Source organism: Microtus ochrogaster, unplaced genomic scaffold (genome assembly GCF_000317375.1).
Source record: "Microtus ochrogaster isolate Prairie Vole_2 unplaced genomic scaffold, MicOch1.0 UNK48, whole genome shotgun sequence".
In the NCBI taxonomy this organism is placed as follows: Eukaryota; Metazoa; Chordata; class Mammalia; order Rodentia; family Cricetidae; genus Microtus; species Microtus ochrogaster.
The window spans coordinates 703,724-774,190 of NW_004949146.1; the positions used below are offsets into that span (position 1 = coordinate 703,724).

The 70,467-nt window shown below is 51.7% G+C and overlaps 2 protein-coding genes across 3 annotated transcripts; both read left to right on the forward strand.

Moving 5' to 3' along the window:
* The first annotated feature begins 7,464 nt into the window (after positions 1 to 7,464).
* Crhr1 (corticotropin releasing hormone receptor 1) lies at positions 7,465 to 50,269 on the forward strand. Of its 2 annotated transcripts, none has more exons than XM_005369392.3 (13): positions 7,465 to 7,626; positions 27,376 to 27,463; positions 32,488 to 32,607; positions 36,896 to 36,981; positions 43,388 to 43,494; positions 44,191 to 44,311; positions 44,652 to 44,805; positions 45,017 to 45,077; positions 47,660 to 47,732; positions 48,071 to 48,156; positions 48,361 to 48,496; positions 48,668 to 48,709; positions 49,165 to 50,269. In XM_005369392.3, exons 1-13 carry the CDS (start codon positions 7,594 to 7,596, stop codon positions 49,303 to 49,305), a joined length of 1,248 nt encoding a protein of 415 aa, XP_005369449.1. In that variant the 5' UTR covers positions 7,465 to 7,593; the 3' UTR covers positions 49,306 to 50,269. The 2 variants fall into 2 exon arrangements, with proteins under 2 accessions (XP_005369449.1, XP_026632969.1); XM_026777168.1 differs by lacking the exon at positions 7,465 to 7,626 and adding an exon at positions 25,068 to 25,113.
* Positions 50,270 to 59,022: 8,753 nt separating this feature from the next.
* Sppl2c (signal peptide peptidase like 2C) lies at positions 59,023 to 61,086 on the forward strand. Its single transcript, XM_005372481.2, is given in 1 exon segment — positions 59,023 to 61,086. A coding segment is annotated over 1 exon segment (2,064 nt).
* Positions 61,087 to 70,467: the final 9,381 nt, after the last annotated feature.

Below are 70,467 nucleotides of genomic sequence, written 5' to 3' on the forward strand. Positions count from 1 at the left end.
TGCATGAAGTCCTGGTTTCAGTCCCTAGCACCACACAGACTGGGCATGGCAGCACATGCCTGTCATCCTAACACTTAGGAGGTAAAACCAGGAGAACCAAAAGTTCAAGGTCATCCTCAGCTATTTTGCACATTTAAGGCTAGTCTAGGCCACATGAGACCCTGTCTCAAAAACAAACAGATGAAATAATAAAATAAACATTTTTTAAAGATACCAAAACTCATCCGAGTGGTGGTGGTGCATGCCTTTAATCCCAGCACTCTCTGTGAGTTCGAGGCCAGCCTGGTCTACAGATTGAGTTACAGGACAGCTAGAGAAAAACCCTGTCTTGGCAGGGACAAAATGGTTGAAGGGAGAGAGCACCCTGGTATGGTGACAGCTCGCTCCTCTGATTCCAACACTCAGGAGGATGAGGCAGAAGAATTGTGATTTGAGGTCTGCCTGGATTACATAGAAAAAAGAGGAGGAGGAGGGAATTTCCCCCTCACAGTCCCTCCCCTTCCTCCGCATCACTTTTAGTGGTCTCTCTCTGGGTTCTTGGGGTTCACAGGAAATAGTCTGGAAACCCTGGTCTATTAGTTCCCTAAGTATCCCGGCAGCCTCTCCATGCTCTGAGTTGTGTGGCTGTTGGCTCTGTGTTGAGGATGGAAGCTGGGGTCTCATACCTGCTAATCACAAGCTCTTCAGCAGAGTGGCACAGCCCCTCATGAATATGTAAAATCGTTAAATGTTATCTTAAATATTCACGTGCCCATCACCTAGGTTTAACAATTAACAATTGAATCTGGTTTCATCTGGATTCTCACACTCCACTCCATGTCTTCCTGTATCACTCAGTACAAATCCAGGACATCATGACATTTCATCTGTAAATATCTGCGTTTGTATCTCCAAAATATAGGCCCTCACTTTTATTTTATTTATTTATTTTGCTTTTTCAAGACAAGGTTTCTCTGTGTAACACAGCCCTAACTGTCCTGGAACTAGCTCTTGTAGACTAGGCTGGTCTCAAACTCACAGAGAACCACCTGCCTCTGCCTCCCAAGTGCTGGAATCAAAGGTGTGTGCCACCACTGCCTGACTCCTTTTATTTTTTTAAGATTTAGTTCCTCAGTTTGTGTGTGTGTGTGTGTGTGTGTGTGTGTGTGTGTGTGTGTGTGTGTGTGCAAGCACACGCTCCTGCAGAGGCCAGAAGAGGACATCAGAATCCCTGGAGTTGAAATTACAGGCGGCTATGGGCTATCCAATGTAGGTACTGGGGATGGAAATGGAGCCCCCAGTGCTAGAGGTGACAGTGCTCAGAGACATGAATGTGACCCCTCTGCGATTTCCATACAGAACAGGACATCTAGGTTTGGACCCAAGCTTCTTAGAGTACCAAGTTTGCCGTGCATGGTGCCACTGCACTGGCTGGCCCAGATGGCCTGTGGGTGTTTCGAGCCAGATAGCTCTTTGTTTTGGGGTGCACCACTTTGGACTTTGTAGGATATCCCTGCAAAATCCCTAGACCCCTAGATACCAGCAACAACACCCCCAAACATGGCAATCAAAAAATGTCCTTACACATTGTGAAAGGCTCTCCCTGGACTGAACACAAAAGGATCTCTGGTCTACAGCTTCTGCTTTAGGCTTCTAGAGGAAGGTAATTTCTCTGTAGAGATAGCGGGCATGTGTTCTTCCTTTCAAAAATTCCCTTCTACTTCCAGAATTTTCTCAAGGTACCTTTCCATTTACACAAAACTTTTTTTACTTTCACGTATCTTCAAAAAGTCTTCTAACAAAAGAACAAAATAAATATAAACAAGAAAACATCATACACCAAAATTAGTCAGATCCCAGATCTATGTAACTCAATGAATGCCTATAAGATTTATTTGCATGCTTTTAATAATTAAGTTATAAAATTTTAATAATAAAAAGAACAAACTAATAAACTTCAATGGCTTTCTTGGCCCCAGTTAATAAATGCAAAAATATGGTAATTGTGCTACAGATAAGTGTACATGGTGCCCTTGATTGATGCAACCTCAGACTTGGAGAAAGACAAGGAGGAGCCACAAGAATATTCTCCTTGGCCTGTGTCATTGCCAAGCCCCATCCTACAGTCTGTCTCATCCCAAGGTGTCACGTTCCTGGAACTGAAACCACCTCTAAATCACAATACAACTCCCTAGAGGACCAGGCTCAAGCCATCTCTCTATGGTACATAGAAACATCCAGAGGAGGAGTCAAGGATATGGGGATGCCGGTGTCTAGCCAGCTGTGTGGCCATGGGCAAGGTGTGGTGTGGCTTCCCATCTGTAAAAGGCTGCTAAGATCTCCATCACAGAGCCATTGCAGAGATGAAATGAGAAGATGTTTGTGCAAGAGCTGAGCCTTGGAAGCTGCCTCACAAATCCTGCTGTTAGTGCCTACAGTTCTAAGGGAATGAACGATACCACCCTTTCTCCAGCCTTCTTCCTGTCGCCAGCCTCCGAGACCCATGTTTGATCTCTGAGGAAATCTTCCCTCTCTTGCCACCGTCACCTCCCCACACTCTTCCCTCAACTGTATCCTCTGACAAAGGCACTAAGATTAAAGCCAAATGGTCCTTCTCTACTTAGTGTGGCACCAGAACCCCACCCCAAAGCTAAGGGAAGTGCAGGATACATCCCTAGAAGGATGTCAGTGATTCCCATTTATAATATTTTAATAATAAAAATGGAAGCTGGGCTGCAGCATGGCTTAGCTGGTAGAAGAGTTGCCGGAAGCCCTGGGGTTCGTCTGGAGCATAAACCAGGCATTGGGGCATGTGCCTATAATCCCAGAACTTAGGAGGTAAAAGTAGGAGAATTACAAGTTCAAGTCGTTCTTGGCTATTTGGTGAATTCAGGGCCAACCTGGGTTATATGACCATCTCTCTCTCAAGAAAAAGAAAAAGAGAAAGAGAAATGACTCAGCAGATAAACATGCACTTTCCATACAAATCTTGACCCGAGGTCCATCCTTGGAGCCCATGTAAAAGCCAGACACAACGGTGCAAGATCCTACACCAAGAAGGGAGACAGAGAAGGGAGAGCCACCTAGAAGCTCAAGGGTCGGTTAGCCAGGAGTAGGAAGCACAGCAGAAATTCAAGAGACCCTACCTCAAAAACAAGGTGGAGGGCTGTTGGCATGGCTCAGCAGGTAAAGACTCTTCGCTTTTCAAGCCTGAGCCTCTGGCCTGAATTAAATCCCTGGAAGTCCAAGAAAAGGCGAGAAAGGGCGAAACAGCTCCACAAACTGTCCTCTGATGACGTGTGTCATAGCATGTGTGTTCACATATAATAATAACAATTTTAAATAATTATTTTAATGTTTAAGTGTGGAAGTTGAGAACTGACTTCTGAAAGTTGTCCTCTGATTTCCACACCCATGCTGAGGCATGAGTTATACACCCACACACACACACACGCACACACACGCACACGCACGCACACGCACATGCACACACACAGAGTAATGATAAATAATCTTTTTTAAAGAGTTTAAATAACTGGGCAGTGGTGGTGCACACCTTTAATCCCAGCACTCAGGAGGCAGAAGCAGGTGGATCTCTGAGTTTGAGGCCAGCCTGGTCTACAAAGTGAGTTTCAGAATGGTCTGGGCTATACAAAGAGATTTTTTTTCTTGGAAAGGGGGCGAGGCTTAAATGGCACAGACACTGCACAGGAAGCTCTTGACACACCTTATTTGTTGAGAGCAGAAGGCACGTGCTACTAAATCCATACCTTCCTCCTTCCAGATCCCGCAAAAGCCTTGCCTCCTTGATGGCACCTTCCCTGTTGGCACACACAGGATTAATATTCTTGCCTCTGTGGCCACAGTGCCTGGTCTATTGTTGACCTAATTTTACTAGCTTTTAATTCTTTATCAAAGTGTCTGCATCCCATTCCATGCTGTGAACACCTTGAGGGCTAGGACCCTGGCACATTAATCATTATTAGCGTTGGCATCCCACAGTGACTGGCATGTAGTTGCTGCCCATTAAATGTCTGTTGAGTAAGTGGTGGCTCTAACACTGTCTCTCCCAGCGATCTTGGGATTCTAAAGACTGCTTTCTCTGCAAAGCCTTTCTCCTGGCTCCATCCTTTGGACTGGGGCTGCGGGCACGTATGATTGACAGACCGATGGGAGTCTGCCAATTGTGTTTCCAGTGTGTGACAAGGCAAATGGAAAACAGAATAAGTGTCCAGACGCGCCAAAGCCATCCATTAGAGTCATGAAGGCCTACTGGATCTTCTAGGTTTTGAACTGTGCCTTTATTTTGTGTGCCTTCATTTAAAAAAAAAATATTTTTCATTTCCTAGTTACTTACCACTGAATTTGCAATAGTGTCAGCTGTGACCAATCAGAAATGTGAAAATAGCTAAGTTTGATGGAGCATGCCTATAATTCCAGCACCTGAGAGACTGAGACAAGAAGATTGCCAGGAGTTAGAGGCCAGCCTGGGCTACTAAGACCCTGCTGCAATAAATAAATAGGCCTGGTTCTTAGTAACACTTGATCTGAGAGGTCCCATTGTCCAACAGCCCCCTTCCCCCTACTCCCCCACTCGGCCACTGTCCCTACATCTCTCTGATATCTGGAAGGTCAATCGAATGTCTTTTATTTCTGTTTGGGTGACTTATGCTGCTCCTTCCTTTGGAAGTGGTGCTGAGTGAAAGCTGATTCCTGCTTGGACCTAGACTGGATAGAGAACAAAAGGAGCCCTGGGAAGGGAGTGTGGGAAGGCTCGGCTGGGGAAAGATGGCTCCAATGGGGTGGAGCGGGTCCAGAGCAGGGCGTGGGGAGGCTGCTGAGGAGACCACCCTAAGCACTGGGCTGTGTGCATGTGTGCATGGGGGAGGGGTGGCAAACACCGAGCTGGCAGAGCAGCGAGAAAAGCCACTGAAGGTAAGAAGTTTCAGTCTCTGGACAAATACAAGGGAATACTGAGGACCGTTGAACCACGGCTCTCAGAACAAGTTGAATCCTGGCAAGCAAGCCCCCGCTCCAGCCTTGGATGCCTGATGGGGATTAGATCAGGGAATAACACAGCCGGAGTGAGTTGAACTGGCAGGAGACACTTCAGGGAGAAGGTGTTCACAGGCTCAAAGCCAGAAGAACCAGAGTTGATTTCTGTGAACGGATGGCATTAGCATTTTCAAAGATCGTGTCAAGGGGAGGAGGGTGAGCTCAGAGCAGAAATCTGCTGCTGTTTACTGAGCCCAGGGAGTCGGAATCCAGAGAAGGGCAGCCCTGAGGCTGTCCTTCCCCTCCAGAAACTGTGCTCCAAGACCAGGGCTGGGATGTGGCCCTGGGGAACGGGCAAACCTCCCCTCCCTTCCTCCATCCCACAGTCCAGGGTTCTGGGGCCCTTCTCAAGAATCTACTTCCTGCCAAGAATTTCCTGGAAGAGCACCCAGCCCACTCTATCTTGATGATGACCATGAGAGGGACTATATGCCAGGCACAGTGCCAAGCCCTCTCCCCTCGACAGCCCTCGGAGGTGCGCATTCCTGTGCCCATTTAATACATGAAAGTATTGAGACACCACTAAATCATTTTCTAGAGCGGTTCAGCTTGAACTCTGAAGAGCCTAGACTCCAGTCCAGGCTGCCTGACTCCAGGACCAGTAGGCCACCCCATCACTCTGTATTTTCCTTTTGTTGGTAACTGTGGGGACAGTAAACTGGCAATCTGCTTGGTGTCTACGCATCTCTCTTTAACTGATTGGGCTGAGTCACTGCCCTGAACCTGAAGACTCAGAACTCTGTCTCACCTGGGCGCACGCGCGCACACACACACACACACACACACACACACACACACACACAATGGTTAAATCAATGTGACCTGTGAATTTTGTCAGTAACTCCTTCTACCTCAGCCCCCACAACCCCATCAGAGCCAAGACCCCCGGGTGTCTAGAGCTGGAAATTAGGAAGGAGAGTATTGCCTACGGGGGATTTGGACAAGCCATGCTCCCCGTGCCTCAGTTTCCTCACCAATAAACTATCACAGGACCCACAGCGACTCGAGCTCCAAACTGTCTATCCACTGGGCCCCTAGATGTCATGGATCTGGCTCCGTGTGCTGAGAGCAGAAGTAAGAGAAGGAGGTATACAAAGTATAGGTTCCAAAGCAGTCAGGCTCAGCTGGGTTTCAAAGTAAGCTGGTCCCGGCACTAGGACCTGCCTCTCGGGTGCTTCTGTGTACTCAGGAGAGGCCACCACAGGTTCTGAGGGGTGAAGATGTCTCCACCTCTGAGAGGCTCCTTTTCTCCCTCTGCAGATCCTGCTGGTGGGTGGTGGGGCCGGGTGTGTGTGTGTGGGGGGGGATCAAAAGGCCAGTCCACCTAAGGGGCCTAAAGCTGGCGAGACCTGCTTTTCAGGTTGGAGTGGAGTTGAAAAGCCAGCCCAGATGAAGACCCCGAGGTCTGGCGGGACAGCCCACCCCAACCCCAAGATCTTAGCCAAGAGGGTGCGCTGCGGCGCCCTCCACGCCCTGCCTGCTGGATTCCCTGCTGTGTCCACAGCGTCGCAGCGCAGAGCGCGCCCCGCTTTGCCCTCTGAGCAGTCCAGGTGCCCAGGACTGCTGTCTCCATTTCATCTTGCGAATCCTAAGTACGACCTGGATCAAAGTGGCGGACTCTTAGTTTGAAAAATGAATAAATGAATGAAAGATTGAAAAAGGAAGGGCTCCTGCCGCAGAGCTTTGGTATCTCGGCACACCCTGGGTGTGTCTAGGCCAAAGGCGCTGGGGGGTGGGGGGGCTCGGGCCCGGGCTCCGCTCCGGGATGAAGTGGGGGCGGCGGTAGACTCCTGGCTGGATGCAGGGCGGGAACGGCTCAAACGTAGTTCCCGGCTTCTTGTTTCCATGTAGCCTGAGCTTGGTGGAGATAGCCCTATTCTCCAGCTCCTACTAGCCTTCTAAATTCCCCAGAACCCCACAATCCCCCCGAGACCCCGGAATTTCCTTGATTCCGACCTCCAGCCACACAGGAGGCTAGAGGAGACACTGACTGCTCTCCCGCCGCCGCCTCCCCGATTACTGGTTCTCCCAGAGCTGCGGCGGCCGCCACTGCTGCCTGCGCGCCCCGCGCACTGCCGCAAGCCGGGGTGCGGAAAGGGGGGTCAGCAACGCCAGGGCGCAGGAGCCGGCCCGGGGCTGGGCAGCGAACCGAGGAGGCGGGAGCCGGCTACCAGCGGAGGGGCGAGGCGCGGAGGAGAGACTGGAGAAGAGGGGAGGGGAGGAAGAAAGAGAAGGGGACGTGAGGCGAGGGGGCGGGGAGCCGAGGCGAGCGGCAGGCGGACCGTGGGGGAGGCGGCGGGGCTACGCGGGCTCCAGGAAGGAGTGAGGTGGCGGCGGGTCGGGCTGAGTAGGGAGACGGCGACCAGACTTGCTCGCGTAGGGCGAGCCAGAGCCGACCGGCGGGGCGGGGCGGGGCGGGAGGGTGCGAAGCCGGGCGCCGGGGAGCAGCGCAGCGGCCCGGGAGGCCGGCCGCCCACTGGAGACCGCAGCCGCCGGTTCTTGGCTCTGGGATGTCGGAGGGATTCTGGCATCCAGGACGCTGACGGTGCGAGCCCGAGGATGGGACGGCGCCCGCAGCTCCGGCTTGTGAAGGTAAGAGCGGACCGACCCGCCGGGAATCAGAGGCACTCTGGGCCGGGCGAGCGCAGGACAAGCGTGGGCAGGGATGCTGGGGGAGGGGAGCAGGGAACCCGGTGCGTCCCGGGAAGCTGGGGTGCAGCCTGATATCCTCTACCTGGACCTCTGGAGCCTGGCTTCGGAGACTGAGGAAGAACTCCGGTGGAAAAAGAAGGGATGGTGGCGAAGCCGTTGCGGTGCCAGAGGAGGAGGGGGTCCGCCCACTCTAGGAACCGGCTCAGCGCGAAGAATCGCTGCAGTCTTAGGGGCCGAAGCGACGTCCCCTCCGAGCCCTGGAGGGGGTTCCCGTCCCCGCCAGACACCCTCCGATCCGCTTCTGTCCCGGCCCTGGGCGCGCTTTCCTTCTGGTTCCCCTCGATAGAAAGCCTCAGGTTCCGAAGGTAGATGCGGCTGGCGCCTCGCGGCCCTCGATCCACATAACATCTCTGGGATGCCACGGTGCCAGTGCCTCGAGTCCCAGTGTCCGGCCGGTTCCCCCCACCTCCCCGGGCGCCGCAGCCCCGGAGCGCAACGCTTTCTCTCCAGCCGGCGGCCGCGCTCGTTCCTGCCACCGGGCTGGGGAAGCAGTACGGCCGCCCGGAGTTTCTTAAAGTCTCCAGTAGGCGTTTGCAGCGCCTGCTGGATGAAATTCGGGGGCGACCTGGGACTGTGCGGGGGTGGACAGAGTGAGGGAAGAGCTAGGTGCTTCGCAACCCAGCCCGCAGCTTAGAGACAGGCTTCACTTCGCTGGTACCAAGCGCGTCCTGGAGCGCACGGGCTCGCTGGGTACCAGCACCTCAGTGCTGATGCCTGGGAAGGTGAGTGGGCCTGGGCGCTGCCGCCTCGCCGCTCCAGTTACCATGCCTGAGTCTCGGGACTGCTCAGAGCCTACAGGGACCTCCTGGGCCCCAAACAGAGACACCAGGTTAACTGTGGCCAGGGCATTCAAAAGCAATTGCGTTCAAAAGATTTAAGTGGATTTGGGGGTGGAGGGTGTGTGTGTGGGAGCAGTGTGGATTGACTGACTGACTTTTCCATCAGTTATTAAGCTGACTGTACGTTTACTTGCTCAAAAAGCGTTTGAGTTAAATCACTATGCTTTTAAAATGTGACTTATGCCCGGCTTACCAGTGACTCAGGTTCCCATGTCTTCCCTCTCCAAATACTCAAAAGGTTTTCTTCAAATCCGCGGTAGTTTCAGTGAAACCTAAGGGCTGGAGCCTCAGATTATTCTCTGGGCGACCAAAGTCTCCCTCAAAGAAGGTGGGGAGATTCAGGGAGGTTGCGTAGCTAGGCATCAATGGGAGTATTTTTCCAAAGCTTGCCTGTGTCCTGAACCCTGATCTAAATTCACAGAGGGGTTATTATGCAGTTGGGTTTTTTTTTTTAAAGCGAATTCAAAAGATTTGGGCTGTGGATTTTTTTCAAGTTTACATGGAAATCAATAAACGTTCTTTTCTCAAGCCCTTCTTAGAATTGTATGCAATGACCTGTTTAGAATGTTCACGTTTTCTTAAAATAAAAAGGCTCTTTTTTTCTCTTGTTCCTACTGGCTAGTAGGCGTTGGGGGACTTGTCTCACCTGATAAATTCAGCAGTTCTCAGGAAATGCCGACTAAGGGGCAGTAAATGTGGTGTTTGTATGCTACACACACATTTCCTGGCGGTAGTCTAGTTGTTTTATAAATATTAAGTCATTTAGTCTTCATAACCGTCCAAGAAGTAGGATTATATCCTAGGCATACAGAATCTAAGCCACTTTTTCAGAAAGGGGCACCATAAGCTTGGTGGTCAGCAAGCCTGACTTTGCCCTTAGCGCCTGCACATAGAATACGAACCCAGGCACTGGGGGCTAAGGCTTTGTTTCCAGCTTTTGCCAGTAAAAAAATCTTAAAACCCACTCACAGTCCCTACCCACCGGGAGCCTGAGAGTTTCATCAGTTTGAACACAGGACTCTAGGGAACTTGGAGATCATGCAAAAACCAGTTCTGTTACCCACGACTGCCAGACAAGCCATGCTGGGAAGGGGTCGTTCAGGGTCCTGTAGTGAGGGTTTCACATTGAATTGGTTATAGATTGAGCATTGTGGGAGAGTGTAAGAAAGATGAAGTGTGTGTGTGTGTGTGTGTGTGTGTGTGTGTGTGTGTGTGCATGCGCACACATGCGTGCACCAAATGAAGGGAGATACATGTGTGGAGTGTTTATGGATAGAATACAGGTGAGCCGGGCGATGGTGGCGCACGCCTTTAATCCCAGCACTCGGGAGGCAGAAGCAGGCGGATCTCTGTGAGTTCGAGGCCAGCTTGGTCTACAAGAGCTAGTTCCAGGACAGGCTCCAAAGCCACAGAGAAACCCTGTCTCAAAGAAAGAGAGAAAGAAAGAAAGAAAGAAAGAAAGAAAGAAAGAAAGAAAGAAAGAAAGGAAGGAAGGGGAAGGGAAGGAAGGAAAGGAAGGAAGGAAGGAAAGAAAGGAAGGAAGGAAGGAAGGAAGGAAGGAAGGAAGGAAGGAAGGAAGGAAGCAAAGAATACAGGTGAGACACGGTCCCTCGCCCTGTCACCCCACTAGCTGCTTTTGCTGGAGACAGGTCTATGCTCTGGTGACAAGTGACTCCTGACAGTGACTGTGAGGGGTGAACCAGGCCTCCGCGGGTTCTTAAAGGACAACAAGTGTCCAGTGACTTCCAGGGAGGCCAGTTTCATTGCTGTTGTTAGCTTATGACTGTTCAGAAGCATTAGGTACAGTCTGCGAACCAGAGGAGGAAATAACTGTGACATCGCCCCTTACATGCCGCTGTGACCGCTTTAATAATGATCCTTGCGGGTCCTGTTTTTAAAGAGCAGGCCTGGGCATTGCTGTGGCCATCGGACAGCCCTCTCTCTTGCAATGTCCCCACCCTAGTCTTGTCCCATGCCATTTCTGAGTCTTCGGAGAGAGCTTGCCCACCGCTGGGCAATGGCCGTAAGTGACTATGAGTGATCCCCTTCCTGTTGTTCCTCTGCTTAAGAATTAATGGAGTTGGATTTTCTAGAGGTGCTGGGAAGAATAGAAGGGCAAATGAATGAGCGAGGCTGGGACTGTAAGCCGTGGAGTATGAAGTGGCCTGGGTCACAGACCAGAAGCAGAGTAGGAAAGGGAAGCCCCCCTCCCCAAACAAGGGTAAACCATGGGCTTTGATAGTCAGCCTAGGGAGAAACCAGGCAGCTCAGGTTTCTCAAAGCAGCAGACACAAAAAGCAAGAGCCTAGAGCTCAAGTGGAAAATCCATTTCTTATCCTTGTTGACTTTCGACTCCTTGGGGGGGGGGGGCATCAGCAGCCAGCAAAGATCAACCTCACATCTTTAGGGGTCAAATGTGCCCTTTGTCTCCACTGTTAGGGTCCAGATTCTTGCCAAGATTCTGACCTCTCGTCCTAGGGACTGGGAATGATGGGGAAGTAAGGCCTCCATAGAGTGCAAGGTGCAAGGCCGAGAATTTCAATAGCAGAAGGGGTAGGCAGGCCATCAGCTTGGCAGTCAGCAAGCCTGACTTTGCCCTTAGCTCTGCATCCAGTGAACTGTGTGATCTCAAGTAGGTCACCTTCCCTCTCTGAGCCGCAGTTTCTCTGTGTGAACTGACTCCCTTTACCTGTTTGTCTCTCTGGAATGTTCCCAAGAGCTCCTGGGGGCTGCAGCCTTACTTGGGAAGAGCAGGTCCAGCAAACCCATTCCGCAGCTCTGTGCCTCTTCATCCGGGACCTCAGTGTGTGGGGACCAAGTATTCTTCTCTGCTTTCTTCCCCTTTCATAACACTGGTCCTGAAAACCCAGTGAACACAGATCGTGTCTACCAGACACCTACGATGAGGGTTGTGTGCCACCTTCTCCTGTTAGTAGATGTAGTCAGGATGAAGGAATTCTTGTCCCCGTGGGCTTAGATGAGAAAGCAGCAAAGCAAAACCTCCTTAGATATGGAAAACACGAGTCCCATCCTAAGCCACTGTGGTTTTTACAAAGGAGACTCGAAAGCAGCCTAAGGAGGCTGGAGACGCAGCCTTGTAGGGAATCTGGAAAGACTGAGTGAGGCCTGCAGGGTCCTCCCCTTCCTGCCTCCTTCTGGGTGACAGGAGAGCTAGGGGTGCTGTCTTCCATCTCAGATTCCACCCCGGCCATTTCTGGACTCTCTGGAAATGAAAGCCCATAGGGGACGGAAAGACAAGCGGAGATTTTGACTGCAGTTTTCTGGTCAAATGATGAATTGTTAATTAGAAACGATCCCTGTCCTGTCAGCAGAGACACTGGCAAGCCATACAGAGATTCCTTTTAAAATGCTCCTCACCAGACATTTGCTCTTGGCCAGGCATTTTCTTGTAGGAGTTAGGAACATCCGTGAAGCAGTTGTGGGCTTGAATCCCGACTCTGCTGTGAGGCTCCGAGAAGCAGGGTTAGCACTATGATCTGTTTCTCCATGGTTTAAAGGATGGGAAAGATGAAGCTGGAGAGATTGCTCAGTTGGTACCATGCCGGCCGAGAATATGTGAGGACCTGAGTTTGGGTCCCTTGAACCCACATATAAAAACTTGGACATGGCAGTTTATGTTTGTAACTTCAGCGCCTGGTGAGTGGATGGGGGTAGAGGGGACACACAGTAAGACAAGTGGATCCCTGAAGCTCGTTCATTAGCCAGCCACCCCAGCCTAGCCTAATCGACGAGCTTCAGCGTCCATGAAAGACCCTATCTGAGAAAAATAACGACCAAGAGTCCTAAAGATACCTGATACCTGTCTCTGTCCTCCCCGCACGCATGAGCATGGTTGCCCACACTAACAAGCACACGTATCACATGTGCACACATGAGCATGGTTGCCCACACTAACAAGCACACGTATCACACATGCACACATGAGCACACGTTACCCACACTAACAAGCACACGTATCACATGTGCACACATGAGCATGGTTGCCCACACTAACAAGCACACGTATCACACGTGCACACATGAGCACACGTTACCCACACTAACAAGCACACGTATCACATGTGCACACATGAGCACACGTTACCCACACTAACAAGCACACGTATCACATGTGCACACATGAGCATGCATTCTCCACACTAACAAGCACACGTATCATATGCACAACACAGCACGCATACATACTCTTCCCAAAGCCGGAAAAATGGGGTAACCATGACTTCCTGCACTGCTGCATGTGGAATGAAACAATCCTAACGTGTCTGGCATATGGTCTACCCTTAATAAGTGTGAGCTGGAGCGGCCCTGTAAGATATCCTAGCAATGACTTCAGTCTAAGAAAGGCCATCAGAAGTGGGGAGCGGGAGGCTGGGATGCAGCTCATTTGGTTGTGTTTGCCTAGGCAAGAAGTCCTAGGTTTGGCTCCTCAAACTGCATAAACCAGGCATGGCGGTTCATGCATCTGTCATTCTAGTACTCGGGTAATAGTAAGAATTAGAATTTCTTGGTCATACTGGGCTACGTAGTGAATTTGAGGCCAGCCTGAGCTACATGAGACCCTATCTTTAAAAAAAAAATTAACTAAACCAAAAATAAATAAAAAATAAAAACTTGAAGAGGATGAGAAGGAGGGTGGGGGAAGAGGGAGGAAGAGGATGAGGAGAAGAAGGGCAGGGGAAGAGGGAGGCGAAGGAGGAGTCAGGAGGAAGAAACATTCTGTGGGGCTTTTCACTTCTCACTCCCTAGGGGAAAACTAGAGCCACCAGCCTGCAGCTGAGCTCAAGGTCAGGGGCCAGACTGACCGTGGGACCATCTGTTAGTAAGAGTGGACACCTGCAAGGAGGGTGACACAATGTGATTAACTTTGGGGTGAGAGCAATTGCTTTGAAAACAACTCTTTGGAGTCTGTCAGGTAACAGAATATCAACCACTGATTTCCAAGCAGCAGCTGCTTGGGTGGAAGTAAAAAGCAAGACAGCAGAGAGAGAGTGAGGCAGAGAGGGAAGGAGGCCCAGAATTTCACCTCAGAATTGGGACAGGTCCTTCCTCCTGTGTGAAATGGACATGTCAGGATTCTGCTCCAGGACACAGGACCCTGTGCCCAGAGCCACCTCTTGAGATGCCTGATTTAAACCTGTTCTTTGGCAGTCATCCACCGGGAAACTGCTCCTGGATCGCATGAAGATGCTATGGAAACAGACAATCTCACCATTGGCCTGCTGGGCCCAGGGAAGAACAAACTACAGGAGCCCAGAGGTGGTCTGAGTGCCACCCACCCTCCTCACTGTCACCCTGATATCTGGTCTGGTGGGTAGCCAGAGCACTGAGGTCAGCGTTCAGAAGAGAAACTGGCTGGGCAGGTCCAACTGCTTCCCTACCTGGGAGGGGATCACTGAAACTCAGTTTGAAGTCTCCTATGTTACATTGAACAGGGCTACCAACCTGCTGGCTTCTTTGGACCACACTGGATACAGAATTGTCTGGGATGTACAATAAATGCTGGAGCTGTCCATCCAATCCACCCAAAGGTGTAATGTGGCCGAAAAGCCATGGGCGGGACACCCCTGGTAGAGATATAGGGATGCCATGAGGCAGGGTAGGACTCTCGGTTGAGTCCTCAGGCACTGGGAGGTCAGGACATTCAGGGGGACAAGAACAACTTACTGGTCAAGGTCCCTGGCAAGCACACAGAGTGAGAGCTGAAAGCCAGCCTGCCCAGGTACAGGGCTAGGACAGGGGTGGCTGCAACAAGGACAAGAGTGTCACCTGGCAGAGGGAAGGGTGTAATCTTCCCCTTTGACGTCTTTTGCTTCCCCGGCCCTCTTGGGAAGGGCTCAGTGGTTTCCAGAAGGCCTTTGCTGGTTCAGCGGTTGCCTTCCACTACAAGGATATTGCTGGTGGGCAGCCTGTGGGTAAAGATGGGAGAAAGATAGAGGCCCAGGCAGCAGCAGAGTAAAGTCTTAACTGATGAGGAAGGATTGGGAAAGAATACAAGTAGGGCATGGTCCTTCTGGGACCAGACTCTCCTGTACTGAAGGACCAGCCATGTCCGCAGTCTGCCCAGGTCGGACAGCTGTGTTATGATAAAGGAGGCAGCCTTCAAGACAGTCTGGTAGAGAGAGACTTCACTGGCTAAAGTAGAGGAGAAAGAGGTATTGAACATGAACATGAAATCCCAGCAGGCTTGAGGAGGGTGACTTGCATCTCTGCCTTGGTCATTCTGGCCTTTCTTTTTTTCTCTAGGCCCAAGATGGCATGTACCCCTGCTTCTGAGTGTTCAGTAACATCTGTATCCCCTGACATGTGCTGGGGGGTGGTCCCCACACTGGCAGAGGCATCTGCATCTTGAGGGCTTCTAGGGAGACATCACTAAGGGTCCAGGCTTGGGACACAAGAGAACAAGAAGACTCTTAGAAGCTGGGATCCTTCTGTTCCCCAAGGTGGAATTAGAGGTTCTCTGATCCTCCCGGTATCGAGGCAGGAGTAGGCAGAACGGTGGCATTCCTGCCTCCTCTAAATGGTCTTGTCCTGAGTGCATGTCCAACCCCCAGCACCCTATGGGTGGCTGTGGGACAGCTTGGGGTCTTTTCTCTGCGCATAACTGGACCCCATGGTCCAGGGTGAATGCTGCTGCCAGCTGTGCAACACAGGCCAGGAGTGGCAGGCTCATGTGTGTCCTGAGAAACAGAGTGTCCCAGGGAAGGGGCACATCCCTAATACTAAAACTATAGGAAGGAGTCCTGGGGTGAGAGTTGATTCTGTCGCTTCCTGGTCGGGTGACCTTCGGGAAGTCACCCCATCTCTCTGGGATCCTGTACCCTCTTTACCTGGATAATGGTGAGGATTAAAGCAGGAAATGTTTGTGCGGTGAGCAGCCTGCACCCACTAAAGCTCAGAGCGGGGGACCTGCTGCTTTCACGGGTGCCAGCCGTCTTTCCCGTTCCTCCCCTCATGCTGAGCTCCGCAGTTCCTCCTTCTCCTCTGTGAGGCCTTCTGTAATGAGCTCTGTCCTCCAGCTAGCCAGCCGGGAGAAAGACCATGGGGATTTTCCAGTCCTCTGCAGACTAGTATGCGGTCCCAGCTGCACCCCGTGATTCACCTTGCCAGTCTGACAACACTGGAATTGGTCTAGACCCAGTTTATCGACAACTGGCTTGGGTGTCACAGCAAGGTCAGATTCCCATCCAAGTTTCTAAGGAGTTGCTCTCAGTCTTTGGACTTAGCACACTGGGCACTGGTATTGAATTGTTTGTCTCTGGCAAACCTGCCCAAACAGGTCATGAGCACTCTGAGCAGCACACCTCTGGGATCCACCTGGGGGTGACAGTTCCCACCTCCGGTACCGGATCACTTCACAGGCCCTGTATGGCCATGCCCTTCGGACCTGATCAGCTCTGCTGTAGAGACTTGCATTAAGAACATCTCTAGGGGCTGAGGTGGAGGTGTGGAGCCTAGGAGGAAACCTTGAGAATTATCCTGGCAGGACTCAGTGCTGGCTTCTCTCTCATCCTTATCCTACAGCAGTAGAAACCCTAAGACGCTCGTCAACCTGTTCCTTGTCACAGATGTAAGAGAAAGTCTAAGCATAGTCAGTGGGTCCTAGTGCCCCAGGAGAAGATAGAGATGTTTTTCCTTGAATAGTGTGCTATCTACAGCTACGAAGGCCAGTCCTGCACTGTCTGTCATTGGGCTGCGACTCAGTCTAGATAAAGAGACCAGTTCCCATATCCAGGACCCTGTTCTGCCAGGAAGGCTGGTCCTGTTCTGGCTGCCCTTAAACTTCAGCTATGCCAACAGTCAGTCCTTCCTCATCTTCTTGGTTTTCTGCCGCACCCCACCCTGGAGGAACTGGGAGGAACTGGCTGGGTGGGATCCTTGCCGCCAGTCTCCTGATCTCAAAGGCCAGAAATAGGGAAGCCTGGACAATGGTTGCAAAGGGCCGTGGACAGGGAGCACCCAGAACTTCTCCCTCGATGTAGATGGCTTTTTCCCTGTGTTTTCCTTTTTGCCAAGGACCTCCTATGTCTCCCCACTTCTCTTCCTAATGGGCAGACAGGTGAGTGCCGTCAGAATAGGGGTGGCCAAGGCCATTGCTGTTGGCGTTTGGTAACGGTAGTTTTGTTTGTTTGTTTTGTGTGTGCCAGTGTGTGCACATCAGTGTACATGTGTGTATGGTAACCAGAAGACAACTTTAGATGTTATCTTTGGGACCACCCTCCATCTCCTTAGAGACAGGACTGGAGCTCACCAATGAGGCTAAGCTGGCTGGCTGTTCAGCCTTGGGAAATCTGCGTGTCTCCAGCTCCCCAACCCCGGGACTGAAAGCGTGAACCACATGCAGCATTCATACATGGGTTCTGGAGACCAGACTCAGGATGTCATTCAGCAGGACAAGCACTTTGCCAGTCAAGTAAGCCCCCAGGCTGGGACAGCAGTTCTTTGCTGTGGGGCTGCCTTGAACACTGGGATGTCCAAGCACCCCTGGCCTTTACCCACGCCAGTCACTCTTCCCTCTCATTGTCTGCCAGGCATCGCCTGGAAACTTCTGGGGGTGCCTACCTCACATTTACAGGTGGAGAAGCACAGGACAAGGCCACTGCCTGCCCCATGATTATTCCTAACTTCTGCTCAGTGGGCCCTGGCCCAGCAGCAGCTTACGCTCCCGAATGTCCTTGGTGGGCAGCTGCTGGCAAAACATCCAGGCATTACAGAAGCTTTGGGCTTTCTATACTAGACCCACTTGCCAGCTACCAAGCTCCTTCTTCCTTGCCAGCCTCCTCGGATGCCTTCTGAAATGCTTCTCCTCCAAGGACACGTTTCTGCTGCTGTGTGGAGACCTCCCACGTCACACCCGTCTCTGTGTCGCTGATCAAGAGCCCCCTGGCATGTCACTTGCGGGGTCATTGCCGTCACAGCTGCTCCCACACCTGAGATCTGGCTTCTGCCTCCTCAGAGACATTTTTCAGCATTCAGGGATCACACATAGCGCATAACTCCCTGTCCTCTGACTGGGAGCAGAGTTAGAGCCCACTCCCGGCTCCCTGCTTCTCTGAGTTCTAAGTTCTACCTAGCTCGTGCTTCCCACGCTGGCCCCATAAGGAACTCCACTTCCCCATTCTCACTATAGCACAGGGCAGCTCCTGCTATGACCTGGAGATGTAGAAGCAAAAGAAACTGCACCCACTTGGATGCATCAGGCTTATAGATGGGGTTGGGGAACAGACTGTCCTGATAGGATAGGAGAGTAGCTGCTATCCCCGTGCCTCAAGTTGTAGGGTAAGAGCCATGAGCAAGATTCTCTATTCACACCGGTTTGTCATCTGTACAGGAGCAATGGTAAGGGCTCCAACTTGGGATGGGTTAAGATTGTTAGTCAGTGTTCTCTTGCTGTGAAGGGACACCATGACCAAGGCAACTTTTTTTTTTAAGATTTATTTATTTATTATGTATACAACATTCCTTCCATGTATGCTTGCATGACAGAAGAGGGCACCAGATCTCATTATAGATGGCTGTGAGCCACCATGTGGTTGCTGGGAATTGAACTCAGGACCTCTGGAAGAGCAGTCAGTGCTCTTAACCTCTGAGCCATCTCTCCAGCCCCCTCAAGGCAACTCTTATAAAGGAAAACATTTAATTGAGATGACTCTACTACAATTTCAGAGGTTCACTCCATTATCATCATGGCAGGAAGCATGGTAGTAGCACGCTGACATGGTGCTGGCTACATCTTGCCAGAAGTCAACAGGAAAATGGACCCAGACACTGAGTGAAGCTTAAGCTTAGGAGACCTCACAGCCCACCCCTGCTGTGACACACTTCCTCCAAGAAGACCACACCTCCTAAAAGGGCCACTCCCTAAGAGCTTCTGGGGCCAGTTACATTCAAACTACCACAATGGCCCTAGCCAAGAAGCAGAGCAAGGTTTTGCCTGCAGCTGGTCCACTCACTTTCTCTGTCCCCCCCCCCCTTTCACTCACTGGCAGACTTCAGGCCAGGGGATGATGCCACCCATATTCAGAGAGGGGTTCCGCTCCTCATTCACTGAGATTTAGCATCTATCTGGAACCTGCCCTCCAGAGACACCCAAAGGTGTGTCTCATTGTATTTCTTTCTTTTCGGGCGTGTGGGGTTTGGTTCCTTTGAGACAGGATTTCTCTGTGAAACAGTCCTACAAAACTCGCTCTGTAGACCAGGCTTCGTTGTGTGTCTTAATCCAATCAGGCATACAGTGGAAGTTAGCCATCATGATGAGGATTGGAGATAGGTTCCACTCTATGCCCCCCCTTCCCAAGCCCAGCTAATCCACATCGAGGGTGACACCCCCCCACACACACTTTTATAGGTGGCCACAGCTCCTATAAAAGGAGACCAGGCGGGGACAGTTCTGGTAGGGAAGACTGAGTCAGGAAAAAAAAGCATCCTGCAAAGAGGAGGCCCCTTGCTGTGGAGCTGGCCAGGACCTTGGCTTCTTGTCATTATGTATGCACCAAATCACCAAATCTTTCCAAGAGCTCCAGGCTATAAATGTTTCATTCTGACTTGTCCCGTTTACAGAACAAGGCCGGGAGAAGTCCAGTGGTTTTCCCAAGGTTATACAGTGAGCCTGGCAGTAAGCTATTCCACTGTGGAGCTCTCTGTCACCAGAGTTAGAGGTCTGGATTTGGGCTTTCCTGGAGGTCTGGGAGCCAGAGCTTATTCATACCTATAGAGGAATTCTGGGGACAAATATCCTTCTCATTTCCCACTTGCGGAAACAGACTGGAAGAGGCACTTGTCCACTGTCCCAGAACCAGCCTGTCAGAGCCACATTTCCTGCCAGAGTGTCCATTCTTGAGCTCGACTCTCTGAAGTCCAAGGCAGGAATGCGAAGCATGAAGGCAGGACCAGGGGAGGAAGGGCACTCCATCAGGAGGAGGAAAGGAAAGGAGAAAGAAGTAGGTGTCCAAGTGTCTTGGTGGAGCTGGACACAGCGGCATATGCCTGCAATTCCAGCAGGAGGAGGCTGATGCAGGAGGATAGCCATGAGTTCAAGGCCAGTGTAGGGCACTTAGTGAGTTCCTAGATTAGAGTGAGCGCTTGTTCCAGAAAAATCAAAGGTAGAAAAAGAAGAAAATAAAGGAAAGGAGGGAGATATAAAGGAGCAGAGGGAGGGAGAGCGGAAGGAAGGGAGGGGAAGTGCTAAAAGTTGTGGAAATTGGCACAGGACCCTTTGGACCAAGGAGTCAGAATGGGAAAGTTAGACTGTTTGTTCGTTCATTCACTCATTCATCCATCCATCCATCCATCCATCCATCCATTCATCCACCCATCCACAGGTCTTGCAGTTCATTGAGGTTATCAAAATAGCCACGGACCCACCCCCAGAAGCTTATAGCAGACGTACTCCTGTGTCCTCAAAGGCCAAGTATAAGCTCCATTGCCCGGTGGGAGAAGCTGGGATGGGGCAGGTCCCGCCCTGCCATGAACGAGGGGAGGTTAGAGACCTGCAGGAGCAGGAGCAAGGACAAGGGAACACACATGGGAGCTCGGGACCCAGGGAGACAGTCTGGAGGTGGGGAACGCCTAGCCATGCACCCCGCCCCTTGAGTGTAGGCAGATTTTCCCTTCCATTTTTTCTTCTCTGCACAACAGCAATTTAAGCTAATTAAATACAACAATACATTATTTCTTGTCTACCTGGAATAATCTTTCGCTGCTCACCCACTCTGGGGGGAAACGGGCTCTTTCCCTTGAGATGGGGACAGGTTGCGGCTGTCAACAGAAAGAGGTGGTTGGGAAGGAACTTGCCTGGGGCAGGGTAAGGGGAGACAGCTGCACGGGCACCTCAGGAAGGACTTGTGACCTTGCTGCCCTCCGCCCTTAGTCCGATGTTGCCCTGACTCAATTTTTGAGCATCTCTGCGGATCAGAAGCAAAGGCATCCCCTTCACATTTCAGCTGGGCTGTGAACACCTTGAAGTCAGAACCACACTGACCCCTGACACTTGGGAGTCCATAGAGTTCAGGGAGTTGCCTGTGGTGTCCTTCGCTATCCCCAGGACCCCCGTCCAGGTTCAGTCTGCCCATATCTGTGCATGTATCTGTAGCAGCAGAGATGGGGGTTGAAGAGCTGATGGTACTCGTCCTGTTTCTGCAGCCAGATCTTCGCATTCAGTGCAGTGGGGGAGGGAAATTATGGTGTATGAGTCCTGTTTGCTCTCACATCTTGGCTTGTTTCCCTTGGCCTTGCCTAAGTCAGGCTCCTCCAGAGTACGGATTGAAACAGACAAAGGAGGGCGGGAGGGATGGCTCAGTGGCTGAAGTATTTGCTGCATAACTGTGAGGCCCTGGGTTCATATCTCCAGCAAAAAAGCCTGGGGTGTCTCAGCTTAGCCAGCTGAGCTAATCAGTGAGCTTCAGATTCAGTGGGAGACCCTGTCTCCAAAACTAGTGTGGAAGTGATAGAGGAAGACACTATTGACCTCTGACCTCCACATGTGCACAGACACATGTACCCACATGCACATGAGCACACTCTCCTATGATACACACACACACACACACACACACACACACACACGGTGCCGGGAAGAAATGTCAAAAGCAAGGAGCAGAGCTGTGATTTGACTTCATTGGGGAATTGGGGGGGCACCTTTCTGGTCCATAAACCACGGTCAAGGACCAACGATACTGCCTCTGCCTCATGTACTAGGAGGCTCTGGCTTTCAGTTTCTCCCCAGTCTTCAGCTTCCACACCTGCAAACGATGCCACTGATAAGACCCAGTTGTCTGCCACAGACAGAAATCCCTGTTGGCTCTCCCAGCCTCCTGGATCCCTCTCAGTTTAGTGTCTGAGTGCCCCAATTCTAGCAGCTTGCATCTCCGTGGGTCAAGAATGCATCTCCTCCGGATTGTACCCACCCTCACCAGGCTCACCTCCCTCCTGAAGCCGGCTCATGGTCATGCTATGTAGCTCCCTTCCCCCTGTACTCAGTTACATTTTCTTTGTCTTTGTGGTGTGGTGTGGGGTGTGTGTGTGTGTGTGTGTGTGTGTGTGTGTGTGTGTGTGTATGCGTGAGAAAGAGAGGTTGTCCTGGTCCTCTCTGCCTCTGAATTCTTTTACTCTTCTACAAATCAAGTTCTTGGTTTAGGGCTCCATGAAGGTAGACTCTCAGAATAGCAAGGGCTTGCAAAACAAACATGGTAAATGACAAAAAGCCACTTGTTTAGGCTGAAAACCCCTTCCCAAGGGCAAGCTTACAGAGAGAGCAGGATGTGACTGAGGTAGACAGGGAGTGGCGCAGGCGGCAGCAGGAGCACCCTCGTGGCTGTTACACCAAGAGCTAAGGAGGATTCCGGGGCCCAGAGGGACCAAGTGGTGAGGACGGCTCTGCTGGCCCCATCTTCCAGGAGCATCCCGCTCCTTGCTCCCAGGAATGTCCCTGCTTCCCAGAAAAGGAAGTGGAGTGTCAGGGGGCAGGTGACTCACTCAGTCAGAGCTGCACTCTGAGTTCAACAGAAGAGGGAAGAAATGGCTGGGGATACTTGAAGAGGACCCAGTGCTGAGAGGAGGCCATGCCTGCCCCGTGGCTCACCTCCCAGGAGGAACTTTGAAAGGAAGGCAGGTCCTGCTCCTGATTCTTTGGGAACTTTGAGGAGGTGGGGGTGGCCCTAGCTGCCTCTGGGCCACATCCCCCTCCCTCCTGTGGCTCCTCGGGTCCCTCCCCAAAAGGTTAATCATAGAATGGTCCCATCAAAGAAAATTGTACTTGGTGCCTCAAAGACCAAATGGAGCTTCAGTAAAGTGGTTATTTACAGCCTCTAATGAGCGTTTTCTGGGTGTGATTAACCTTTATGCCAAAGTCACACTGGGAACTCGGATGGCAGCTCAGATTGTGCTGGCCTGGGTTTGGGGGGGGTGCTGGAGCTGGAGCAGGCAGCTGTCAGGCTCAGCCCTCCCACCAGCACTCCAGAGACTTCCGTGCTGTTTTTCTTGCTTCTCTATGACTGTTCCTGCTCCCACTGGGAGTGCCCTGTGCTCGCCAGGGCCTTGGTGCAGCTACTTGAAGGCAGACGCCCTCTTTGAGTGGCAGGACGGCCTTGTCTTTCTCAGACTTGACCTCCAAGGCCTGTAAAGATTAGCAGTGAGACAGAGGTTTCATTTGGGGCCTGGCAAGTGGGGTCTAGAACCAGGCACTCGCCAGTGAGTGAACTAGCACACTGCTGGCTTCATCTGCTGACTAGAAATGGCAACTTGCATGAGATACTGTGTTGCAGAATGTTTAGCTGTCTTCATTTGTTTATGCTAGAGAATGTTACTTTAACTGTATAAAGGTGTGTTCCATTTGTTTGTGTTGCCCTTGTTTAATTATGTAAAGATGTGTTGCTCTGCCTGTCTGAGGCACCTGATTGGTCCAATTAGAAGCTAAGTGTCCAATAGCTAAGCAGGAGAGGGATAGGCAGGGCTGTTGGGCAGAGAGAATAAGTAGAAGACATCTAGGCTCAAAAGGAAGAAGAGAGGACAGAACAAGGGAGAAACGGAGGGAGATGACCAGGGGCCAGTCAGTCACCAGTCTAGATGGAGTAGGGCATACAGAAAGAAAAGGTAAAAAAAAGCCCCAAGGCAAAACATAGATGAAAAGAAACCGGTTAATTTAAGTTAAAGGGGAAAAAAGCTAGCCAGAAAGAAGCGTGAGCTAAGGGCAAGCATTCAAAACTAATAGTAAGTCTCCATGTCATGGTTTGGGAGCTGGTTGATTGTCCCAAATAAAAAATCTGGTATAATACTGAAAACTTTCCCCCCCTAAACTAGTCCTGGAGGCCTATGAGATGGCTCAGTGGATAAGGGAGCTTGTAGCACAAGCATGAGGACCTGAGTTCAAATCCCAAGTACCTCCATAAAATGTTGCACATCACTGCATATGTGATAGATCCCGGGAGCCCACTGGGCAGCCATCCTATCTAAAGGACTGAGCTTGCAATCACTGAAAGACCCTGTCTCAAAGAAATAAGGCAGAGAGGAATAAGAGGACATCTGGTTTCTTCCTCTAAACTCCACATTCGTGTGCTGCAGACTCTTGGGCATGCAACACACGCACACACACACACACGCGCACACACACACACACACACACACACACACGTGCGCGCGCGCGCACACACACACACACACACACACACACCACAAAAGTTTAAAATGGTTCTGAAGAGACAGCCGCCAGTGTTCAGTGCTAAGGTTGGCAGGAGGGAGCAATGCTGAAGAGGCCAAGAAAGCGGTGGTTTTCGGGATAAAACTACGTTGGCCTGATTTAAGAAGATCCCGATCTGATTTTGTAGAGGTCTGGACCTTGTTAAGAAGTAGAGGAAGTGATGAGAAAAATAGCTTTTTCAAAATGACAGGTACCATTCCACACTTGATTACAGGGTACACACTGCCCACCACCCCAGTGTATTTGTGGGCTCCAGAATAAGAATTCCCAGTTTTTGACTGGCAGTGGTGGCGCACACCTTTAATCCCGGCAATTGGGAGGCAGAGGCAGGTGGATCTCTGTAAATTTGAGGCCAGCCTGGTCTACAAAGCGAGTTCCAGGACAACCAGGACTGTTACATAAAGAAACCCCATCTTGGGGGGGAAAAAACAGAATTTCCAGTTTTAGCTGGGTGTGGTGGCTCAAGCCTTTAATCCTTGTGCTTGGGAAACTGAGGCAGGAGGATTTTGAGTTTGAGGTGAGCCTGGACTACATTGAGAGTCTGTCTTCAAACAAACAAGTCTCCATTAAGAGGAAGTCAGGATTAGCCTGGGCCATTTGAGAGCCTTTTGCTGCGGACAGAGAAGTAGCTTGCTGATGTGGAAGAGAGTCCCAGCAGGTCCAAGGAGATTCCTAGGAAAAACGCTGGATCTTTTGTGGAAGTATAATTTCTGAATTAGCTGGAAGCTTTTATAAACCTCCGCAGAGCAGAAGGGGGCGCAGGCAAAGATTCTGCCACGGAGCTGACCTTTTGGGGGAGGAAAGACCAGCTTATAAATTTTAAGAAGCATTTGCCTTTGCATAACGAAGCCCAAGACCTCCGTGGGTGGAAAACGGGTGCCGTGATCTGGTACATGCAAGACAGCCAGACTAGCACCAGGGTTCAAGGTCAGCTGAGCCCTTTGCCCTGTGGCATTTGATTCTTTTTTTTCAACAAATCTGTGTTTCTGCTCTAATGAACCCCAGGACATTAAGATGTGTGAATAAGAGCTTCCGGCCCTTGCCTTCGCCGTCCCCTAATTGGAGCTGGGTCGAGTGCCAGCTTTCACACGCTCTGAACTCCCCCAAGGCCTCCCCTGCGAGCATCCGTGACATGCACAGGGTACGGGGGTGTACTTGGGCACACTGAAAGGGTATACTGAGTCTGAGTCACTTTGCATTGCAGGGCTAAGGAGAAGCTCTGACCCTAAGGACAGCTGAGTCACCAGGTGCTGGGCAGGGTTAAAAGAGACATAGACTGTGTGGGCAAAGGTGTACCTGAGCAGGAGGGACTGCATGGTGAGAGGTGACGGGGGGGGGGGGGGGGGCGGGAGGGGTTAAGTAGATGGGAATGGGAAGTGATGTTTCTTTAAGGGCAAGCTGGAAGACAAAAGCATGTTTTAAGTATTAGATTGATAAGGGTAGGTGTCGGGTGGTGGACTGATGTTTTCCAACAGGGTCTGCCATTTCTTTAGTTTGCCTGTTACTGAAATGAGATTGATTGATTGATTGATTGATTGATTGATTGATTGATTTGTGTGTATGTTAGGAGGTGAAGGGGAGCAAGATTTTCTAGAAGGGACCTCTAGCCCCAGCAGCCATCACCCATCTCTGCGGACAGCACAGGGTCCCTGCTGAGTCTAAGTGAGCAGTGTAGCTTTGTCATGAAGACACTGCTCTCTGCTTAGCGGACAAGAGCCACCCGCTAGCCTGTGACTTCTCTCCACTTCTGCCTTTGCATTTGGAAAATGGGGCTAATGATATTTCTCCACCCTCTGGAGATTGTGTAGCTTCATTACTGATTAGTAGAGTATGGGAAATTGCTCAGGGCCAGAGCAATGAAAGGGTTTATCCTGATCGTTGTCAAGGCCTAGGAGTAGTTCACTGCCCCCAGGGCTGATGGCTGAGTGGCTTCTGTACCTGCCCAGGATGGTGGGACTGAGGTCTGCTGAGGAGTCTGAAGCATGTATCAGAAAGAGCAAAGAGAGCTCTGGGGGAAGATGGAGGGAGGGTGCTTGAGGCGGGGGACTGAATTAAAGCCCACCAAGGACTTGGACAGACATCAGGGGTACAATGTGGTTGTGTAAGTCACCAGAATTAGAGGTAGTGCTTATGAGGGTGGGTTCAGGCCCTGGTCAGGAATTCAAATGCATGGTGGGAAAGCAGGCAGTAGCCTGTCTTTGTTATCAACAGATGACAGAATGGGGAAGGAGTGAGTACTGGTGATGCTGGGGGATTGCTGGGATGGGAGTAGACAGGGGTCATTCCTAACAGGTGAACATAGAAATCTGGCCTCTGAAGGGAGACAGACAGATGGACGCAGACACACACACACACACACACACACACACACACACACACACACACACACACATACACACACACTTAGCCCAGTCACAGTCAAATAAGTTCCATTTTTCTCAAGCTATGTGTGGTGGCTCTTGATCCTAGGGTCCCCAAAGAGGGAACAGGAGAACAGAGTGGGGTGACTGTGTGGAGAGCAGTCCCAGGGTTGCCATCCTACCTGGGGATTCTTTGCTCACCATGGTTAGGGCCCCAGCAGAGGAAGGAACACACGCTGTAGTGCCCCTCCCCCTCCCCCATGCTTCTGAACTCCCTTGCAGAAGGAATCCCAACAGACACAGCTCCAACCCATTTCCGCCTCACCCAGTTGAAGCACTGAGTTCCAGTCAGTCTGTCTGTCCTCACTGACCACCCATCGTGGACCCGAAACACAGAGAGCATCATCATTAACCTGGTTGCCAAACGTGAGACTAGTATATGCTCTTAGACACAGGGAGGGCTCACTTGCTTTACAGCAAGGACACTGGGGCCCAGAGGGGTCACACGGCCCACCCGTTCAGACTCTAACCTGTAGAGAGAGAGGGTGGTAACCCAAGAAAGGGAGCATCGTTGTTGGGGGCGTCCACTCAAGAAGAGACAGCCTTCTGGTCTTAGGGCCCATGTCACTCCTATCCCAGCAGGGCCCTCAATAGCGCTAAAGGACAAAGGCCTTCCCTGGAACAAGTACCCATCTTCCCAGACACAATCATTTCTTCAGTGCCTCAGTTTCCCCACCTTCAGTAGCCATATCCACGCAGGTCCCAGGGGGGATTAAGCCATCATAGACATCACAGCACGTCAGAAGGGCTTGAAGAGCTTGATGCATGAAACACAATTTACAATGACTGACAGGAAGCCAAGCAGGGAAGAGGACTCAGGAGGAGCTCATTAAAACCACAGGCCTGAAATGCCACAGAGGAAGGGAAGGCGGAAGGTTGTGTGCAAATGTGTGTGTGTGTGTGCATTTGTAGGGGCCTAGGCAGACATGTTCGAGGTCTGAGCAGTGCAGGAGGCCTTCTCCAGTAGCCAGAGACAAACATCCTCTTTGCCTAAGTAGCTTGGGCTTCCCCACTGACCAGCTTCCATCCCCCAACACAATTTCAAACATTCAGGGAGGGACCAGGAAACTGGGCAAGGGTAGAATGCTTGGCAGATAAGGAGGGGGCAAGAATCATTAGGTCAGACCCTAACAGTGTCCTATACCCCTTATGCCCGCAGGCTCTTCTCCTCCTGGGGCTGAACCCCGTGTCCACCTCCCTACAGGATCAGCGCTGTGAGAGCCTGTCCCTGGCCAGCAATGTCTCTGGTGAGTCATCCTGCCCCTTACCTCCCAGGATGCCAGGTTCCCCCATGATCTCCATCCCTGGGGTTCTGAGCAGTGGTCTGTATGGAAAAAGATCTGGAACTGGAGTTAGTGTGTGGGAAGGGCCTGTGGTTAGCCAGTGACCTCGACGGTGGACACAGGAGACACACTCAGCAAATGTGCCACATGGTCACCCTCCCATGGGCAACAGGGGAAGGCCCTCCCGGCCTCACTGCTGGAGATAGTGGCAGAAGGACAGAGGTTGCTGCTCTTGGTAAACATGCTGAAGTGTATGGCTAGCATTAGGGATTTGAGATGCTGTCCCCATTGGACACCTAAGGTGACCAAGGCACAGAGAAACGCTAAGTGCTGGGCCCTGGGTTGCAAAGGCAATCTGGCTCCTTCACGATGCTCGATACTTCCCCAATAGAAAATGCTAGATGAATGCAAATTCACCAAGACCTATAGCTTACCCATTGACTAACGGCTTCTGAATAGTTATTTTATCCTCCATGAACTAAAAACCTGATCCCTGTCCAAATGAGGAAACTGAGGCATGAAAGAGTTTCATAGGTTTCCCAGGGTGTCACAGTCAGTACTAGCAGGGTCTGGTCCCAAATCTAGGTCTGCTGGATCCCAAGGCCAAGCCTCCTCTCACTCTGGACATGGCCCCAGGGATGGCAGTTGCCAGGCAAGATGTAGTAAAGATACATCTTTGCCTTCTTGAATCAGCCATCAACACCTGCTGTGCCGCAGATCCCATGTGTGTCACCAGAGGAGCTGAGAGGGTCTCCTGGTCTCACCCAGGTTCCCAGCGCTGAGAGTAGCCAGTGGAGAGATGGACTCAGGAAGGTTAAGGAGGCAAGAGGAGTTCATTCCTACAGCTGAGCCTGGCGAGAGAGACTTGTGCAACTGAGAGCAGTGGCCACATGGCCTGCTGTCCCCGCACAGAGGTGGTGGCAGGAGGGAGGAGTGCTGGGCCCACGGCGACCAACTGGGTCCTGTACTGACTCCAAGCTGGATTACCTTGCACCCAAACTGTGGGTACCCACAGGAAGACTATACCCTGGACTTTGTGGGGGGTGGAATCATGAAGTTAAATGTACTGAGTTTTGTGGATCTGTTTCACAAGTGGAGAATGCAGACACCTACTGGGCATAACCGTGGGTGGCTTTTTAAAAGTGCTTACTGCATACCTAGGAGGAAGAGAGAGTACACCCTACCAAATGCTTGCTTACCACAATGGAGGTGTCAGGGAGGCTGGGACACGGGTAGGGCAAATCCAAGAAGACTTCCTGAAGGTGGGTTTTTTTAAAATGAGCCTTGAGATAGAACAGTCAATGATTGAATGCCAGTGGGGAAGTTGGCAGAAGGACTCACCAGGGTTAAGAGGCACTCGCCAGTCCAGCACTGGACTACCCACTGGCCGAACTGAGCAGGAAGTGTATTGTTCTCAGCCTGAGCAGTGGCAGCCAAGCACAGGGAGGGAGGATGCCTGGAAGAAAGGTCCCAGCCCTCCTCTCCACCCCAGGCCACGTCAGGCCCCATTAACTTGCTTGTGCTCAAGAGAAGTGACACCCTGGGGCCACACAGGTGTCACCTGTCCTTGGAAGCTGCCAGGCAGCAGGTCTCGTGATTTGTACTGGATGCCCCGCCCCCTTCCCAGCCTGCCTGGCTTCATAGGATGCGATCCATCACCATCCACAACAGCCTCCTCCGCTATGGCCATTTGTCATCTGATGGGCATTGGCAGAGACAGATGGTGAGGGTGGGGTGAGGGCCCAGGACAGATGGATGGGCGTCTGGCCGGAGTGGCTGGCACAGTGCTGGAACCTTTGGGGGCCTTGCACATGCCTCATGCCAGAAGTAAGAAGGGGCTAGGTTCCCATAGCCAAGGCCCCCATCATGTGACAGATTACAGACTTGGCAATTTATAAAATCATGGCATGAGTCTGACCGTGCCAGAAAGTTAATAGAATTACTGACTCTAGGCAAGTGGAGTTGGAGCTCAGTAGGACCTGGGGTCGCCTGCTCCCATCGCTGTCCTTAAGGTGGTAATGATGAGCAACAAACAGCAATAGTAAGAGCCAATATGTGTGAATGTCCGCTTTGTGTTGGACACATGCTAACTGTCTCATTTAGCTATCACAACAGAGTCAGCAAGGATCTCTGTTCCTGCTCTTAAGAAAAGGAATCTTAGGCTCAGAGAGGTTGAGTTACTTGACTGAACATACACAGTTACCAAGCCCTGGCCACAGGAGCTGAGCCCACTGGGCCTGACTTCAGATTTAGTACATTATGTGGTCACTTAAGAGATCTGTCATACCCAGGGCTCAGTGTCCTCAGGTACTTGGAGACAAAGTGTCACGTGGAGGTACAGTGCCACCCCTGAAGTTTCCCCTGTATATACTGAGCTTGTATATGGCCCTGCAGGTTCTTCAGCACCTACTATGTACCTGGACTTCTAATAAGTATTGAGTGCAAAACTCAAGAGCCTTCAGAGCCACGAGACAAAGGTTCACAGTCTCCTATCCACTCTTCTGGTGTGGCCCACACTCTACAGAGACACCCTTCTTTGCCCTGCTAAAGAGGCAGCTTAGCCCGGATTCGAAGCCTGTCTGCCCGCCCCTTGCCTCTCTCCATACCCTGTCACCCAAACAGAGCAACTGTCCTTTCATTCCAGGACACTCGCCTTCGGCTGGCAGGAGTGCCCATCTCCAAAGTTGCCCCAGGGCACCTGGCTGCTCCCTAGGCAGCCTCCGAGGAGTCACGGCACCAGCCTCAAACCACACGGGTAGATGGCCTTCCTACCTGAAAAGGGGGGTGCCCGGTGCTCACACCCCTTATGGTTCACCCAGAGCAGGTGATGGGAGACCCCTCCTAACTGGGACAAGAACGTGGTTCTGGTTTCCTTCTGGCATTACCTGCAGTGAAAGGGTCCTCTGAGCACATTTGAGCACTAAGATTGTGGCCAACTTGACAGAAGAAACCAGTGCCCAAATGTGCCCGAGCAGAAACTGGGCCACCCTTCAAAGAGACCTTATCTATGTTATCTGAGAGACACAGTGGCAGGAATGTCAACCCCAGAGACCTCAGCAAACACCTGCCTCAGGACCTTTGTATGGACGGCTCCCTCTTCTCCATGTATGTCCACAACTCCCTCCCTCCTTTCAAGTCTGTAATTAAATTTAGTGTTTTAGAGAAATACCAGGTTAAAAGAGCACCCAGTCCGTCTTTATCTCCATTCATTGTTTGTAGTATCTCTTATTGTGTAGCACGTGTTTGCTCCATCACCCTGTCTAGATGCAGTCACCTTTGGGGCAGGACATCTGTTTTATTCTCTGTTTCGTTTTTTGTTTGTTTTGTTTCTTGAGTTAGGGTTTCTCTGTGTAACACCTCTGGCTTTCCTGGAACTCACTCTGCAGACCAGGCTGGCCTCGAACTCACAGAGATCCATCTGCCTCTGCCTCTGCCTCCCGAGTGCTGGGACTAAAGGTGTGCACCATCACCTCATCTTATTGAACATCTTCAGAGACCCTGCCTGTCTGCCGGATCCCCAGGGACCCTGCTCTCTTTCCCAGACGTGGGGTCACAGGGTGAGCTGCAAACATTAGTCAAGATGTTACTGGACAGCACAGGGCCCCAGAGAGACAGTCTCTCAGGACCGGAGGTGCGCTGGGCAGCGCCGTCAAGAGGCTCTGACAACCTCCCGGCTCCCGGCCCTCCATACCGGGTCCCCGTCTTTCTTTCCTTCATCTCTTCAGCACCAATCCCACCCTGGAGCTCTTAGAGGTGAACGGAAACCCTACTGCTAGTTCAGCAGCTAAGTGAAAGGATGAAGCCCGGCCGCTGCTCCTGATTGGCCCCCTAGGCCCCACCCTCTCCCACACTGCCCCGCCCATAGGACCGGGTGCTGCTCTCTGAAAGAGGCTGGTGCCTTTCTTTGCTGCCTACCCCAGTTCATTCCACCTCTCTTCTCCAATCTCGCAACCTCTCACAGACTTTTCATCCTCCAGGATTTTCTGGGCTTTTAGTATAAAGGTCACTATATCCCCGAGGTCACTTCAGCAGCTTTCTGTGAGTGTCAGGGACAAGCGTGAGCTACGAAGAACATGGCGCAGATGCTGCCAAAGGCAGCTGCCGTCCACGGGCCTCTGTGGGGTGATAAAGGCGCCTGGGCTGGCCTCAGAAGCCCAGGACTCAAAATCCTCTCCGTCCCTTGGTAGCCTCTTGATGTTGACCCCTGCGCGTTCTTCATCCTTTAGTGTCCCTTATCTTCTTTTGTTTGTTTTTGTTTTGTTTTGTTTTTTGAGACAGGGTTTCTCTGTGTACAGCCCTACCTGCCCTGAAACTAGCTCTTGTAGATCAGCCTGGCCTTGAACTCCCATACAACCAGAGTAGATTTTAGGTCATCTAAAGGAAAACCCCAGAGACATTTGCCGTTCTGTATCGCCCACCGTCATGTGGGTCCCCAAATCGCTGGACACATGTGGGCAGAGTTAGAGCTCCAATTAGGATCTTTAAAATAGGGGACCTTAGAGGTGGTGTTCCCAGCTGGAGCTTCCTCTGGGTGGAACCTCACTGATATAGAATGTGCCTTGACATCAGCGGGTGCTAGCTGCAGCTAGGGCCTTTCGGTCTTTCCCCGCCTCTGGTCTTAGCAGAAGCGGATCTGGGAACTGTTAAAGGAGGGAAAGAGGCATTTCGGCAGAAGGTGTGCTGGGCGCTTCCTTCCCTGGACCCCTGACAGTGCATATAACTGCCCCAGAGCTGGGTGAATGTGTGAGACCCTGTGAAGGAAGCATCCTTACCAACGGAGCCCAGCTGAAACCAGCCAGGGCTTGAACTCTGTTCTGCTCTGGAACCCACGGTCTCCCTAGTGCTATAGCAACAAATCCACCTTATTATATAGGCTGAACTCTGGGGCGTTGCTTTTCCTGTCTGTAGTGGGGCTGAGCTCTACAGGGACTTCTGTCTGCCTGGGGCCTTGGTAGGACCTCACTCACACCTGTTGTCTCTGTGCCCAGGCCTGCATTGCAATGCCTCCGTGGACCTCATTGGCACCTGCTGGCCCAGGAGCCCTGCAGGGCAGCTGGTGGTTCGGCCGTGCCCTGCCTTTTTCTACGGTGTCCGCTACAACACGACAAGTAAGGAAGGGAAGGAAGAGGGTGGGCTGCTGGGGGCTGTGGAGCAGTTTGCACGTGGGAGAAATAATCCGACAGGGGCAACACCCCTAGGACCAGCTCTGCTCTCTGCGGGCTCCTGCGGATTCTTACAGAGTTAACGTCCAGCATCTGACTGCTGAGGCCTCAGGACTGCAGAAGTTAGAGAATTGCCCAAGTCACCAGCTGGCAGGGGTGAAGCTGCAATGCACTGGTCTACCTGACACTTTCTTCTTGTAGTTGACAAGCCTTTTGGTTAGTCCCATTGGGCCTCAGCCACTCCCAAGATAGGTCTTAATGGTCCTGATAGTCCTGACTTTGCTAATAAGGACCCTAGGGCAGGGAAGTTCTGGGAAGACCGGATACCTAGAATACCACATCCATGATAGAGAGTGATTTGTACCCCAGCATCCCAGGCCCACAGGTGTAATGGTGGTAGGCAAGGACTGACCCACACATAGACTAAGCACTGGATACTGGATCCCCATGTAAACACCTTGCTCCCCAGAGGCCCAGCCTTCGTGCTGGGCTTTGCAGCTCCTTGCTAGAGCATCTGCCACCCTCAGAATTAATTTGTTTTCTCCTGCCAATGACTCAAGTCCCTGCTATCAAGAGAAAAACAGATGGAGGCCGGGGGCCCTGGGCTACACAAAGGAGCTTGGGTTCTGGGTCCCCGGGGCTGGAAGCCCCTGTGTGAATCCTGGAGGTGTGCTGGGTGATCCCCAAGCTCCAAAAAGTGCCCAGATATCAGGTGACTTATGTCAAGACTCAGTGGGTGACATCAGTGCTTCCTCCCTTCTTGTGACCCTCTGGCTTTCTTGTATAGGGGTTAGAGGGTTGAGGATCTCTTCCTGCTCAAAAGTCCCTAACCTCTCCTGCCTCTCCCTCCTTTACTAAGTGGGTGAAGGGGTTAGGATTAGAAATACAGCCAGAAGGGCTTGCCAAGATGACTGTGGGAAGGTCAAGAGAAAAAGTACTAGAATGGGCTAGGAGGAGAGACCAGGTAAGAAGTAAAGATGAAGAGGAGACTTAGTGGTGCACCGTTGGCTAGCTTCCGATATAGTCGGGCGCTGTTTTTGTAAAGAGGAAATTGAGGAATAGTTTGGTTGATAACCTAATGATGGTCACAGACCCTGAAGGTGGAGGCTGAACTCAGGAGTCCAGAGCCTGCACGCTGCTCTGCATACACGCCACATCTTGTCCCAGTACAGTGGCAGCGTGGGCTGGCACACCCAAGCTCCCCAGGGGGTCTGTTTCTTTGCAGCAGCACCAGAGCCTGTTTGGTCACCTCCAAAACACTCAGCTCCCTACCTGCCTGCTGCGCAGTCTCAGACACTCTGGTCACACCCACCTCGTAGCCTTTCCTTGCTGTGCCCCACCCACTGCCTGTATTCCCGAGTGAAGACTTTCAGACTGTCTGTGGTTACAACCCTGCCCACTTTTGAAGCCAGCCCCAGCCATTCTCCACGGGGATCCTCAACTTGGATTACCAAAGTTTCCTGGACACGTTCCAGGAAGCGCTGTTGGGCTTTAATGCTATGGTATACATGGGCCCTGCCTTGAGTAGAAGCCAGGCATCCTGCGCACTATATCCATCTGTTTGTCCATAGTTCAAGAGCCCTTGGCTTTGGGCCCTCTCTAGGACTTTATTCTCTACCTACAGGATGGATGGGGGTGGGGTATCCCCTGGGTTCCCCTGCTCACCCAATAGCTCCAAAGAGAAAGTTGGGATGTTGGTTTCTTGGCATGGGCTGCCAGACTTCCCGTGCAGGGGCCACTTGTGCCAGACTTTGGGAATGCAACCACGGTGGCATCAGGAGGGGGCAGAGCTGCTCCCAATCATTAGTTTCTAATTAACTCATTTACTGATGAGGTATTGCTAGGACTTCCAGGCTGCTCCCTACTGTCCTCCCTCCTGTGGCATCAGATCTTCAAAAGGATGGGAAACATTTCCAAAAATATCCATTTTCCCATGATCCTCCAGGAGGACTGCTCGGCTCAGCAATTAGACGAGGAAGTTGGCTCCTCCCTGGCAACAAGCCCCTGTGTATGAGGCTTGTTTTCCTTCAGGGTCAGTTGGTCCCTCTGGGTCAAAGCCTGCTGCTTCCAATGGTCCAGTCTGGGAATGGGCTCCAGGCACCCTATGCTAGACGGGGGTGGGCAAGGGAAGCTGTTGAACAAAGATGATTCTTATAAAATCTCCACCTGCACCTCCTTGGATAGAGACAAGTGATATTTTCTATTATGTAAGGTTATATAAATACAACTCAGAGACAACAATAATAAACACAGAACGGACACCATATGTCCAGTACGCTTCCAACTGCTAACTAAAAATACTAACCCAAAGAGGCCAGAGTGTCTTCAAGATGGCTCTGTCTCAAGATAGGGAAGCTGAGCCATCAAGTGACTCACCCAAGGTCACACAGCTTGTGGAAGGGTGGTGACAGCCTTTGAACCCAGACTCTGTAACTCTAGAACCCTGCTCTGAAACCTCCTTTGGGCCGCCTCTCTCTCCTTTCTGCTCTCCCCGGCTGTCTCTGACCGAAGTCCCTTTCTCTGCTGACATTCCAAACAGCCTCTGGTTGATGCTGTAGTTAGTCCCCTTGTTCTTGGCTTCCTGTCCCCACAGATATCCCAGAGCATCCTCACCATGAGCCCCTTGAGGATCAGCTCTTATTTAACACCAATAAAGAGCCTGTGGCCTCATTTCCACTCGGTGCAGATCTTAGCTTTTCCTAGGACTCAGATCTGTTCACGGTGAGGCCAAACAGAGCTGGGAAAATCCATAAAGATAATTTCCCCCATCAGGTCACTGCAGCTAGAGCAGCTTCTGAGGTTAGAGAGGAGGCCACAGCCTTTCAGCTTGAAGGTCAAACCAGCTCCCTCTGTTGAGGCAGCATCAATTCCCCTGATCCCTCATTCTGCATCTCTGGTCCTGATGCTGCCAATAGAGGCAGCTCCCAGGCTGATGGTCATCAGAGGTCAACTGAAGCATCTCCACCTTTGGAGATGAATGGAGGGATCGAGAGGCACTCCGGCTGCTCAGCCACAGCTGAATTATGCCTTTGGCCCCCTGTAAGGGCTTCAAGCCCAGGGACTGGGGCTCTGGCAGCTTCCCCAGGCCTCCTCCAGCCTGTGGGTCAGTTGGAGCCACAGAGTGGACTCTAGCCAAGAGAGACACCAGTGGAAATGACTCAGAGCTCAGTTTCTTCTATGACCAGTGCTGCCTAGAGTGACAGCTAGAAATACAAGGGAGCATGGGTGACCATACTGATTCCAGAGAGAATACAGATGAGGTCGGAGACATCACAGGAGGGGAGGAGAGTGTGGACTCCTTGATCTCCATCCCTAGTGGATTTCCTAGCTCTGCTACCCAAGGCACTATCCAGGAAATGGATAAAAGGGGTTCTTCGAGCTATCCTGTCTCCTAAGGCTCTAAAGCTAAGTAGAGAAGCCCTAACTGCCCCCCCAAGCCTCCTTAGGAGGTGGACTTCTAGCTACAGCCCAGTCTGACAGTGACACAGGAGCCCCCACCTTCTGCCATCTGTCCTTTTCTACCAAAAAGGCCTCCCTGTAGAGTCTCCAGCATAAGGCATGCTGTGGAGAAATGGTACTATTGGGACCTTCTGTAAGTCTGATCCGTGTGAAACACCCTAATATGTGAACTGCACACAGAGAGATCAACCCAAGGAACCCCAACATTTAAACCGCCCATGTGAGCAGTCACTAGGTATCATCCACCAGATCTTCCCAGCCATGAATCTTTATTAAAGCCAGTCTCACTGTGTATCCCTGGCTGGCCCGGAACTCACTACGTAGACCAGGCTAATCTCGAACTTGCAGAGATCTGCCTGCTGCTGTCTCCTGAGTGCCAAGATTTAAGGCGTACGTACACCACCACGTCCGTGTATCTCAGGTCGCAGGATCTGCATTCTCTGTTGTCATGCAGGACCCCAAATGGGAACATCTTAGAAGAATAGCAACCAGGAAATTTACCACTGGAAAGCATTTGTGAGGACATAGGCCTCCGGGTGAGGGGTGAGGGAAGCCCATGATAATGCCAGTTTGGGCTAACAGAGCCAACGTCCTGTGGGCAGCTTGTAGGGAACAGTACTTTTGTGGTACAGGAGGTGGAAAGAGGTGGGACATGGCACAATCAGGAAGCCCCTCCCCCAGTTTTATTCTGCCTTCCCAGGCAGCAGGCCCTGTGCTAGCTCAGATGTGTGGACAGACAGATGTCTCTTCTGTCATGGTTTTCTTCTTTTCCCAGACAATGGCTACCGGGAGTGCCTGGCCAACGGCAGCTGGGCGGCCCGCGTGAATTACTCCGAGTGCCAGGAGATTCTCAACGAAGAGGTGAGAATAGGCTGCCATACTTAGGGAGCAGGCCAGGGCCACCAGTACAAGCTGGGTGCCTGCCACATGGCCAGTTGGGGCCTGGGAACTTTTCAGAAGCTGGTACTGAGACTCGGCCATAGGGAAGCTGGTGAGGAGCCGCTGGACGTGCCAAGGACAGTGAATTCAGTCCTGGTCCCTTTTCCTTCCTTCCTTCCTTCCTTCCTTCCTTCCTTCCTTCCTTCCTCCCTTCCTTCCTGCCTCCCTCCCTTCTTCTCCTTCCTCCCTCCCTCCTTCCCTCCCTCCCCCCTCCATTTCTTCCCTTCCTTCTTGCCTCCCTCCTTCCTTCCCCCATCCCTCCCTCCTTCTCTCCTCCTTCCCTCTCTCATTCATCTTTGGCTGCTTTCACTGGATGTGGGACAAGGCTGGGGTGCAGTCAAACCAGACAGTAGCAGGATCACACCAAACAGTGACATCAAGGTCCAGCTGTGGACCTTTTCAGAACCAAGGCTGGAAGTGGGGCGATGATGCACTTTGAAAAAGCCCCAGAGCTGCTTTGCAAAGCTTCAATGGTTTTGAACAGCTGTTGCTTACATGGAATGCAAAATTTAAAAGGTACAGATGGGAATACAGCAAGAAGAGCCCCCTCCCATCGCTATCCGTAGCCAGTTTCTCACATGTTCTGTGTGCACGAGTCAGACTGTCTCTGCATAATGTTTTTGGCTTTACCCAAACTTCACCCATTAAACAAACTACTTGACGCTTGCTTCCTCCTGTAGCCATCCATCTATCCCAGAGATTGTTCCAAGTCAGTTTAGAGCAAGCATCTTCGTTCTCTTTATATTTGCATGAAATCCGCTCTCCAGATGTGCCGTAACTTAGTGGGCCAGTCTTTAGTCTCAGTCTTTGGTTTTTACAGACTTGGAAGGTGCATGGATGTGTGCATTCCTCTGTCACTGCCTCTACCTACAGTCACCCTTACCCGATCTGTGTGGTCAGGCTGCCAGGTCCCTGTGCTGCAGGAGTGAGGAAGACAGACTGGTCCAGAGGATTCTGGGAATTCCATCATCTGAAAGTCTGAGTTAGAAAGGAACTTGGAGAGCCTCCATCTCGTCTTGAGATTTCCAGACCTGCTTAATCTTACCTAGAGCACTAATTCACACACAGGTTCCAGAAGCCCAGCCAGAACCTGTAAGGTCAAGCTGCTCAGGGACAACCTGGGAATAGGCATTTTCACATGTGTCCGCAGTATGCATGTATGTGCATATTCCTGACACATGTATGTGAGTACATGCCAACATGTGTGTGCTGTGTGGGAGGGAGAGGGTATCAGCTTGAACCTTGGCAAAGAAAGAAGATTCATCCTCCCACCATGCCTGAGTCCTCCACTAGGAAGTCAGAATAGATGGCAGTTTAACTGAGAGAAGGTGACATCGTTGGGGAAACCCCAGGTACCATGGGTCCTGCTTTGTCAGGACTGAGACCCACATATACCATGCAGTGACCCACCCCTGCCTGGTTCTCTTCTATCTGGCTCTACTGCCCTTCCCCGGCCACCCCTGCTGGCCTGGTTGCATGTCTGCCCTTAGTTACCAGTTCCTTTAGTGGAAACGCCATCTCCACTGCCAGCCCCTAGCCTCCAAGGCTCTCTGCCCACTCAGATTTACGAAGAGGCAGGTGTCTAGCTGAATGAGCAGCAGGTTGCTCAGCTCTGAGCCTAGGATTAGCCCAGATCAAGTACAAGGGTGGGGGTGGGGTGCAAATAAAGGGTCTGTCTTAGTTACTTTTCTATTGTAACAAAAGTGAGGCAATTTACGAAAGTATCCGTGAGTCCTTTAATCTGGACTCACAGTTCCAGAGGGTTCATGGCCATCACATCTGGGAGAATGATGGCAAAGAGCCAGGCATAGCAGGGGCAATAACTTATATCTCGAAGCACAACCATGAAGCAGACAAATAAAAACAGTGTGGGCTTTTGAAACCTTAAAGCCCACCCCCAGTGACACACTTCTAACAAGGCCACACCTCCTAATCCTTCCCAAACAGTTCTACCAGCTGGAAACCAAATAGTCAAACATAAGAGCTTTTAGGAGTCATTCTCCTCCAAACCACCATTGGGACCTCAGAAGGCTGCCTGAGAAGTGGCACCTGTGAGAGCATGGAGACAGCAGGTGCAGAGATCTGTCCACAGTGGGCACCTCCTGGTGACAGATCCTCATCTGGGAAGCTTGACTCATCTGGGCCAGGGATGACACCAAGCCCCCCTGGACCACCCTGCCTGCACTAACTTCTGCTTCCTGGAGCTCCACCCACAAAGTGACCCGTTACAATGTCCTCAACTATTATCTGTTCCCCTGATACTTAGAAATACTGTCTCCTTCCCACACCCTGCTGAGCACAGGGTCTCCAGCTCATCCTGAGAGGGTGTAGTGGAGACGTGAACAGGACTCTGTGAGCTTATGAGCCAGGGGTTGGGGCTGGAGGTGGGGCAGTGATTGGAATGGGCCGCTAGAATGTTCAGATGCTCAGCAACTTCCTGGGCTTCTTGCTAAAGGAAAGGTTCTGATTCTGTGCAGCTGGGGCAGAGCTTGACTGCCTCTCTCAAGATGTCTGCCAACTCCTGGCCTCTGATGCTGTTGGCTTAAGGACCACACTTTAAGAACTAAAGGTACAGACCACCCACAGAGGAGTAAGAGAGGCAACTCAGGAAGCCAGATGGACAGGAAATGCCACGCGTCTGATGAGCAGGGATGGGAAGTGAGAGAAGTGGGCCACGGGGAAGGAGCTGTGGAGATCTCATTGCTTTCATCCTGGCAGGGCATCCAAGCAGGTCTAATGGTGCTGGCCTTTGGGGTAAGATGATTTCCTCCGGTCTGGTTAGAATCAGTTCAGCCAGCTCTAACTGCTTGTTAGAGTCCGGTTTTGAGAGTGCAACACTGGTCCTTCTCCAACACCCTCCTCAGGGAGCCTGTGGTCCTCATCCCTAGATTGGACAGGGAATGAATTGCTTAAGCTTCCCGGGGTTGGTTCTGTCCGCTTGTGCTGTGGGAATCCAGTGGCTTTTGCAGTTCTTGGTGGCTTGTCCCCAGGAACTCAGGGTATCGTTGGCATTTTTGCCAGGAATCCAGGGAGATCATTGGCTGTCTCTTGAGAAGTTTCCTGGCTGGTCTGTCCAGGTGTCCTTGACAACCTCTTGGGGGTGTTACTAGCTTTTCCTTGGGGTGCTGCTGGCTGCCTCTCAGGGTTTTGCTAGGTGTCTTTATAGACAGTGCCAACCAGAGCTCTGGTTTGTTAATGGTACTTTCTCATTGTCACTACTGTTCTGCCTGGGTGTCACTGGCTGTGTTCATCTCTCAGAGAATTGGCAACTGTTTTGCTCTGGTTTTACAACTGTAACAGAATACCTAAGATTGAATCTTTTAATTTTTGAGACAAGGTCACATGTGATCCAAGCTGGCCTCAGACATCGTATCTCAATGAGGGGCTGGAGACATGGCTCAGCAGACAAAAGCACTTGCTCTTTGCACACACCCAGGTTCTGTCCTAAGCATTCACATTGATTCACAACTGTTTTGTAACCTCAGATCCAAGAGAGCCAGTGCCCTCTTCTGACCTCTGCAGGCACATACTTGGTGCATATGCATACATGCAAACAAAACACTCATAGACATAAAGATAAAATAAATAAATCTAAATGATTTTTTAAACTTGACTCCTAAGCCCTGAGTTCCAGGCTTCCAGGCATATGCCACCACAGTTGGTGTTATGAATTGCTAAGAATCGAACCTGAGGCTTCATGCATGCTAGGCAAGCAGTCTATCAGCGGGGCTATATCCCCAGTTCGTGGGTCACTTATTATGAGTAGAAAAGTATTGGCTTTTGGTTCTGGAAGCTGGGACATCCAAGGTTGAGGGCTAGCATCTTGCAAAGGGCTTCCTATTGTGTCATCTCTTGACAGGAGGCAAAGGAAGAGAAAGCAGATGGGCTTCACATCCTTTTAGAAGGAACCAGATCCAGCAGTGAGGCCCCGTGTTTGGAGCACTCTACCTTTCAGGGACACATTCATATCACAGTGGTTGCCATGGCAGGGGGCATCTCTCTCGCTCTCTCCATGACCTTTGCCCTCCCCACAGCTGTCTTGGTGTTCTGGTGCTCAGATTGCACTAGGCCTGTGGGGCATGAGGTGAGTAGGTCCCAGAGCTTGACCCAGCTGGATCTCTGTTCCCTGCAGCACTGGACTTTGTTTTTCACTGACCTTAGTGAGGAAAAACACTAGTGAGCCACACTCTCTCTGCAGAAATCCCTCCCCTAGATCCTGGACACAGGATGAGATACCCCACCCCCCACCCCCCATCGTCAAGAGAGTGCCTTTCCCCTAGTCCCTGCTTGTCACCCTCATAACCCTTTGAGTGGAAGGAGAAAAGGATCCCAAAAGCCAGGCTGGTCCAGATTCTGATCGCTAAAACTCTACATCTTGGATCAGTTGTGTGGCCTTTCCATCCAGAAAACAAGAGTGCAGGGACCATCTCAGTGACATCACAAGAATTATGGTCTGGGACCCAGCATACGGTGTGTGCTTAGTAGAGACTTCTCGCAAAGTTACCAAGCCTCACCCTGATGAGCAAGTGGAGTGACTAGGGTAGGGGCTCCAACAGAAGAGGCCAGTAAGTCCCTCCTCCCCCTCTCCTCCTAGGCCCTGAGAGAAAGCTGGGGTGTGGCAGCAGCTCAGCGCCACAGATGCTGTTATTACCCAGGGGCTTTTCAGCATGGATGTGAAAAATTTAATAAAAGGAAATCAAGTGCTGGTTCCAGAAAGGCTTTGCATTGTGCATGTCTGTCTGGAGCCTCTGGTAGGATCCTGGCAGCTGCCAAAGGTCCGTAGAGACCCTTGGCGTTGGAAGGGCAGAATGGAAGCCTCCCCTTGCCTTCCTGCCCCGTCTCCACTCACCACCCTGGGGTCCTAGGGCTCCAGAGGCATGAGCTGCTTATGTGATGTCCTGTCTTCCTGGGGCCTAGGACAGGGTGAATGGGTTTTGCACTGGGACTCTGTAGAGAGCTGAGCACTGGGTACTGGCTGGTTCCCCCATGAAGTAAGGACCTATCTGTAACAAAAGAAGGATTATAAAATGAAGTTGATAATCTCGAACAAGTCAGCATAATCTGGGTTTCTTCTTCTGCAAAGAAAGTGATGGATGCATTTCCAGCTTTTCCCACAGAGTCACTTTGAAGCTTTAAGATGAGGAAACTAAGTGAGAAGGCTTTTCGTATGTGTGCCAGGAGCGTGTGGTGAATATTCACGATTGAATAATTAAGAAAGTTAGGGGCCAAAGAGATGGCCCAGTGGGTAAAGGTGATTGCCACCAAGTGTGACAAACTGAGTTTAATCTAAAGGACCACCTGGTGGAAGGAGAGGCCTGGCTTGTGCAAGTTGTCCCTAGCTTCTGCACACACGCCATGACACTCATGATCACACTCACTCATGCTCCTACACACATACACACATTAAATAAATAAGTGTGCTAAAATGTTTTTTTTTTAAATTAGGAATGGCTAAGGATGTAGTTCACAGAAGACAGAGCATTTGCCTAACCTTCTCAAGGCCCTGGGTTCAATTTCTGCTATCCAGAAAGAGAGGAGAAAGTATCAAGGGGAGGGAATGAAGAGCTATTGTTCACTTGGGGCCAGGCAAGGAGTAGGGAAAGGCCCTGGGAATGAGGGATTTGTGTTCTTTCTTTCAGGGTATGTGCATGGTACTTATATGTGTTCATATATATGCACATGCGGGGGGAAACACATCCATGTGTACCTGTGGAGATGGATTCAGGATGCTTTCATCAATGGTTTTTGACCTGATTGTCTTGAGAAAGGGATCTCTTCACTAAGCCTGAACTGATAGTGTCACTGGGGTGGCAGGCCAGGACCCCAGGAAACCACCTGTCTCTGATCCCCTGTTGGAATTACAGCTTTCCACAGTCACACTTGGCTTTCATGTGGGTACCAGGTCCTCGTGCAGCCAGAAGTGGATGAGATCCTGGGGTGGGGGGAGAGGCTCTGCACCCACCGCAGCCATGGCGTCAGGACAGAATGCGGCACAAACATCTGTGAGCACGGGAGTGTACGTGTGGGTGGGAACCGCGTTTGTTAATGTGATACGGGAACTCTGCGTGACACGGGTGCAGCTTCAGTTCATATCAGTCTAACCACACAGCACGACGGACAGACTGGATTCGTAGACAGACTGACCCAAGTGGTAGCTCATGGCTCACAGGGTCACTCTGGAGCAGGGCAAAGGCTGTTAGTATTTCCCACTCCCTCCCCCAGCACCTCTCCCTGGTGCTGTCCTCATGGAACCGGTACCTTCAACGGGCTCAGAGGTGTGGGTGTGTAGGAGCCTCAACTCTGCCTCTCTCTCTCTCTCCTGCCTTAGAAGAAGAGCAAAGTGCACTACCACATCGCCGTCATCATCAACTACCTGGGCCACTGCATCTCCCTGGTAGCCCTCCTAGTGGCCTTTGTCCTCTTTCTGCGGCTCAGGTAAGAGCCCAGGAGCTGCCTCCTGCTATCCCCTGGGCCCTTGCGCATGCGCAGGGGAGCCAGAGACGGTGCAAGCATAGCTCTGAGATAGGGGTGCTGAGAAAGGGGTAACCTGCCTCTCACTTGAGTAGTAGGGAGCAGCATCCACGGGAATTTGTGGTTTCTTAGGGACTCTGGCAGACTCACATCTGTCCTTTCTCCCAGCAGCTGCCAGGGCAGGGAGAGTGAGGTAGGACAAAGCCCAGGCTCACCCGTGTTACCCCTAAAGCTGGTCCTCATTTCTCTTGGGGCTCTCAGGTAGACCCCAGGAGGTAAGAGGTTCCAGAGTGGCATTCCTGACTCAAGGTTAGGTTGCCATGGCCCAAGTGACAAGAAAAAGCTGGGAACAGGTGGGACCAGAACCTGAAAGTTGAGAGGGGGCTTACAGTTGAAGGTCTTTTTTTGCCAGCCCTCTGCCTCTCAGTCCTGGAGTGCGGAGAACAAAGGGGGATCCCTGACCACATCAGCCCTGACAAGAGCAAGTGTCTTGATGCCCCAGATAGGCCCCATGGAGCTCAGGCCGACCTGTCAGCCCCACTCACTCCAAGCTTTAGTTCCTCCGTCTTGTGTCTGGGCTGGGGTGATGTCGGCACCCGCCTTCATCCCTCCCTCTCTTCTTCCATTGCTGTTGCCGCTTGCCCTCCCCTGCTGCCCCAGGAGCATCCGGTGCCTGAGAAACATCATCCACTGGAACCTCATCTCGGCTTTCATCCTGCGCAATGCCACGTGGTTTGTGGTCCAGCTCACCATGAACCCCGAGGTCCACCAGAGCAATGTGGTGCGTCCCCGCTAGGGAGACAGAAAAGGCCGAGCGAGCCTGGGTCAGAGGAGCTGGAGTGGGGCTACCCTGCAGAAGGGCTAGGCCTGGGGCTGGGGTTCTTCCAGAGGACCCGAGTGGAACCGAGTTCAGTTCCCAGCTGCCAGATGGCAGCTCACAACTGTCTGTAGCCCCACTTCCAGGGCATCTGACGTCTTCACACCAATGTACATACAGTTTTAAAAAGGTGGGGGTGTGGGCCTGGGTACCCACAGAACAAGAGCAGGATCCCAAAGAGTCTGGAGATGAGACACCGTTACTGATGCCCTCTCAAGCTCATTGTCCTTTCTGGTTGGGACAGGGATGGTGCAGGCTGGTGACGGCTGCCTACAACTATTTCCACGTCACCAACTTCTTCTGGATGTTTGGTGAGGGCTGCTACCTACACACTGCCATTGTGCTCACCTACTCCACCGACCGGCTGCGTAAATGGATGTTCATCTGCATCGGCTGGGGTGAGCTGCAGCCCGGCCTCAGCATCTCCTTATGTGGACTGGACGGGTCAGGAGGGTGGGGTTTGCACCCCTGTTAGGGGTGAGAGTCGTGGGATCCCGTGAAGGAAGCATCAGAGCTCAACTCCCAGAAATCGCTGCTCTTCTGCAAGGCCCTGGACTGCCCTGGGGTAGTCCATCAAAGGGCTCAATGACAGTCCCCTCTCTCCCTCAGGTGTACCTTTCCCCATCATTGTGGCATGGGCCATCGGGAAGCTGTACTACGACAATGAAAAGTAAGTCACTTTGTGAGGTCAGAGTCTGGCTCTTCAGTGCACTCCCCAGGGGACTTTGGTCATTGTCCTGTAAGAGCAGTGACTGCATCAACAAAGGCAGAGAACACTGGCCTCAATTCAAGGATCCTTTCCAGTGCTCTGCCAAAGGTGGAGCCAGACAGCCAGGGTCCCTCCAGGCCTGTTACCTGTCCAAAGGTGAAGCCAGACAGCCAGGGTCCCTCCAGGCCTGTCACCTGTCCAAAGGTAAAGCCAGACAGCCAGGGTCCCTCCAGGCCTGTCACCTGTCCAAAGGTAAAGCCAGACAGCCAGGGTCCCTCCAGGCCTGTCACCTGTCCGAAGGTGGAGCCAGACAGCCAGGGTCCCTCTAGGCCTGTCACCTGTCAGGCAGCCGAGGTTCTGAACTGTGCCATGACTAAGTAGCTATGTGGCCTTGGGGCTGTCACAACAGGCCTCGGTTTCCTCATCTGTGAAATGGGCATCTTCACTCTAGCCACAACTTCAGGGCTGTAGTGGGGATGAAGTGCATTCATGCATACCAAGCACATAGACCTGGCACCTAGTAAGCGCTGCACAAATGCTTATTACCATCAAGGTGTGTTTTATAATAAGATTATATGGGCTTAATGGAAGCTGGTCTAGGTGGTCTCAAAGACTGGTCCAGCTCCTCTCTGAAGCCTCTGGTGTTTGTAAAGGAGACTCGGGTATTCCCAGTCAGTCCTGAAGTCGCGGCTTGCACATGTGGGTGAATCCTATGAGCAGACCTAGAAAGTTCTCTCCCTCAGAACCCTGTGCTATGGAACTGAGGTGTGGCCTGGGTAACAGGGTGGTTCCAGTGTGAAGCTGAGATTGGGAACTTCACAGAAAGAGAAGTGGGGAGGAGCCAGGCAAGACTGAAGCCATAAGCATCCCCCCATCCCCCCTGGCTGACTGGTTGACTGGGGGTTCATGGAGGCAGGCCCTCCCCTCCCCTCACTGGGCTGCACCAGAAGTCCGGAAGAGCATCACCCACATTTGTGAAAGCGGGTTCCTCCTGCCTCGGGCTGGAGTGTTTGCGCAGCGGCAGGGTAGGCGGCAGGCTGCAGGGTTCACTGAAGTGGGTGTGGGGTGTCCCTGGGATCCTCCTGGGAATTCCTGGACAGAGGACAGAGCCTGTGCTTTGTAGGACGTGAAAATGTGAGCGCAGGAGATGGCGGTGGGGGAGGGGGAAGCAGAAGGAAAAGAGAGGTGAGGTAAGCCCTGTTACAAGCCTTCCCACCCTGGAGCAGAAAGGGTGCTGCTTAAAAGAAAGTTAGGTCTGAGCAGCCCCGAAGCCCCATCTGGTGGACAGATGCAGGCAGTGCAGCAGGAGGATTCTGGGTGTACGAACATAGGAGTAGGGGAAGGTGAGCAGAGAGGCCCTAGGGCCCCAGTTTGGAGCCCACAACAGTGGTATATGACCCGAGTAGTGTTAAACAAGCTTGTTACAACCAGGTCACCTATGCAAACTTCACGTTCTGGTTTGCAGACGCATCCACGGCAAGTCCATATGCCCCTAAGGACACAGGACTTCTAATTTGCCCTGTCCCCACCTACTCCCTCGAGCTTGCTGCAGGGCAGCTCAGGAGCCTGCAAGGCAGCCCACCTCTTGCCATAGGTGTTAGCTGTGAAATCTTCCCTGCACAGGCTGCTCTGGAGAAACTGTAGCAGGGCAGAGTCCCTGAGTGGGCGCCAGACACAGCAGTGCTAGGCCAGGCTCCAGATGTTTCTGGCTGCTGTTTTGAGAATTCTTTCCCTGAGAAATACAAACAAGCATCTACCCCTTCCTTCTAGGGGTCCAATGAAAAACTCAAAGCAATTCACAGAAGTCCAGCTGGGAAAACCAGGGGGTTCACTGGGATTACTTACAGGGCATAGGTTAGAGTTTATCGGAGCATCAGTGACCTCAAAATAGCCACACCACTACGGCTCCCCACAGAATGGGTAATGACTTCCCTATGGTCACATAGATGGAGTCTCACCTCCAATCAACGCTATAAACGTTAGCACCTCCTACGACGTGAGGCTATGTGCAGTCAGGGCAGAGTTATATACAAGAAGTATAGGAAGAAATGTCTGGACTCTCAGGCAAGGGTCCACTGACCCTCCCTCCCTACTCACCTTTCTGTGAGGGAAAGTCAACAGTCAGGCCCATTTTGAAAGTCTCTCTCAAATAGTCACAGCTGCTTGGATGAGGGTTATAACTGTTCAGGGGCCTTTTTTCTCAGACTCTCCCTTCACAGAGATTGCTCCAAACTTTACATCTTCCAGCACGGGGTCATCCACTTTGCAGGTAGACAGGACCACGTCCCATAGCACAGGGTACCATCCACTTTGCAGATAGGCAGGACCACGTTCCACAGACGAGGGTACCATCCACTCTGCAGATAGGATCACTGAGGCACTGAAGCAGAGTCCGCTGGTTTGGATTTCTTAGAAATTGGGGCCCTTTCCTGGCCACTGGCACTGATCCTGCTTTGGTCAAGCACTGCCCTATGGTCAAGCACTGTGCCACTGAAAAGACCGTGATGACCCCCTCCCTTCCTTTTCCTTCTGTGACCTTCTAGGTGCTGGTTTGGCAAACGTCCTGGAGTGTACACTGACTACATCTACCAGGGCCCCATGATCCTGGTCCTGCTGGTAAGAGCCTGGGGGAGGTAGCAGGAGACAAGCCAACATGGGGAAGGACAATCTGTCTACCACGGATAGAGAGGACCCTCTACCTAGGTGGCCCCAGGGAGGGAGCCTGGGCCAGGAATTTGCTTAAGTGTTAGTGAGAGGAGGGAAGAGAGGGAGAGAGAAGGGGGTGAGAGACTGCATCAGGAACACCAAGAACTGAGCTGAGAGGGCTGAGGCCTGTCCTGTCCACCACACCACCTCCATTTTCTGCATATATCCCTGCCACGTGTCCCTATCCCTGCTGCTCATCACCACCCCTACCACCCATCCTCACTCCTGCTGCTGTGCTCCAATTGCAGATCAACTTTATCTTTCTCTTCAACATTGTCCGCATCCTCATGACCAAACTCCGGGCATCCACCACGTCTGAGACTATTCAGTACAGGTACTTGGCTCCCCAGGGATGCTTCGGAGGGCCCAGCCTCCTCTGAACCTGATCACTTCCAAGCCAGTCAGTCAACCCAAAAACAGTAGCTCCACCTTGCTAGACATCCCTGAGACCATCTCCCAAACCCATCACTCTCCCCACAGCTAACAGCCCCACCCCTTTCTGGGTAGCCTGTGAACTCTGGCCTCTGTTCCACCCTAGGAAGGCTGTGAAGGCCACTCTGGTGTTGCTGCCCCTGCTGGGAATCACCTACATGCTATTCTTCGTCAACCCTGGAGAGGACGAGGTCTCCAGGATTGTCTTCATCTACTTCAATTCTTTTCTGGAATCCTTTCAGGTACCACCGTCCTCCCTGAGCCCTGCCACTCCGGCTCCAGGAGGACCATATTTGTGCCTGCATGGGTGAGGATTCTTCTGGCAGAGGCCCGGAAGATTAGGGGTGGGGGACTGGAGCAACATGGGCTGGTAGGGACCCCACTTTTACCTCTGACTCCCCTCTTCCCTTTAGGGCTTCTTCGTATCTGTGTTCTACTGTTTTCTGAACAGTGAGGTAAGGACCTACGGCCAGGACTGAAACTACCAGGACTGGGAACTGTCCCTCATATTTCTTCTGCCCTGGGTTCACGTCCCTCCCTCTTCCCAGGTCCCCATGGGTTGCTGCAGGGAACTTTAAGAAGTCCCTGTCCCTGTCGATCTGCATCTGTGAGGACAGATCCCCCTCCTACTTTAGGCACGGCATGGGTGGTGGCTAGAAGGTAGGGTCTCTGTCTTAGGAGTCGAGCAAGGTAGGGGTTCTGTATGGCAAAAGCCAGATGGTACCTTTATTAGACTAGAAAAGGGTGTCCTCTTCCTCACTTGAGGAAACCGGCTCAACAAATAGCAAACCAATAGCAGTAATTATATGCATGTGGCCCCCTACTGTAGAGTCTGTCACTACACCTGAGCAGCTGCTAGCTGGGCTAAGGGAGGGGCATGTCCTGAGCCCCAGCTCTGATGTACCCACAGGTCCGCTCTGCTATCCGGAAGAGGTGGCATCGGTGGCAGGACAAGCACTCTATCAGAGCCCGTGTGGCCCGTGCCATGTCCATCCCCACCTCCCCCACCAGAGTCAGCTTCCACAGCATCAAGCAGTCATCAGCAGTGTGAGCTACAGACCCAGAGCAGCCCCCAGGACCTGAGGCTGGGACAATGATGCAAGCTCGCAGGCAAGCCTGTCTGCAGAGGCGATTGGCCTTCCCGTTCCTACCCCTGGGCTGCAGCGCTGAGAGCCGGCCCAGTCATAGGCGATAGCTCACAGCACTGGGCTGGGCCCACAGTAGCCAGCTGCCTGCTGCCCCTTCTTCTTGGAGAATGGAAATGGAGACCGGGGGCTGGAAATCCTGAAGCAGTTTCATGGACGCTGTGAGAGCTGTCTTCTCCCAGAGCAGTTCACTGAAGATGGGCAGTCTTCAGCAGCTGTAGGGAGGCCGCTTGCTACCCCGGGGCATCATGGGAAACTCTCTTCTGTGACTGTGATGCCTCTGAGTCTTTGCTCGCTACTGAGAACCAATGCCACACGGTCCAGTCAGGAGAGCTGGAGACAGCAATAGAAGTCTGGTGACTTCAGACAGCATTCCACAGCTGTGGGAGCCACTCCTGAGCCGCCAGAATGTCATCAGCACGGTGGCACTGCCACGGGAAGGCCCTGCCTTGCTGCCTTGCACCCTTGGATGTTCACTGTCCTACAGGCCAATCCAGCTTTCTGTCACTTACTCTCCGCAGCAACGGTCTCCTTGCCCCAAACTCCCACCTCCTGCCTCTGGATGGCTTCTGATTTGTGACAAGATGGTGGTTGGGAAGGGGACTGAGTTGTTCATGACAGGGAATCAGAGTGGCCCAGCCTCTGAGGAAGTAGTGGCCCCTGGGTGCCTAGGCCACTGGCTTCATTGGCTGGCCTCTGCAATGTGCTCACGGACTGAGTGACGCAAGAAGGGCCCTCTGCTCAAGTTCCCTGAACTGGGACAGGTGGCTCTCAGGACAGCTAACTGACAGACCCCTTACTCCTGGGTATGGAATGGCCCAGCCCTAACTGTGTCAGAGGGCTGAGAAGCTACAGCAGGACTGAGGTGGGGGGGGGGCGATATAAATAATATTTATCTTTTCAACTCCCTTTGTGAAGGCTTGAACTCTGCTGGGGCTGGGAGTAAGCCGAGGGGGCCCTCTGAGAAGTAGACATCAGGGACTACTGCATGACCGGAAGCCTGGTCACACTCATGCCATCCAGGATGAGCCCTGGGGGCTGATGGCAGGGTGCGAACTTCAGACGTGAAGATCCAGGTGTGATCAAGGATGCTTAGTAAGAAACAGCTCCTGGTAAGGAGGTGGTGGTACCTGGAGAGAAGGGCCGTGGACAGTTACCGTGGCCGGGATAGCCAGACAACTGTAGCAATGAGCAGCAGAAGTGGGCCTCGGATCGATGGAAGAGAATCAGGCAGCAGCTAGGGAGCTGAGCAGCCTACAGGGCTGGAGACTCCTCAGAAGCAGATATGGGCATGTGGTTGCCAGGGCAATCTCAAGGCAGGACCAGAGGTGGGCAAGGTCAGGCAGGGAGAGAAAGGGAAAGGTCGGACGCCATACACGCGCCATGGCAGGCGGCTGGAACTTTGGCTTGCTGAGGAGCCTGGAGAACAAGGCATGGGAACTGAGTTGGGAGAGATATCCACCTACTCCTGCTACCCATGGTTCATTGATTTGAGCTGCTCCCAAGGGACATCCGTTGCCCTGCACTGGCCACATCCGTGTGGCCACAGAGTTGTCCGGTGCAGCACACTGCAGGCCTCTGGAAGCTAGTAGGTGCCTTGTAGGCAGAGAGGAGACTGGTGGAATTCTCATGAGGGTCTCAGTGCCTCTAGGGCATGCCCCTGAGTCTCTGGCCAGGGAGGAAGGTCACCTATGCGTGCACACACACACACACGCACACAATTGCATACATGGGTACGTGGCATGAGTTGCCAAGAGCAGACTGAAATGGCTGTCACTGGAGAGCACCGTAGTTCCTGCTGAGCCGAAGGGGCTGATGGAGGAGGAAGAGGTGGATTCTTGAAGGGCACATGGGGTGCCCTTCCCTGCCTATTACCAAGTGTGCCCTTAAGTAGGGGTGGGCATGAGAGGCACAGAGAACACCCGGACAGCAATGAACTTCTACATCAACTTAGGAGTTTGGGGTGGCCTAGGGAGAGCGAGGGACAGCCCTCCCAGATGCTACAGGGGCCTACAGTGTCTAAAGTGACAAACAGTCACACCGAGATGCTTCTCCACTCTTTTGTCTTTCAACCCGAGCAGAAGAGAGAGCAAGGTGTCACAGAGTGTGGCAGCATGGGTGTGCCCTAAGGAAACCAAGGTGTCACACAGTGTGGCAACATGGGGTGTGTCCTAAAGAAACCGAAGGCTGAGGTCTCAGAGAAGCAGGATGTGCCTGAGTGAGCAGGGATAGGTTGAGATGAAGGGTGGGGCCTCCCATCCAGAGGCCGCGTGATGAAAGTAGGAACACGAACCAGGAGTAGCTGCAGGAGAGTGTGTGGTCCTGGCTTCAGGCAATGTCTGGGCAGGCACCTCACTGGACATCGGGGGCCGTTCTTCTCCAAGGTGTGGGTGGGGAAAGCTTCCTCTGGCTGTGAGTTGACACACATCACTACGTGGAAGGACCTGACAGTTGCCATCTGGAGTCACGGGCCCTCTTCAGCCCCAGAGCAGGCCTGTCCTTCATGTTCAAAAGAATGCTGTTCCATGTCACACCTAGGGAACACAGTCTCCTGAGAGCTACCTCCTTGCACAGTATCTCACTTCTCCTGAGGTTCTCTTGGTGAACACAGAACAGCAGTGGGAGGAGCCCCCCTCTTCCTGAGGGCAATGCAGCCCCCTCCCTGGGATTCTGGTTCCCCACCAAGCCTCTGTGCTGGGAAGACATTTGCCTTAATGGCTGAGGTAGGATCAGCCAGATCAGGGTAAACCACCTCCTGAAGAGGGAGAGACAGGGGTTGAGAATCCAGATAGTCATACACACCTTAACTGGGGCCCCCGTAGGTTGCTTTATAGCCTACAGCTAGTCTAACATGCTGTCTAATGTTAACTCAATGGGGAATCGGCCCGTTTTGCAACAGAGGGACCCAAGGCTGAGGATGGAAGACCTGGCTGCACATCTGGGGGTCTTCCCTTCCCAGAGTCCTCCAGCCTTGGTTGGGAAGGCTACGACCCACAGAGTAGCCCTGGAGCAAGGGGACAATGGGACCGGCTTAGGGTCTCAGACTGATCGCAACTGTGTTGTAAAATTGGTGTCTTCAGTAGCTCACCCAATCAATGTCCAACTGCCAGGCCAGCTGGGGAGGAGGAACTGAGGCTGTATGCTCAGGGTCTCTTCCCTTCTCTACTCCACTCATCCCCCTCCTTCAAATGAGGCTTCATTTCAGACTGTACAGCCCAGGTCACCAGAAGCTACTGTCAGCCTAGCGTTCCCCATCAGGGATCCCCGCAGCCCCTGCAGAGGACTCCACTGGCCTCATCTCCTCCAGGTCCACCCATGATTTCAAATTCACCTGTTCGACAGCACCAGGCCCAGCAGGGGGAGGGAGCCTCTGCAGCAACCGTGCTCCCAGTCCTTACTGTCAGTGGACACCAGACCGCAGTCAGGGGTCACGCTGCTCTTCAGTCAACCCTGGGAAGCAGGTGCTGTCCTCCCGTTTGACAGATGAGAGAGTAGAGCCCAGAGAGGATAAGAGGCCTTCCTGAGAGTGGTCAGCAGTGGCATGGCCAGATGAGAACCCAGGCAGCCCCAGATGTTCCATTGTGCCACTGTGAACCCCCAAGAGCCCATTACAAGGTGACCCCTTTATCTCCTCCCTTTGGGGACATTCTTCAGCTTCCCAGCCAGCTGACAAGTAGTACTCAGAGATGAACTAGCAGAAAGATCCCACAACTTCCCAGTGTCCCAGCCTGCCCTGCCTTCCCAGTCTGCTGCTAGCACACCAACCCTGTAGATTTTAGAGCTCAGGGCGAAGAAAGACCTGGACCAGGTGAATTTTGCAAAGCTCTCCACATTCAGAAAATAGTCATGTGATGAGTTCCAGACCTCGAGCCGTCTTCCTGTCCCTCTGTGGGGTCTTAAACAGAACCCTGATGCCCCACCTCATTACCCCTGGACCAAGGTACCGGGGAGGGGCAGGGAAGCTGAAGAATATCCCAAATACCAAGCTAGGATGGACAACAAGGGGGTGTCCCTTCCTTGGCCTTCATTTCCAGGGTGATTGGGAGAATACGAAGGTACAGGCCCAGATCTGCTCCAGCTGGAAGAGTGTGGGCCGTGAACCAGGACGAGAGTGAGTCTACGGTACCCAGTCCCTTCCCCACCTTCTAGAGTCCCTGCCGTAGGCTAAGACCCACTGCCTCCATCCACAGTCCTCACTACCTTGATTTGGATAAAGATAAATATTCCATCTGCCACCTAGTACCTAGGTCCCAATGGAAGGCAGACACTTTGTCTCAAACTACCTGGGGAGCCCCTGAGATCCCAGATCCTAGCAGAGGGTAGCAGTGGGGTCAGGCAACACTGCCGACCTAAGAGCACACCCGGAAGGGCGTAACTGGAGGTCACGGAGAGGTCTCTGCAGAAATACAACCTGGAGAGTAGCAGAAGGACAAAGAGCCCCAGCTGCTCCGGCCACATACTCAAGAGGACAGTTCCAGGACTCATGGACTAGGGGTCCTGGGTCATCAAGAAATAAAGAGGTCTCCACAAACCCCCAGTGAACCAAATAAAAGGTACATAGAATGAACGGTTCAGAGAATTCTGAGAACCGAGGGCACCCCTCGCCTGAAGATCAGGCATGAAGGATGGTGGAATTAGCAATATGGTGTGTTCTCATATTCTCAATCTCACTAGGGCACCCGCTGGCCAACAGAGTCCTGATGACCAGAATTAAGCCCACTCTGAGGCCAGTGCTACTGCAGCAAACTGAAGTCCTGGCTTCTTGAGTTTTGTTTTTAGTATGGTAAAATACACATGCACATAAAAACTCACATCCCAACGTGAAAGTATACAATTCTGAGGTATTGATATCATCTTAGCCTGCAAGTATGTTTAATTATTGAATGTAAATAAAAACACACCCACAACACTATTTCCAGAAATTTTCATCATCCTGAGTGGAAACCCCATCCCTCCTCCTCCAGCCCTGGCCACAGTGAGTCTGATCTCAGTCCTTGTGGGTGGATCTCCAGAAGGAGGCTAACTCCTACGAATCTTGCTATAACTGAAGAGGAATCTGCCAGCCTGCTTCCCATGTGGCTGAGCCACTCCGCATCCTCAGCAGCTGTGCAGAAGGCTCTAGCTTGTCAATGTCACCTGTGGCCAAGCTGGTTGGTTGGTCTGTTGGTGTTGAAACAAGATCGCATGTAGCCCAACTGCCCTCGAGCGTGGTATGAAGTCAAGGACAACTTTAAGCTTCTGATCCTCATTCCTCCACCTCCTGAGTGCTGGGATTACAGGCATGCAGCACCACACTTGGGTACTTGCAGTGCTGGGGTTTGAACCCAGGGCTTTGTGCATGCTAGGCAGGCACTCTATCAACTGAGAATGCATTGGTCTTGGTTTCTAAGGCTCCCAGTGGGGAGCAGGACCTTAGTAAGGATCATAACCTTTGGTGAAGGCTGCCTGTCTGTCTGGTCAACATCTGTGTGCTTGGATCAAGAGCAGTGGTTCTCAATCTGGGTTGTGATCTTTTGGGGGTCAAATAACCCTTTCACAGGGGTTTCCTAAAATGATCAGAAAACACAGATATTTCCATTACAATTTGTAACAATAGCAAAATTACAGTTGTGAAGTAGCATGAAAGTAAGTTTATGGTTAGGGTCACCACAACATGAGGAACTGTATTAAAGGGTTGCAGCATTAGGAAGGTTGAGGACCACTGCTGTAGAGGGATGCACTCAGAAGTAGCATTGCCCCTGGGTGGTGGCGGGGCATGCTTTTAATCCCAGGACTCAGGAGGCAGAAACAGGTGGATATCTGTTTTCTACAGAGCAAATTCCAAGACAGTCAAGACTATACAATGAAATTCTGTCTCGAAAAATCAAAAACAAACAAACAAAAAGGAAGTGATATCGTTACATGCTCTGACAACAGTTGTACTTGCTGAGCCTCCTCCCTTGCTCCAGTACCCCTTAGCAATGCATTTGCACTTCTCTGAAATAAAGGTCCCTCAGAAGGGACCAGCCCTCTCTGGGCTCTGCACACTTCCCCAGCTGGTGGCAAGTGGCCAGTCAGTTGTGCTGGCTCCCAAATGTGTTTCTGACAGCTCATTTGTCATTGTAATTATTGTTTGTAATGTAATTAAATGTTATGTTAATGGACAAATCAGAAGTGCACAAACACAGGGAAACGCTTTTGATGATAATTCAGTTGGATGCTTTGAAAGGCAGTTATAAATGAGTCACCGAAAACCAAGCTGTCAAATTTGGTGTCGGCGAGACAAATGTAAATAATTCGGGACAAGAAAAAGTCAGAATCCAAATGCGACCTGCTGGCCACTTTACAGTGCTCTTTAAAAATGGCCTCCACTTCAGAGGATCCAAGCTGGGTTCTGGAAAACATCTTTCATTCCCTCCCACTGGTATGGAGCAAACTAGGCCTTCACGGGATAATCAAATTAGGAAAGAGTGGGCTGTAAGTCGTGGAGGCACGGACACAGGCAGGGAGAGGGCCACGGGACAACAGTTGCAGCAGCGTGGAGTGAATCAGCCAGTGTGGCCCCAAGGCTGACTGGTCACCACCTAGGAAGAGGTAGGCAAAAATGCTACCAGACTCTCTACTGCTCCGGCTGCACAGTAAGTACAACAGGGAAGATGCTAACGCAACAGGCATTCATGTCTCATGGTTCTGCAGCGTCCAAGACCAAGATACCCACTGATTCAGGTCCTGGAGATGGAAAGGGCCCCTCTCTCATTGCATCTTTGCAAGGCCAAAGAGATTATCTCTCCTGAGTCTCTTGAATAAGTCTTAGAACCTGATGAGAAGGCTCCTGTCCTCTGGTCCCTTGAGGGCTGGGCTTCAGTGCACAGATTAAGTGAGGGACATAAGGCTTCCATCTATAGCCCACTTACACCTTCCAGAATTAGGAGGGAATGTATTTCTGGCTGTGGTGGTGGTGGTAGCACGCATGTGCACACACGTGTGGGGGGCGGGGGCAGGAGAGAGATATGGGGAGATGGGTGAGGTTATTATTGAAGTGAGGTCTGGCTTTGTAGCCCAAACTGGCCTTAAACTTACCATCTTCCTGCTGCCGCCTCCCTAGTGCCACAACTGGGTGTGCACCACCACACCTGCCTCCATTTCTAGTGGTTTCTTTTTAAGATTACACTTAATTTAGTTACTAAGCGGGTGGGTGTCCATATGCCAAGGTCAGAGGACAGCTTTCAAGAGCTGGTTCTTTTCCTTCTGCTATGTGGATCCTGGATTGAATTCAGGCAGTCGGGCCTGGCAGCAAGCTCTCTCACCTGCTGAGCCAACTCGCTGGCCCCATTTCTGTTGTTTTTAGCCATGTGGTTTATATCATTATTTAGGGAAGTCCAAGCAATTAATGCAATGAATAAAATAGGTAGGAAACACGCCCCCCCCCCACCGTGTGTGTGTGTGTTGCATGTATGTAGCTGTCTTACTTTTCTATCACTGTGATCAAGCACCATGACCGAAGGTATTTGTAAAAGGAAGGATTTGATTTGGTCTGTGGTTTCAGAGAGATTCCCTGATGGCAAAGAGAAGGAACAGCTAAGAGCTCATATCCTGGCCCATGCCCACTGGGCAGTGGGCACTAGTCTTTTGAGATCTCAAATCCTGCCCCCAGGAACACACCTCTTCCAACAAGTTCACACCTCCCAATCCTTCCCAAACAGTTCCACCAACTGGGGACCAAATATTCAAATATATGAGCCTAAGAGGGGGAATTCTGATCCAAACCACCACCATAGTGATGGTGGAGATGTGTGGCCACGGGGACACACGTGAAGATCAGAGCAGGACAAATCAGGTACCTCTCTATATGTCACCCTAGCCAGTTCTCTTCAGAAAGAATCTGTCCCTGGACCTGAATCTGCTTAGGGAGTCCTAGCCTATCCCTTCCCTCTAATGCTGCAGTTACAGGCTCATACAGCCATGCCTGGCTCCGCACGTGGGTGCTAGGATCTAAACTCAGGCCCTCAGACTTGTAGAGCAAACAATCTTATTCACTCAGCCATCTCCCTAGTTCTAAGGCACAGATTTTTTTTTAAGGATTTCCCATTTCAATTGATTTTATCAATGAATCCACCTCCCACCCAGTCCCCAGCATCACCACCTCCACCTCCACAGTCCATGAGTGAATGCTATACACAGTGGTGACAGATGCTATGTGCTGTGATAACAGATGTTACGTGCATTGATAACAGATGCTATGTGCAGTGATAATGGATGCGACGTGCAGTGATAACAGATGCTACATGCAGTGATAACGGATGCTACGTGCATTGATAATGGATGCTTACATGTAGTGATAACGGGTGCTACATGCAGTGACAATGAATGCTGTGTGCAATAACAATGGATGCTGTGGTAGTGACAAGGGGTCAACCAGAGGCTCTGCCACTTAGCAACCTGACTGTGAGCCTGGTTCCTAAACCCAAGCAGGACCTTGGGAAAGTTCCCTAATTGCCCTGAACATCAATCCTGTGACTGTGAATCCAGTCACTCACTTGCCCATCCTACACACATTTCCTGAGCATTGCTTTCTATTCAAGAATCTTAGCACACTAAGCAGAGCAGATGGCCCCTGCCTTCACACACATGTCCACATGTAATATGCACATCGTCTTGGTTTACTTTCTATTGCTGTGATAAAACACCACGACCGAGAACAACTTAGGGGAGAGAGGGTTTATTTGGCTTACAGGTTACAGTCCATCACCAAGGCAAACCCAGGCAGGAACTCAAAGACAGAAGCTGAAGCAGAGGCCATGGAGGGGCGCTGCTTGCTGGCTTGTTCCCCACAGTATGCTCAGCCTGCTTTCTTATATCACTCAGAACCACTACCCTAAGGGTAGTGTCACCCACAGTGGTCTGGGCCCTCCTGCATTAGTCATTAATCAAGAAAAATCCAGCAATGGCAGGCAGATCTCTGTGAGTTTGAGGTCAGCTTGGTCTGCATAGTGAGTTCCAGGACAGCCAGAGCTACATAGTGAGACCCTGTCTCAAAACAAAATAAGAAGAAAACGAAAGAAAATGTCCCCCCACACACACACACACTTACCTACAGGACGACCTGTTGGAGGTCTTTTCTCAATGTAGGTTCCTCTTCCCAGATAACTCTAGCTTGTGTCAAGCTGACAAAAATAACTAGCCAACACAGCGCGTGAGCACATGTGCGCGCGTGCGCGCGCACACACACACACACACACACAGAAACCAGGCCAAAGAGGAGAGGTGACCTGAACTGCCTAGGCTATCCAGGAGGAAAGTTGAAACACTGTTTCTAGAATCTTGCCTGGGATCTCTGGACCCCCAATCCCACACTTACCATCTTGCCTGGTTTAGTCCTACTGGGGCCTGGGCAAAGATAAGATCTCAGATGAATGACCACCCTACCCTACTGGCTCCAGGCTTGGGAGCATAACCCTAAGAGGGGCCCCTTGTCCCATAGCAGTGCTCTTCGTTACTTTATGACAAGTTAGGTGTGGCTCTGGTTTCCAAGACAAGTGGCCAAGCTACTCTGTGACAAAGAGCCACACCCCTCCCCCCCTGGGAGGGGAATAGAGCTGTGGGCAGCTGTCCCCTTGGGAGGACACAGTAGATGGCTGAGGAGGATGGCGTGCCTGGGTTCCCTCCTCCCCGTGGGCTCGCTCCTCCTCCTCCTCCTCCTCAGCCCTGAGACCTGGGGAGAATACGGTGTAGTCCGCGTCGTGTCAAAGAACTGGAGCAAGGACTACTGTGTCCTGTATAGCTCCGACTACGTCACCCTGCCCCGGGACCTGCACCACGCCCCATTCCTGCCTCTGTACGACGGCACCAAGACACCATGGTGTCCAGATGAGGACTCCTTCCACCAGGCCCAGGACATCTCCCCCAGGCAGCAACCCTTTCACCAGACTGCTACCATGGTGATGCGTGGCAACTGCAGCTTCTATGCCAAGGGATGGCTGACTCAGAGCCAAGGTGCCCACGGGCTGCTCATTGTGAGCCGGGCCGGCGATCAACAGTGTTCAGACCCCATCTCAAAGCCCCAGGACCCCAGCAAACCCCGGCCTGCTCTCACCACCCCAGTGGCTGTGCTCCGTTACACCGACATGCTGGACATCCTCAGTCACACCTACGGTGACACCAACGTCCGGGTGGCCATGTATGCTCCCCCAGAGCCCATCATTGACTATAACATGGCAGTTATCTTCATACTGGCTGTGGGCACTGTTGCCGCGGGTGGCTACTGGGCTGGCCTGATGGAAGCAGATCGGCTGCAGAGGCGCCAGGCCCGAGGAGGAGGGGACCTTGGTGGTCACAATCAGCCACGAGTAGTAAGAGCCCAGAGGTTCCAGAGGACCTGGGAAGAGGAAGAGGACGACGATGTGCCTGTGGATTTCACACCGGCCATGACAGGCGCTGTGGTCGCCATGTCCTGTTCCATCATGATTCTGCTCTACTTCTTCTACGACTGCTTTGTCTACGTCATGATTGGAATCTTTGGTCTGGGTGCCACTACTGGCCTCTACAGCTGCCTGGCACCCATAGTCCGCCACCTGCCCATATGGCAAAACCAGCGGGCACTGCCTGGCCACCGGACTTATCTGAAGTTGCCATTATTACTGCTGGCAGGCCTGAGTTCCATGGTGACTCTTCTCTGGGTTGTCTACCGCAATGAGGACTGTTGGGCTTGGCTCCTGCAGGACACCTTGGGTGTTGCCTACTGCCTTTTTGTCCTGAGGCGGGTGCGGCTGCCCACGCTCAAGAACTGCACCTCATTCCTGCTGGCCCTGCTGGCCTTCGATGTCTTCTTCGTCTTTGTCACGCCCCTCCTCACCAAGACCGGGGAGAGCATCATGGTGGAGGTCGCATCAGGCCCGGCAGATTCTTCAAGCTATGAGAGGCTCCCCATGGTGCTCAAAGTGCCCCGACTGAGATTCTCAGCCTTGACGTTGTGTGACCAGCCTTTCTCCATCCTTGGCTTTGGTGACATTATTGTCCCTGGCTTCCTGGTGGCCTACTGTCATCGCTTTGATGTGTAAATCCACTCTCGCCAGGTCTACTATATTGCCTGTACGGTGGCCTATGCCGTAGGCCTGCTGGTCACCTTCATCGCCATGGTCCTCATGGAGATGGGTCAGCCTGCACTGCTGTACTTAGTGTCCAGCACCCTGCTCACTAGCCTTGCTGTGGCTGCCTGCCGCCAAGAGCTTACCCTTTTCTGGACTGGCCAGGGCAGAGCTAAGATACCTGCTGGGCCTGTGGCAGAGCCCTGCATTGCTTCTGGGGTAGGCTCCAAGCTCAAGCTGGAGGGCGTGGCAGATTCTCACAGAGCCAACAGGTTTGAGGAGGCCACTGACCAAGACAGCAACCCTGAGGATGACATGTCAGAGATGGTCATCCTATCGGAGGACGAAGCCACAAGTCCAGAGGGCCACAGTGAGAGCTCCGAGGGCTGGAGCGATGCCAACTTGGATCCTGATGAGCTGTCCCCTGGCTCCCCCATGGCCCTGGAGGAGCTGATGCCTCTGGCCATGTTGACACCACTGATCCCACCAATGCCACCCCCCTCAGAGTTGGGTCACATCCACACCCAGGCTCAGGCCCATGATGCCAGTCTGCCCTGGGTGGGGCTGCACAAGAGAAAGGGCTTGAAGGTGAAGAAGAGCATGTCAACGCAAGCTCCCCTATGAACAGAGCTCCCTGGGACCTGGACCTCTCAAAGGGCTTCCGGAACACTGCACGACAAAGCTAGACAGGATAAGAGATCAGGCATTAGAGAAACTCCTATCTTCCTCTGGGGTCTCTTTGCTTGTTAAGACTGAAGGACAATAGTGGCATAGAATAAGCTATGCAAAGCTGGGAAGGTCCCTGTGGGCTTGTGCCCACAAATTGAGCAAAGGGGAAACTGAGGCTCAGGGAAGTCATGTGACTCACAGGTCCACTCAAGATTTGTCCCTCCAGAGTTCCCTGGGTAGCAACTTGCCCTTTCCCTACCTGTCCGGCTCCTCAAGCCAAAACCCCCGACCCCTTACTCTGGCACACAGCCACCCATCCACCTTCTTCGATCTCCAACATCAGCACCCCATATGGCTTCTTGCTCCCTTCACATCCTCTTCCTCCCTATTTGCATATGCTGTTCCCTCTCCTGGATGCCTTTCCTGTCACAGAAACACCCCAGCCCCAGGAAATCTTGAGGCTTCCTTCCAACCTTAGCTCACGTGGGTTTGCTGATCCCCTCAGTTCAAGGCCCAGACATCAGCACTCAGCCCCATCCCTGAGACATTGAACATGACCCTGCCGCATGAGGTAGCAGGCACGGGGGGGGGGGGGAGTACCCTGTCATCCGGAAGAGCAGGAGTAGAGAGTATAGGGCAGGCAACAACCTAAAGCCAGGAGCGCACATGGCCAGCTCTCGCTGACTGCATAAGGGGAGGGTTCTGTAGGACTCAGAGGTGCCATCTGCATATAATGTGGCTTGTAGTACTGTATCCTCTGAAGCAGGGGCATGGACAGAATGACCTCCTTAGAACTCCACTCGGTTTTAGACCATGTGGTATGTCTAAAAGCTGTTTGATTGGAGCAACTAGGCCATAGAGTGAGGGAGGGTCTTCTGAAAGAGGCCCTATTGGGGGATGGGGGGAGGTGGTAATGTCCCAAGAGACAGTGCTGCAAAGTCAGAGTCATAGAGCTGGAGACCTCAGCCTCACACTGACTTAGAGTCTGTCACTTAATGGAGACTGACCCACTCCGTGCTCAACGGGATGAGCAGTACACTCTTTGTAGGATTATCATAGGTCAGAAAAGGTGTCTGTCTGGTGACCAGCACCCGGAGGGAGGACGAGCTACAGGCTTTCGTCCTTTCTTCATGAAGTGCTCAGGCCTTGTTCATATCCGTGTACCCGTTACTCTTTGGTTTTCTTGTCCTTTATAGTAGAGCTCAGCTTTGTGCGGGCGAGGGCTTTGTCCTCCTTGTTCATAGGTGTATTTCTGAGCCAAGGACAGAGATTGGAGTGTCATAGGTATTTGGCTTCTGTTTGCTAGATGAAGGAAGGAAAGAAGGGAGGAAGATAGGAGGGAGGGAGGGAGGGAGGGAGGGAGGGAGAATAGGAAGGAGGGAGGGAGAATAGGAGGGAGGGAGGGAGGGAGTTAGGCACCGATCTCATTTGAACTGTGGAGGACAACATGTCTCCATAAAGAAAGACCCCATTGTCTAGGCCTTTTTCTTGGAGTTCGGTCAGAGCCCATAGGCATCTCAGAGCCCAACCCACTTTCAGGGAAGAAGCACATCACAGCAAACAGTGGCTTCAGACACAGTGGACAGGATAGGGTGAAATGCCTGAGCCCTGACTCTGACCTGAGGTATTGGCAGACCCTCCCACAGCAGCCAGTGGCCATCTGGCCTGGACAGAGGGGCCGCCATAGGTCCTGGCTCATTCCCAGCCCAGGCAGCCTCCCCACGGCTGGCCTGCGTCACTGGACCCACGGGGCAGGCTGTACCCCTGCCAGGCCTGAAAGGGAGGGCTGGAAAGAGCCCAGGCCTCAGCCCCCTCAGCCCTGAGTGAGAGGCAGGCAGGAGGCTTCCTCTCTGGGTCATGTGCCACAGGAAGTTCTGAAGATGCCAGCCACCACAGGTGCAAGAGCCATGAGGCTGACGAAGGCCTTCAAGGAGCAGAACTGTGAGGAGGGTCTGGTCAGGGCAACTAACCTTGCTTGTTTACCAGAGTCCGGGTGGGCAGAAGCCATTCATAGATCTGCTTAGTATGTGCTATTGGAACAGAGACGTACCCATAGGGATTTGGAGAACAGGCCCACACTGGAGTTAACCCAGCATGCAGTGGTCACCAGTGTCCCAGGCACCCCAGTGCAGCCAAATCTCAGCTCCTCGGTGGGAAATCATTCCTCCCTGTGAAAACCCAGCTCCCCTGGGGGCAACCCTCTATCCCCCTCTCTCCCCAGGATGCCTTGGGGAAGTTTTTGTGTGAATAACCTAAGCTCCAGAACTCACTATGGACTGACTCTTTCTCCACACTCTGCTCCCTGCCCTCACCTGCAGGTGTCTCCCCAAACCCAGGCCTCTCTCCTAGGACTCCTCTGAGCCCCATTCCTGGGGTCCCAAGCTCAGGCAAAGGAAGCACAGCCTGAGTGTGCAACTCATCTAAGTCCCTGCCTGCACCTGCTGAGCTGCTGGGCCCAGAGGGGCTGGGAAGGGGCAGGAGAGACCCGGGGCCTGTTTTCTTTTCATTTTTTTTCTATTTTTGCGTCAAAGAACTACCACAGCAACTCTGCCTACTGCAAGCAGGTCTAGGCAATGACTCCAAGTCGCTGTCTCTGTCGCTGTCACTGTCACAGCCTGGAATGTTTAAACAGAGACACAGAAACTCAGCTTCCTATCAGGTACTCAGCTGGGGACACATTTGAAAAGTAAGAGTTCCTGAGCCCAATGTTCTGATCTGTACTTCAGTGGGACCAGGTCTCTATGGGTTTGAAGGGTCCCATCTCTGCCTCAAGTTGAGTCTTGAAAATTGGGTCCTGGTCCCACTATGCAGGGTGAGAAGACAGACAAAAGTTCAAGGTACAGAACCCAGGGCAGCATATATGTCCCACCATCTTCTCATAGATTTATGCCCCTGCCAGGGCCCTGGACCCACAAGTCTATCCCCCCACAGAGGTTCAGGCTCCACTAGACTTTACTGGTCAATCCTTAGACAGGAGGAATTGAGTCGGCATCACCAATTCACCAGTAAGATTTATCCTACACTCAAGAATATTTTGACACGAAAGCAAAGGTTAATTTTATCTGTTCATCATGTATACATCATAAGTGATACATAAGACCTGATACATCATAAGTGCTCAAGAAAGTAGTCGTCAAACCAATTACGATGTAAATGAATACTCCCCCTTGTTAGCTGGTACTATGGGGACATAAAGTATCTTTACCCACTAAAAGGACAAAGTAGCATTACCTGGCCTGGCATTTGTGTTCAGTGTTAGGCCATCTGGGAATGAACAGAACCCTGTTCATTTCTGGCACAGCCAGAAATCTCAGTGTTGCAGTTGCCACTATTGGATGGTACTGTTTCTACCCAGAGACCTCCTTCTATGTGCCTGCCCCTCCCCCCACTTTGCAAGTCAACTTCCTAGGGATTAAACTAAGTAGCTGGACCAAGTCATATTCTTCCAGAGCAGCCTAGAGCTGGCAGACTCCACCTGGGTGTTGGAAAGACAAAGACACAGGAAACTGCATATGTACACACGCACCCAAGCATACATGAGTGCTAAACTATATTGCTTGAACAGACATGCACACACGCACACACACACACATGTAGCAAGCTTGCATTCCTTAGTATACACCTCACCACAAACACACATATACACACACAGTCTAACCTGCTCTCCTCAGAGCCAGTCCTGCCCAACTGGGCCTTTCCTAGTTCATGCAGTTGGAGGCTCTGAGGATATCTGTCTGAGCAGGTAGGAGACACCAGTCCCTGGTACATGGAGAACGAGTTAATGGCTGGCCAAGAGTGGCACTGGGGCTCAGCCCCTTGTGCTTTGCATGGCCTCTAACAGTGGCTTTTACTCAGACTCTTGCTAGGCTTGGGGGCAGGCTTGGGTGATGACCCTAGCTGCGGTCTGCTCCCACTTCTTTAGATGTGGGTTTCCGGCCCCGCTAGTCCTCTGCTTCCTGTATCGTCCAGCCTGTGGGACTTAAGGAAGAGCCAAGGCAAGAGCCTCAAGATATCAACCAAGGTTCCAAGTGGCCCACTTCCATGCCGAAGCTGCATCTGCTTCTCTCTGGGACCTCATTTAATCCCAATCAGCGCTCCATAGGCCTTCAACTTGATCCTTTTAAGGAATTTGGTGACAGACTCCAGGGTCCCCAGCAGAGAGCCAATGAGGACCTGGGAAAGGAAATGAAAACTCAGAAAAAGCCAGGGCCTGCTGTAGTCAAACAACAGAAAAAGGACCGCACTCCAGGCTCCTGCCTCCCAGTCCAACACGTGGAGTAAAATCCCATCCTCATCCTCCTAGTTCTTTGGAAACATACGTCTCCCCCACCCCAGGAAAGATCTAGGCCCATTGCTCCCTTACCTCATTCCCCTCTGTAGATATAGACACCACCAGTTCTGCATTCCCAATGAGAAGTTTTTCACCTGATGAGGTGTGGCACCTCCCCAGCTAGGGAGCAAGGGAGGACGCAGCTAGACCTGTCTCCCCGACCTGATCTTAAGTCCGGCATCACCTTTGTTTACCGAGACTTTGAACAAGTGTGAACCTTCCCTGTGAGCCCACTTTGCCCTCTGTAAAGTGGACCAATAATACCTACCTGTGCTTTGCTTAAGATAAAACATGCAGACACACAGCTGATACTTGCTAAACGCTTAGAACAGCTTAGTACGGCAGGTGGTGAGTTATACACCAGCCAAGTTAGCAGGTTTCCAAGACGGCACCCAGTTAGTTTACCCAGAATCCGCTTCCCTGGAGGCAGTGAGTGGATGGTATGGGTGTCACTACTAGGAAGAGGCGTTGCTATGGGTTACCAGAACAACCAGACCATTGCTGCTGTTTTAGCCTTCAACCCTGATGTTTGTGTTCTCCTGTGCTGCCACCTGCTGGTCAATATATGTGTGTGCAGGTGCTGGAATAATATAAATAAGTCACTTTCCAGGGTTGTGGTGTCCCCAGTGGTCCATGATTGACCCTTTAGGATCTTACCTTTGTGAGGCAGTGAAAGCAACCTGGGAAGGCATTGTGGTTCTTAGAGGAAGTAACTGCAGCAGGTAAAGGTGGGTAAAGACAATCCCTACTCCTCACGTGGCTTGCCCGCCCGCAGACCACAGTGAGCCAGTGTTCTCAGGAGCAAAGGCTTCTCCACAAGGCCTGCCCTAGTGTGCGCACCTCCAAACTCACAAGAACTTATCAGCTGTGGTAGTTAATTCTGTTCCTAAACAAACTCCTCCCAGTGTGGCTGTTGTTTGAGACAGGTTCTGGCCTTGAACTGATGATTCTCCCGCCTCTGGAGATGAGAGCCCCCAAGCAGTATTTTCAAGTGCACGCTCTATCTTTGTGCCTCTGGTCTAAGAATGCTCATTTAGGTGCCCCCTGATGTGCGAGTCTAGGAGAGCGAGCCCAAGCCTCACTCCCTGACCCTCCTGGGATGACCCCACCCACCAAATGACTGGAGGGGGATTTCAAAATCATGGTGATCGCAAAGGCCTTCCAGAACAAGAAAGAGAGAGAGAGAACAGCCTGCCCACGGACATTCAGCAAACCCTCCCCTGGTACAAAGTGTGCTCTTGCCTCGCCTCTCTAGGCCTGGTTCTCCAAAGCCGCTTGCACACCAATTTTGGAGAAATGGTTGTTCAAATACTTTACCCATTTTGAATCAGGTTACTGTAAGCTACAGTATCCGGCAATTTTTGTAAGATGGATCTAGTGATTTTTTTTTTTTATTTCCAAAGAACCAGGATGTGAAAGTCTTTAAGCTCCCAATGCATTTAGTAAGCTATTTCCCAAATAACACTTGCCAGGTTCTCCTCTCGTGAGCTAGAACATGGAAGAGACCAAAATCGTCCCCAGCAGCAGCTCCGCTAACTTGATATGACGGAAAGTTGTATCAGTCTTGGTTTGGACGTCTCGAAGTTCCTGTGAGGCTGGACGTCTACTTCCATATTCTGGTCTGTTAAGGGAACATTCTTCATTCCGGAGCTTAGAGTATCTGGTCAGTTACCGTCTCCTGCAAGTCCTACCCTGGAAAGCTCTTTGGCATCTGTCACAAACACTGTCAAAACTATAGATGGAAGGAGGAAGGGGGAGGGCTGGAGAGAAGTTGGACCGCAGCTACCAAGTTACAGATGCTATTTTTTGGCGATGAGGGTAGCGACATTAATAATAGACTGCGTATTTCCAAATAGCAAGAAGAATCTTCAAATGTTCTCTTCACAGTGAAATGATAACTGTTTGAGGTGATAAGTATTCTATTAATCACTCAACTCTGATCATTTTCACATCATATGCATGTATCCAGACACCAGACAGACCTCAAAGACATATGCAATTATGTGTTCAATTTTGTAAAATATAAAGCCCAGACAAGTGTGCTAGTGCACACCTTTAAGCCCAGCACTTGGGAGACAGACGCAAGCAGATCTCTATGAGTTCAAGGCCAACCTGATCTACATAGCAAGCTCCAGGCCAGCCATGACTATGTAGTAATAATTTGTCTCAAAACAAACAATGTAAAGCCTGTTTCTAGATGCTGTCCCATTTCCTGGGCCATTAGGATCCTTGTTTCAAATAAAAATACAGCAAATGTCTATTATGTCCCTCCAGTGCCTGCCCAGTAAGTCAGTCCCCCGCCCCTCAGCCTGGGGTTTAAGGCCACCCAGGTTCCTTCTCTTGCCCTGGCCAAACTTAGCTCCCAGGAGCCGCTGAGGCCCTGAGTCATTCTTACATGGGTCTAGGCACTCACCCTCCCCATACCCACACTCTGCGGTTCTGCTGACCCAGAACTTTGTCCTGGTTCCCACACTGAATCTTCTCTGAGGCTCCACCAGTGGTTGGCAGTCCAGCTATGCTGGGTACTGTCCAAGGTCCTGGAGAGAAACTTGGGACCTGATCTACGGCAGAGAGGGTCTCACCAAGGAAGGCAGGTAGGTGGGGTGGAGGGCACAGGTATGTCTCCCCTTCCTACTTATCTCTTCCTCCCCTACCCTCCTTTCCTCCTCCCATTCCTCCCTCTTTCTTCACTCTCTCCTTTTCTCTCCAGGGTCTGGTAGCCCAGTCCACCATCAAATTCTCTATGTAGCCAACTAAAGATGACCTTGAACTTTTATCTTCCTGCTTCTGCCTTTATTCCCTTTATTCTGGGATTATAGGTGTGCGCCACCTCACTTGGCTGTGCTTGAACTCAGGACTTTGTGCATGCAAGTGCTCAGCCAACTGAATCACCTCCCCAACCTTTTTATTTTATTATTTTTAAGGTGGGAGACGGTGCTGCCCAAGCTGGCCTCCAACGTCTGAGCTCAAATCATCCTTCAGAACTCAGTTTCCCTAAAAGCTAGGACTAACAGGTATATGCCACCATATACATCACAAGTGCACTCTGGGGCTGGAGAGATGGCTCAGCTGTTAAAGGCTAGGCTCACAAGTGAGTTCTGATAGGCACCCTGTAGAGGCTAGCCGTGGAGGCATAAACCTATAATCCCAGCACTTGGTAGGAAATCGTGAGAAAGTATCCAATTTGAGGTTAACCTGAACTATGTAGCAAGAATCATTCAAAGAAAAGTGTCAGGCCAGTGAGATGGCTCAGTTTACCACGCAAATCTGATTGCCAGAACTCCCCAGAGTTGATCCCAGAATTTACATGTTCTCCATGGTGCACGTGCCCCTCTACACATCATAAACACTCAATAACAGTAATAATAATAATAATTTAAAGATCAAACAGAAAGAAGACAAACCCTTTGTCTTCAAAGAATAGAAACTTCCTCAGAGGAACTCAGGCAAAATAGCCACAGAAGTCTCACAAAACCAGGACAAGCAGCCAGGCTGGGCTCATGGAAACAGGACCATGAAAGCCTTCAGCCTTCCCATGCTTTAGCTTCTGTGAGCCTTCTCTTTCTCCTCTGCCCTCACCGAGCTAGTTGACCCTCTCATTTTGCTTTTGGTCCATGGAGGTATTGTTCCCGACTCCACATCCCTGCATCTCTGTCTAGGGGTCATCACCAAAGGCAAGAGTTTATGCAATCCAGCACTCAGAATCTCAAGAGAGAGTGATACTGCCTGGCTTTGGTTTACCATTTGGCCAGGCTTTCAATCTTGGCCGTGGATGAGCCTTTGGGCCCTTGACTCCTGGATCCACCCGTGGTTCAACCAGCCGAGGCTGAAGTGAGGCCAAGAAGAGCAGGGTCAGGTGGTGTGACGGTGGTTCCAGCCCCGGGTGAGTGTGTGCATAGCCAATTCTCCAGCTGTAGCGAGCAGTGGTTCAGGAAATATGGTCCTAGATCCTGCAACCTCAGCACTGGATGGAATTTTGTTTAAAATCCATATTCCTAAGCCAGGCCCAGCTCTGCTATGTCTAAAACTTGAACTAAGTTGCAGCCATTTGGGTGATTACATGTGAACCAGAATGGAAGCATCATTACTCTAGAGCAGAGGCCGCTTTTATGGAAAAGCATCAGACAGTAAAGACCTCGGGCTTTGCTTCCTCCATTAAGCCTCCAGTGTGTCTTAGTTAGAGTTTCTATTGCTGTGAAGAGACACCATTGTAGACCAAAGTTTCTGATCTGTCTGGTCCTGCAGTTGTTCAGTCCCAAAGAAACACACAGAGGCTTATATCAATTATAAACTGCTTGGCCTCTTAGCTCAGGCTTATTATTAACTATCTCTTACAACATAAATTAACCCATAATTCTTATTTATGTTTAGCCATGTGGCTTGATACCTTTACTCAGTTAGACGTTCTCCTCTTGCTTCCTCTGCATCTGACTCTGCCGTTCCTCTTCCCAGAATTCTCCTATTCTTGTCACCCTGCCTATACTTCCTGCCTGGCTACTGGCCAATCAGCATTTTATTAAACTAATACTAATGACAAATCTTTACAGTGTACAAGAGCATTATCTCAAAGCACACCATGACCACAACAACTCTTAGAAAGGGAAACATTTAACTGAGTGACTTACAGTTCAGAGGTTCAGTCCATTATCATCATGGTGGAACACGGCAGCATGCAGCAGACATGGTGTTGGAGAAGGAGCCGAGAGTTTTACATCTTGATATGCAAGCAACAGGAAGTGAACTAACTCAGTGGGCGTGGCTTGAGCATGGCTTGACCTCAAGCCCACCTCCACAGTGACACACTTCCTCCAACGAGACCACACCTACTTCAACAAGACCACAGCTCCTAGTGCCACTCCCATTGGGGGTCATTTTCTTTCAGACCACTGTGGGGTATAATGCCTAAGCAGCCGTACTCATCAGATAACAAAGATGGAGCAAACACAGCAGGCAGAATTCTCAAGTGACCCCACCCCACCCACCAGTGTCCTTGACCCAGGTAAAGC

What these genes read in the sequence shown, in the direction of transcription:
- Crhr1 (XM_005369392.3), top strand. Translation starts at nt 7,594, where the DNA reads ATGGGACGGCGCCCGCAGCTCCGGCTTGTGAAG. An exon ending in TGTCCGCTACAACACGACAA is followed by an intron (nt 32,608 to 36,895) that starts GTAAGGAAGGGA and finishes TTCTTTTCCCAG; the next exon opens with ACAATGGCTACCGGGAGTGC. An exon ending in AGGAGATTCTCAACGAAGAG is followed by an intron (nt 36,982 to 43,387) that starts GTGAGAATAGGC and finishes CTCCTGCCTTAG; the next exon opens with AAGAAGAGCAAAGTGCACTA.